This window comes from Artemia franciscana, chromosome 7 (genome assembly GCF_032884065.1).
Source record: "Artemia franciscana chromosome 7, ASM3288406v1, whole genome shotgun sequence".
Taxonomy (NCBI): domain Eukaryota; kingdom Metazoa; phylum Arthropoda; class Branchiopoda; order Anostraca; family Artemiidae; genus Artemia; species Artemia franciscana.
In genome coordinates, this window is record NC_088869.1 from 47641961 (window position 1) to 47714049 (window position 72089).

The 72089-nt window shown below is 35.0% G+C and overlaps 3 protein-coding genes across 9 annotated transcripts in view; all 3 read right to left on the bottom strand.

Annotated features, from left to right (window-relative positions):
- Positions 1-8289: 8289 nt before the first annotated feature.
- Positions 8290-31635, bottom strand: LOC136029386 (uncharacterized protein CG1161-like). 4 transcript variants are annotated; one of them, XM_065707717.1, is made up of 5 exons: positions 31520-31635; positions 23323-23432; positions 15353-15467; positions 12678-12806; positions 8290-8540 (listed from the first exon to the last, which is right to left on the bottom strand). In XM_065707717.1, exons 1-5 carry the CDS (start codon positions 31580-31582, stop codon positions 8388-8390), a joined length of 570 nt encoding a protein of 189 aa, XP_065563789.1. In that variant the 5' UTR covers positions 31583-31635; the 3' UTR covers positions 8290-8387. The 4 variants fall into 4 exon arrangements, with proteins under 4 accessions (XP_065563789.1, XP_065563787.1, XP_065563788.1 ...); XM_065707715.1 differs by having other exon boundaries at positions 8290-8558; XM_065707716.1 differs by having other exon boundaries at positions 12663-12806.
- A 2497-nt stretch (positions 31636-34132) lies between these two features.
- On the bottom strand, positions 34133-66736 carry LOC136029387 (zinc finger protein 813-like). Of its 3 annotated transcripts, none has more exons than XR_010618021.1 (4): positions 66643-66736; positions 64304-64481; positions 41815-42098; positions 34133-35714 (listed from the first exon to the last, which is right to left on the bottom strand). XR_010618021.1 is itself a non-coding variant. In XM_065707719.1 (4 exons), the coding sequence occupies exons 2-4, from the start codon at positions 64347-64349 to the stop codon at positions 35083-35085; spliced, it is 837 nt and encodes a 278-aa protein (XP_065563791.1). In that variant the 5' UTR covers positions 64350-64481; positions 66643-66736; the 3' UTR covers positions 34142-35082. The 3 variants fall into 3 exon arrangements, 2 of the variants coding, with proteins under 2 accessions (XP_065563791.1, XP_065563790.1); XM_065707719.1 differs by having other exon boundaries at positions 34142-35714; positions 41937-42095; XM_065707718.1 differs by having other exon boundaries at positions 34150-35714; positions 41937-42098.
- Positions 66737-70064: 3328 nt separating this feature from the next.
- Positions 70065-72089, bottom strand: part of LOC136029388 (zinc finger protein 287-like) — a 32691-nt gene continuing 30666 nt past the window's right edge. For both annotated transcript variants that reach the window (XM_065707721.1, XM_065707720.1), the window contains one exon: positions 70065-72089. This exon is cut by the window's right edge and continues 186 nt beyond it. In XM_065707721.1, the coding sequence (XP_065563793.1) occupies positions 71371-72089 (719 nt within the window). In that variant the 3' untranslated portion in view covers positions 70065-71370.

Sequence of the window (72089 nt, forward strand, 5' to 3'; positions counted from 1 at the left end):
AGAACAAAGAAAACAGAACAGAACATCATCTATAAGAAGGCTAGATGTCATTTTGTATCATACGCTTGCAAGAGTGTAAAAAAAATCCGATTCTGCTATAAGAAAGCTAAAATTATGGTCGTTCAGTTTAGTTTAATTTCAGTTTAAGCTAATCAGTTTTGCTTTTTTTTTTAGAATGCTGGGTTATACATAATACTTGAACAAGTCATAATGGAATGCTGAAGATTACCAGGTAATGGTGCTAAAGCTGATATATAACAACAACCATACTTAACGTTTTGGACACAAGAAAATAGCTAAGAAATAAACAGACTGTTTCATTTCACTGTCTAAGGTTTTATCCAAACGTAATTATAAAATATTCATTTTTCAGTGTTTTCTGGCCAATAGACTTTTCATTTCATTATTTCTCGTTTCATATTTAGCAAAACTGATGCTTAAACTGGAGATTAGCTGCCCCTGATAAAAACAACTTAAATCTTACTGTATATTATTCACTTAATTAAGCTGTGAAGTTATTCCACTGCAAGAAAGATTGTAGTGAAGAACACACGAACAAGTGAAAGATAATAAAAATCCGTAGTAGACAAGGAATTTCTAAATATTTTGAGTGGACCATAAATATTTGTGTTCATCATTAAATATTTTGCCTCTTAGCTCATCATTTCACCTTAAGATGTGATTCGACGTTAGGAGTTCTCATGGGTATATAGCCACTGGCTACGATGGTGGCATCTCGAAGTGCTTTTGTGGCTCTAAACTTTTTTTCCTAAGAAACTAAGGACCTGGTTCTTTTTTTGCCTTCAATATTTGATGTTGCTTTAGACCCCAAAATTAGCTGGAGCTTGGCTTTTTTTGAGGTGGGGGGATATGGGAGATCGTACGGTTGAATTGTAAAAATAGGTATGCTCCAAATATGTTTCCTGAATTCTCACATAAAAATGGGTAATAAATTTCCACCTTTTCAATTATTCGAACATTTTACATTATCAGATTGAGGGTATTTTTCACAATTTGAATGTAGATTGTCATTTTCTTTCCACATTTCTCCGAAATCCTAGAGACACTTTTTGCTGAAGCACAGTTCTTTTTTAGCGGAAAATTATGGAAATGGCAGTTTGCACGATTTCAAAGTTTTCAATTGTCATGTACACAACTGTATTATTTGAAAATACTTCGAACTTGCCTCTTCCCAATGTTTTATAAAATTAAACTTGGAAACTGTCTCGGATTGGCTTCGTTGATCCACTATTATTAGCTAAATGTCATTATGAGTTAGTCAAGTGCCGTGTTAGTCCCGGTGATTTGCGAGCATAGTCATCGAAGCTCTTCTAAAAAAAAAAAAAAAAAAATGGTGGGCTAAATTTGCTCTTTTCATGAAGTCATCATTTTTCGATTTTGAGCAGAGTTTAAAGGTCTTCCTGACAATTTTTGCTTATTCCTTTTTCTTAAATTCTTTTTAAGCTCGGACTTTCTGACTTAGTCAGTTAATAATTTAGGACTTTCTGACTGTTCAAATGTTCACTGGACCAATTTAAAAGAAAAAAAAAAGGATAATTACGTACCCTAGAAATGGCTTCTCTAGGAAATTTCAGTTCGGCAATGGAGAAGCTGTCTTTAATAATGCGACACTTGGCCAAGATTGTCTGAAGACGTCCAAATGAAGACAACGCTAAACTGCAAAACAACAAAATTTATGAGCCGAAGATTCAACACCTAAGGATTGACGAAATACAAAATTATGCTGTCCAGCTATATTTAAAAATTTACAATCTTTATTCTGAACACATGATCCCCATTATTCGTAGAATGACATATTTTACAATTCAGATTACGAACTTAAAATAAACTTTTTCAGTAGAAAAGGGTCCAGGCTTCTTCGTGAGTCCATATTCACCAACCAAGATGTAGGCGCGGATGATGGTAAAATACGACCATGGCTTCTCTTTCGTACAATTACGCTCATCTTGTTAGTCAAAGTACTTATTTACGAGTTTAAGTAAAAACATAAATTAAAAAAGGCTTCCAAACGAATGAGACATACCATTAGAAATGAAAAACAAACTATAGAATTTACAACGGAATTCTAGTAGCATGGACTGGAACTGCAGGCTTCTAACTCCCAATTTGCAAAATTTCTGAAATTTTTTGGAATAACAGTTCATAATGAACAAAACTTGTAAGTAAAGAGTGACCCAACGCCTATAGTACCCTAAACCAACGCTGAAAACATGCATTTTAATTATAGAATATATGCATGAATGACAATGTTCTTTCCATGTGAACACAAAATATGGTGAACGTTATATTCTTTCGGCTTAACCATGTTCATTATAAGTTATTAACATATTGAATCCCCTAAGAAAAGATCTGTCTGAAGATCTTCTTCCCTGAAAACATACTAATCCTGACCCATTATTTATTTTTGCCGTTTCAGATCCCAACAAGATTCCAATATCCTTAAGACTATATTGTTTTGGGGATGTTCATCATTATCGACTCAAAGAATTGTTATACAAAGTTAAACTTGAGTATGTGGGTATTTTCCAAGCTTTACATCTGAAAAAACCTTAGATAGAAAAGCTCGAGGTAAACAACGTAAATAAAAGTTAATAGAAAGCAAAGATCTGAAGAAAACAGAATTTTGATCAAGACATATAACTCAATGGAGTTTACATTGTATCCCGACTCAACATATGTGAAATTTAAATTTTGAAATTCGTTAGTAAAAGAAAATATACATATTTCAAGACAGAGTGCGGAGAGAGACATTTCCCAAAAGTGGTGTGACCTAAATGAGACAGAGATTTGACACCGACAGAACATACATAGTGACAAAATCGAGTCGGTACAAAAGCGTTGGCTCAGGATCATTTACAAAGAAGGCAAAATTCCATACTCCTTCCTCCTTAAAGCTGCGCGCATTACCACCTTAAAAGAAAGGAGGGAAAAATTTGCCTGCTTTTCGCTAAATCAGTCATTTCCAATCCCCGTACAGAGGACTTAATCCCTGATTTTCACAATCCCATTAGACTCCGACTCCCCCGGTCAGCCTCCTTAGCTAACCCAACTTACTCTCCGATCCATGCTGTTACAGAAAAGTTTCGCAAAAGTTTTATACCCTTTATTCTGGAACACCTTATTAATAATTCGTGATTATTTACTTGCCAAATTCCCCTTTTCCTCTATTGCCGTTTTTATTCTTTTTTTATTTATTGCAATGTTTTTGTAATTTTATTGTTAAGTTTACTGATTTGCCCTTTATCTTTGATGATTTTGCTTTTTAATTCCTTTTAATTTTAAGTGATTGACTTAATGTACTGTTTTGAATTTTTTTTCCTTAGCTTTTACTGACATATAAAGCGAATTCGGCTCTATAGAGCTTGTGATAGCCTTTTTAAAATAAATATTATCTTATCTCATCCTAACATCAACGCTTGCTGATTACTTACATAACTACTGCTGCTACTAACCACTTGCTGGAGCACCACACCACCCGAGGCCAACATAACTGTGCCCTTGTGATTACAAAAGTTGTATTTTAGGCGGTAGGAGCATTTTTAAATACCGAGTAGCTATTTCAGCTATCAAAGACATGTTTTACTAAGAAGACTTGTATTTTAAAATGTAGGGGAGGTCAAAGTTCCTCAAATGTAAGTTTTGCACATGTCATAGTTCTTATGTCTCTTCCTATTCAAGTCTATTTTACGACAATGATTTATTCAAATTTTTGTGTATAATTTTTACCTTTTCGCTTTTTATTGTATGGTTTGCCCCGTCAATCTTTACGCATAATGACTTACGACAGGGTTGATCATTTTTTTGGTTCTTTTTAATTGATGAAAGACACAAATTCGAAATGTTCCACTTGTGATAGTTCCTTTGAAATAAAAAAAATTTACGTGAACATTAGAGACCCCAAATCCTTGTAATCAATACCAGCTTAAAATCAATTCGCCTTCTTAGCCCACGAAGGTTTTCCCAAGTTAACCTGGACCAACTTTGTCGAATCTTACCTTTTCTATCGAATTTTACCAATAATTCTTTACAAATACTATCCTTTGTTATTTGTATCATACCAATACATACTTGGTATGATTATGTAGGCAGAATAGATTGGATAAATAAAGTGATATCTTATGAGTTAGGAATATCCAAAAGCTATTTGATAAAATTTTGGCACCCACAATCCCAAATTTGCCCCCAAACTTTCAGCAGCTACATAATTGCATGTGGAGGTCTTTTCCATTCAAAAATTCCATTACTGGTTTTCCTGATTTTTTAATGATATTTTTGGTTTTGTAAGTTTCCACTGAACTAATTGAAATAACCAGATTTTATTTTAACTCAAATATTTTAAAAATAATAGCATGGAAATTGAGCACTGACGTCAAGGCAAATAAAAATTTATCATATTAGAAAAGTAGTATACATGAATTAAATCAGAAAATTTAAAATCAGAAAAATGAATTAAATCAGAAATCATGAATTGACAGAAAATTTTTGTTACATTTATCGAACTTTAATTACCATTATTTTCTCTTTTTCGGTTTTATTGTATTGTTTTCCAAGTCGCTTTACTCGCATAGTCATTTAAAACAGCGCTGATCGTATTTTTGGTCCTTTTTAATTGGCAAAAATACAAATTCGATATGTTTCACTTGTGATAGTTCTTTTGAAACAAACTGAAATTTACATGATTATTAAAGACCCCAAATTCTTGTCATCAGTACCATCTTAATGTCAGTTAGTCTCTTAGCCTGCAAGAATTTTCCCAAGGTAGCCTAGGACAACTGTATATCGACTAGATTTCGAGTTGGAACCAGGGCTTCTACTATACCCAAACTTTTTAAATTCTCTCAAATGCTACTCGACTATTTTTTGCAAATATTATTAAACAGAAAACTGCTGTTCCAAGCTTTCATCTTTTTGAAATCCATAAAACTATACCTCAACTGTCGGCTCTGATTGGCGAGTCCTAAATTTTATGCTTAAAGTTGAATAATGTTCAACTCGAAAAATAACGAACATTATACATAGATGGCGTTGCTTTTGATTTGACTTACGAGTTCAACTACTCTGCAATCGAGGCATTATGTAGTAAGGCTATACGTCCAGTAAATAGAGATACCACACAAATTATAATACATAGGAGCAGAATAACTATTTTTTTTTAAATATGCAAAATAAATCTTTTGATTTAGGCCAAGAATAAATACTGTTTTCTCCTCTCTGCTACCCAAGTCATGCCGTTACTGCAAAGAATGTATTCTCATTTTAGAAGGAAATTGGCACATATAGATCCATCAATTAGTAGACCGGGGTGGAGGGCTTTCAGAGAAATAGAAGGAACATTCTTAAAAAATGGCTGACAGACTGGGAGATGACCAAGAGGTTTTCAGGGGAGCTCATGGTATCTCATATCTAGGTAAATATACATTGAGGTGCGTTATTCTTGAAGTAAGTGCAGTGTTGGATTCCAGTGGATATTCAAGCCTAATTCTGCTTTTAATTGTTATTTTTTTTTTTGTTAGACAGTATACAGAGAAAGGAGGTATTACATTTTATTATTATATTATTATTGCTAGACCATACATGGTATATAGTAGAGTATATTTTAGAACCAGGTATATTATATACAAATTCAGTGATATCTTATAAATTTGATTAAAACATAAAAAAGCGAAGAAAGGAAGAAAACGAGGACAAGAAACAGCCAGTGCAAAAATTGAAAAAAACTATGCAAATATTTCGGTCAAGACCTCCTTTCCGTCAAGGGTGATCTACGTAATATGAAATTGTGATATGCCATTTAGATTTATGTTTTAATTCAGTTACCCCTTCACCGTTACTAAGAAAGGGTCATCCTATTTTAGTTTTGTTTTGAGGTTTGGTTTTTATGGCACTTAGTATTAACCAAGTGACACATAGCGATCGCAAATTCTGTCGGTCCTTGTTTTGCTACTTCAGGCAAGCTAGGACGATGAAACTTGGCAGGCGTATCAGGGACCAGACCAGATTAAACTAGAAAAAGTCGTTTTCCCGATTTGACCATCTGGGGGGGCGGGGTGGGTTGCCAGTTAATTCGAAAAAAATGAAGTATTTGTAACTTACGAACGGGTGATGGCATCTTATTAAAATTTGGAAGGATATCGTGTCTCAGAGCTCTTATTTTAACTCCCGACAGGATCTGGTGACATTGGGGGGAATTGAGGGGAGAGCCTAAAATCTTGGAAAACGATTAGAGTGGAGGGATCGGGATGAAACTTGGTGGGAAAAATAAGCACAAGTCCTAGGTACGTGATTGACATAACCGGGACGGATCCGCTCTCTTTGGGGGAGTGGGGGGGGGGTTAATTATGAAAAATATGGTATTTTTAACTTACGAAGGAGTGATCAGATTTTAATGAAATTTGATGTTTGGAAGGATATCATGTCTCAGAGCTCTTATATTAAATTTCAACCTTATCCGATGAACGGGATGTTGGGGGGGGGAACCTTAACTCTTGGAAATTCTTAGAGTGGAGGGATCGGGATGAAACTTGGTGGGAAAAATAATCATAAGCCCTAGATACGGGATTGACTTAACCAGAACGAATCTGCTCTCTTTGGGGGAGTTGATTCTAAAAAATTAGAAAAAATGAGGTATTTTTAACTTGCGAAAGAGTGGTCGTATCTTAATGAAATTTCATATTTAGAAGGACCTCGAAACTCAGATCTCTTATTTTTTCTCCCGAACGGGTCCAGTGTCATTAGGGGGGGGGGGTTACCAAAAATCTTGGAAAACACCTAAAGCGAAGAGATTAGGATGAAACTTGGCGGAAAGAATAAGCACAAGTCGAAGATAGGTGACTGACATAACCGGACCGGCTCTCTTTGGTGGAGTTGGGGGGGGGGGGGTAATTCGGAAAAATAAGGTATTTGTAACTTACGAACGGGTGATTGGATCTTAATGAAATTTGATATCTAGAAGGATCTTGTTCTTTAAAACTCTCATTTTGAATCCCGACCAGATCCGGTGACACTGAAGGGAGTTGGAGGGGGAAGTCGGAATTCTTGAAAACGTGAAATCGAGGTATCTTACGAATAGGTGATCGGATCTCAATGAAACTTGATATATAGAAGAATCTTATGTCTCAGCAATTCGAATCAGATCCAGGGACATAGAGGGTTGGAGGGGGGAAACAGAAATCTTGGAAAACGCTTAGAGTGGAGATATCGGGATGAAACTTGATGGGAAAAATAAGCACAAGTTATAGATACGAGATTGACATAATTGGTACGGATCCGTTCTCTTTGGGGGAGCGGGGGTTGTTAATTTGGAAAAGTTAGAAAACTTAAGAACGGGTGACCGGATCTTAATGAAATTTCTTATTTAGAGGGAACTCATGTCTCAGAGCTCTTATTTCAAATCCCGACCAGATCTGTTGACATTGGGGGGAGCTGGAGGGGGAAACCAGAAATCTTGAAAAATGCTTATAAATGTCGTAGATACGTGACTGACGTAACCGGACTGGATCCACTCTCTTTGGGGGAGTTAGATGGTGGGGTTCAGTGCTTTGGCGAGTTTGGTGCTTCTGGACGTGCTAGGACGATGAAAATTGGTAGGCGTGTCAGGGAGCTGTACAAATTGATAAAGTCGTTTTCCCCGATTCGAACATCTGAAGGGCTGAAGGGAGAGGAAAAATTAGAAAAATTGAGGTATTTTTAACTTGCGAGTGGGTGATCGGATCTCAATGAATCTTGATATTTAGAAGGACCTCATGTTTCAGAGCTCTTATTTTAAATCCCGACCTGCATTAAGCCTCTGATTTTTCTTTTTAAAGCAATGTACTGATTCTTAAAGTTTTGCCAAAGCTCATACCATATGAGCTCTTGGCTCTTCAGACCTCGTCACAAGTGCCATATGAGCTGTTAGCTCTTGTTTATATTTTTATCAGTTTTATTCTGCACTGGGGACGGTCAAGCGGAGGTCTTGACCGAAATATTTGCATATTTTTTTCAATTTTTTCACTAACTGTTTATTGTCCTCGTTTTCTTCGTTTCTTCGCGTTTTAATGTTTTATCACGATTAGCCAGTGTGGTATCAGAAATTATTTGCTTATCAATTTAGAATATCCATAGCCTGTTTTTCTGTAAAATTACCGAAGGTAACTTTTCTTTCCAAATTCTCATACTTGACGCTTAACTTTTCTCAAAGGATACTGTAAAAGGTATACAGCTTTATGAGTTCATAAATGATGAGTTAAATAGCTTTAAAGCTTTTTTTGTACAACTCACAATGCTGAGTAGACACAGCAAATTTTTAATCATAAACTTCGTTCGAATAACTTCCACATGAATATACAAAATGAAAAGGTACACAAAAAGAAGAAAATTCACTAAAATCAATTTAAAATTGTCTGACGGTCATATATATGTCTTCGTTGCTCCTGGACTTGCCTTCTCCATTTATCCTGCTGGTGTCCAACGCGATTGAGCACTCCACCACTAGTTGTCGTCCGTGGACGAAGGGGAGGAATGGGTCCAGACATCTCGTCCTGCGTACAAAGTTCAAACTACATAAATGATCTCAGTATAAGAAAGCAAATAATGGACGACAACCTTACTGCATTATAAAAAATACGATGAAAAAATAATGAAGAAAACTATGTAAAAGGCAAAACTGCGACAACAATACAAAAACAAATTTCTGTTAAAATCAGGCTAAGACACAAATATATTCTAAGCAAAAGCTTCAATAAACATTCAGTAATAAAAGAGGTAAGGAAACCCAATCCCCATACAGGATAAACTCTGTAATATGGGAAGAGGCTGTAGCCATAATAAGATTAAGCTGCAAACACGTTCTCAACATCCAAAACATGAGTCTCCGCTTTTCCTTAGATCCAGCTTTTTATATAGACTGGCAATGCTTACTCCCCCCCCCCAACCAAAAAAATATTTTTGACTCTAAAAAAGAAAACAGATTGCTTCAAAAAATAGGCTTTTCTTTAACTCATCACAAATGAAGGCAGATAGGCTACTTCATAATACACTGTTTTCTTTATGCAAGCCCCCTATTTACGTTTTATTTTAGGTTTTGCAAGCTCAGTGACTAAGCGGGTGAAAATACCAGAGCTGTGGAGCCGGAGTTTTAGTAAATTTTTGCTGGAGTCAAAATTGGAATCGGTATACTGAACATGTCTGGAGTCAGAGCTGAAGTCGGTTATAACTTATAAAATCTAGTCAATCGAAGCTTTAATGAAGTGTTAAAATTGAAAACGCTCAATTATTTTCAATCTAAAGTGCATGGTATAAGTTACAAAGTACCATTGCAGCAGTGAGGTTCAAACTTTGGTCCTTCAATGTGTTTTCCCTTGCAGAGGCAACTTTAAGCAGAACAATATACATGTTGTATCTTGCTTGGGTCAAAATTACATTGGAGTTTTCAATGTGCAGATTTTAAGAACTAAAGCAGGGAATTGGCCCCTCTTGGGTCTAGTCCTCGAGACCACGCCGAAATAAAACTCGGCAGCAGCCAACGCAATTATTTGGTCAGCAGCAGCACACGTGGTGGAAAAAATTTCTGCGGTGCGTCACCAAAAACTGATCGGCGGCGTGCCGTCAATTGATCGGCATTTGTTCTATTTTTAAAATTTGTTTGCTTGTTTTTTTCTTGGTTACTATGACCAAACCTCGAAAAAAAAAACGACGAGACATCAATCTTAACTTCTCTCTAACATCCTTTTAATCTAAATGATTAACGAGAGACAGTAAGACCTAAAACTGACTCAAAATTGAATGAATCCAACAAAACAGAGAATTTAAAATTTAACTGAATTTAAATTCTAAGACTAAAATTAAAACAAATTTAATTACACCATATCTGGTGCGAGAAACATCAAGGGAGTCTTATGTATATATCTTCCCCCATGTCTGGATTTTCTGGTCCTGCAGCCTACACTTCACTTCTTTGACTACCTATACCTATTTTCCAATTCCGGATGTCTCTTACTTTCAGCATAATACTAAGAAAAACAATGTTTACGTCCAATTTACCATTGTTTTTTCTTCAATGGCATCGCAAAGAAAACTAAATATGGAGATAAAGAGCAAAGCATCTTTATAGGTCCTACTGGCGGTGCTGATCTCCGTTTCATGCCCCTTCATCAAGGAAGTGCAAAGAGGGCCAGTCATCCTTTGTTTCCGCACACCCTTCCTAAGAATTCTCTGGGTACCCATTTAGAGCTAGTTCGACAATGGCTAAGCACATAAAACGAAATAAATAACACCAATTTACCATTCTTTTTTCTTCAATGGCATCGCAACGAAAACTAGATGTGGAGATACAAAATATAGCATTGAACTTAATAGGTCCTACTGGCGGTGCTAATCTCCCTTTCATGGCCCTTCATCAAGGAAGTGAAAAGAGGGCCAGCCATCCATTGTTTCCGCACACCCTTCCTCTTTACCTTCCCTAGAATTCCCCGGGTACCCATTTAGAGCTGGTTCGACTATGGCTAAGCACACAAAATCAAGTAAAGAACCAAAAACACCAGAATTCGATCCCCTGTCCTGAAACACAAAGTCTAGCGAGCTAATTTTGACCGAACTTCGCAAGAAAATTAGGAGATAGCTAATTGGCTTGGGACTTCTAAAAAACTATATGAATATCGTCCTAATTTTAGAGGTAAGATTGCCGCACTATCCTCTACATTTGCCTCTAAATATAAAGTATCAGAGTCTAAACATAATGGAGCGACGATTATCCACTATTGCATTATTGAACGCAAGTTTTAAGAAAGTTGGGAAAATCAGTGGATTTCCTTTCTTTAGTGCAGGGTTCCGGAAAGTCTAAATTTGCCGAATTCTCGTGGGCGGTTATTCCAATCAATATGGAGAGAGGATTTAACTTCTAGTATCTTTTCAGCTCGAGAAACATATTTAAACTATGCACGTGATTAGACTGTAAAATAAAGTTTTTACTCCCCAAGTAAATTTTATTAGGTTTACTTTGATAGGATCTTCTTTGTTACTATTTTCTAAATTTTGTTCGTGTCCTGGCCCAGTGGGTTCCGGCACTATAAAATACGGGGGATTCACCAGCAATAATATCCTCCAAGCAAATCCTAGGCGTGGCTTTGGGTACTACTTGGTTCAGAATTCAGCAGAAAGGTCGGCATCTTTAAACATAACGTGGAACATAACGTTATTTATGGGTGCTCAAACTAAAACCCTCCAACACCACTTTCTATCATTAGCTTTCGACATAAAAAGAGATTTTGTTATCATTGATTTGCTGTAAATTTATCCGACAAATACCTTAGGTCAATAATAGGAGAAGAATGATTTCAAAAGCTTCTGTCTAGAGCTTGTCCAAGCAGTTCTGGAACGGTTATAAATAACAATCCAACATAACTTTGCAGTTTGGCATCTATAAGTAAAATATTTTCTGCCATTTACTTGATAATTAACACAGAATTAAATTATGTTTACACATAGAAAAGTACTGAAAGCTGTCTGTGTTAAAAGTCTTGTGAGGCAAAGCAACATAGTCTTTGTTTTTATACACCATAAATTTATACGAAACGAGAAAATTGGGTTAGGTTGTATGTTCTGTGGTACAGTAATACACTAGCTTGAATATATAGTACATTTTGATTGTATCAGATTAACGACGCTTATTGACTACTAAGGTCCCTGCGTCGACCCTGTAGTGCATTGCTGCAGCATGATTCGACCTCTGGGTCCTGTATTACCAAGCTAAGGTCAAACCCACTGCGCCACCGCAGGACATAGTGCATTTTAAAGAATCAGCAAAGATTGGGCTTGAAAAAATAGAACAAAACTGGTTTTTAGACGAAGCAGCGTGTTTTGATTTAAAGGAGAGTATTTAAGGTATTAAGGAGTATTAAGGGGGTATTTAAGGTATTAAGGAGTATTAAGGAGGTATTTAAGGTATTAAGGAGTATTAAGGAGGTATTTAAGGAGTGTCCTTTTTTCTCCCACAACACACTTGTCAGCATTGAGTACACTGATCGATGTCACTGAATAATAAATAAATAAATAAAAAAAAGATAAATAGAAAAAAAAAAGAATCCAACCAATCGTACAAAAAAAGAAGAAATAATAAACACTTAAAACGAAACAAAAATTTTCAAAACGCTGTTTTCGTGAAGCTCAACAAGACCAAGTGATACCTTCAAGGCGTCACGCCATTCATATTGTATTCCATACAATACGATCCAACCAATCGTACAAAAAAAGAAAAAAGAAATAATAAAAAAACACTTAAAACGAAACAAAAATTTTCAAAACACTGTTTTCATGAAGCTCAACAAGACCAAGTGATACCTTCAAGGCGTCACGCCATTCATATTGTATTCCATACAATATGACTCACCATTAAAGCATTGAAGTCTGGCCGTATGGAAGAATCAAAAAGAGTGTCCGTACGGCTTATATTACTAGATTATAATTAGTTTGACCAGGGTAAGACGGAAAAGATGGATCAGAGATAAAAAGACATTTTATTTGTCCGCATCAGCAAAGCCGAACATATACTGCTGCTACATTTCACGCTACACAAGTAACATAAATCTAGTTTGTGCTTGTCCGGACACAAAAAAGCATAACGAAATAAAAAATAGCAACCAAAACCAAAAATGTGAGTTAATTACATGTAATAAAGGTACCTCCTCATTAGTTTGCTCCTCATAGGCTGTTGTTCTTTGCTTGCCGAGACATAAAGGATCCAAACAGACCAAAAACAGCATATAAATTACCAATAACGATATAATCCAGATAACAATAATGACAACAACCTGTAAAATAAACGTATATAGTCACGTACACGGAACGCGATAAATGATTTAGTTAAATGGTGACACTTCCTCTTCAATATCTGGCACCGTTAATCCAGTCACGGTCTTGTTTGAGGAGCGTGCATTCCTATATGGCAACCTGTTACATCAGTAAGGTAAAAGAGGTGAACAAAAAAAAAAAAAAAAAAAAAAAAAAAAAAAAAAAAATACTGTTCAGCAGTATTGGGCCAAACAATTTTACTTTTTATTGAAGTACGAGAACCAAGTCCTCCAGGGAGTTTGTACTTAAGTATAAGTACCAAATACTTCTCCAAAAGTATTTTTGTTAAAGTACTTCAGAACTTAAGTATTGCGGTTCTAATTACAATCCCCAAGTCACCTCTATAGTATCAATTTGGTTTCCCAGTGCGTACTTAGAAAGACAAAATATGAAAGGTAAACAGGAAGGAATACCACTTACAGTTATCTCACAGAGTTGACTGTCATAAAAGTTCCACGCTGATATTTGTTAGAAAAACTCACAAGGCAATATAGACTGTGATCATGTTATGTGCTAGTTTCCCGAGGTCAAATGCTTGTCCACAGATATCTGATTCTGAACCCTACCAAAAAGGTATTTGGCAAAGACAATAGAAACAGGCAAGTTGTTTCATTGTTCTATATTGTTTTTTTTTTTTTAGATTACTGAGAGGAAAATGTAAAGCAGAATCCACTATTCAATTCCACTTGCAAAAATTTTGCATTTCCATCAAAATGTTTTTTTGAATTCACTCGTCCACTATGGGCTTTAGAATATCCTTCAGTCCTCTTCAGTACAATACAATAACTTCTAATTAAAATGGGTTTCAACTAGTCTTGATATTACAATGTTCTTTGATTCTTTATAAATTTTCTCTTCTTTTGGTTAAACAAGTATATAATGAAAAAAGAAATCACCAATGCAACACACACATAAATAAAACATACACCATAAAAAAAAGAGAAACGGAAGACTGGAAGATCAGTACTTGAATGAGGCCTTAACCCTACTCATCCATCCAATTACATAGGTCAAACAGCATCGCCATACACAATCAACCATAAAGGATAATCCATGGACAGGCAGTCGTGTCGTAAGTAAGTATAAGTCGTCATTTACCAAATAAGTAAGTAAGTAAGTAAGACGGTACTAGACCCTTAAGGTCCAAACCGGCGATGCTGGTCTCCGTTTCATGGCCCTTCAGCCAGGAAGTCCAATGGGGGGCTGGGGGCCAACCATCCTGTGCTTTCACACACCATTCCTGCTTACCTTCCCCAGATTTCTCCAGGTACCCATCATTTACCATCATCATAATAATTTCATTTACCATATCATTTACCAAATATTAAAAAACAATAAAAAAGATAAATAATTCAGAGACGACAACCCGACACAAGGGCTCATCAGGAGAATACACACTTGCCTATAGGGTTTCGGCACTTTAATGTACGGCACTATATGTAAAATCTTCATCAAACTTCTAAGATCACAAGTATTCAACCTATTGTCTTTGCAAGGCACCTAGATACCCGTTAACCGATGTCAGTTATAGTATGGACTGACAGATTGAACGCTTGTGATTGAACACTTTCAATAATGTTGGGTAGCTATTTAGCATGATTAGTTATTTTTGCCTATCACCCACATATGGAAGAACCTTTACATTAGCATTATTTTCATCACGTTCAGAATTCTCTGGATTGTTTGCGGTAGTTTCTTTGTCACTATTGTCAAAGTATTCATCACCAGAAAAGTAGCTAGCTCTATCGGTTCTGACAACCTCACTAACAGCTTTGGGATTTAACCTTTCTTGCTTCTTCTACCAAGAAGTCAACAGCAACAACCCTACTCTTGTTTTGACTTTTAAAAGGACAATTTCTAATCAAATGGCATCCTCTGAATTTTACAGACCACCCCTTTCATATACTCAAGGAAAGAAAATAAATAACACGTTGCACGCCTCTTTCATACAGAAAGCAGTATAGGCGTTTCTTCTAATTATACCAGAATTATTAGATTTGTGTGGCGTTTTGATACTCTATTGGAATTGTTTCGAATAACAAGTATAGTTCTAAATTATATTGAACACATCAAACAACAAGCATAATAGTATTATAACACGTGTTAGTACACTGTAAAAAAATAAAGTACATCTAAAATGCTATTGAAACCACAAATGTAGTGTTTTAGATGTGACCATTTTATATAGCATTTTTCTTATCTCAACATTTTTTTTGGTGCGTTTCAGCCGCTTAGTCTTGTTTCATATTATCTTGTTGAAAATTCTACCAGAAAAGAAGACAATATATTTGGGCACTTTCTGTGCTATCTTCCACTTTTTACTTTTAGCACTGTCTTACTCTTTTAATTTATCTTCTTTACTCTTTAATTTATCTTCTTACTCTTTTAATCAATCTTCCACTTTTTTACTTTTAGCACTGTCTTACTCTTTTAATTTATATGTCAAAATATTTTCACTTTACTATCGAATAAAAAGGCTGTCTAGACTAAGAAATTATTTACAAACCTTAATTGTTGTTGTGTTTCTACTTTCATATCGACACTGACATCTGGGGCAAAATTCTTGCTCCTTACCAACTATATCTTGACCAACTTGAGGTAGCACCACATTAGTGCAGTCACTAAAATAGATTTTAAACAATTACTCTTTTTAATACCAAGTTACAAAACAATGTTAACTTTATGACACCAATTCATAAAGCAAAGAGTATGGAAAACTGGTAAGAAGGGATACCAAATCCATCTCTGAGAAAATAAAACAAGCAAAAAGACACAAAACAATTACCAAAAAATGTTATCTTTATGATAACAATTACCAAAGGAAAGAGCATGGGAGACTAGTAAGAAAGGAAACTAAATCCGCCTCTGAGAGAAATAAAAAACAAAACAAAAAAATTAACAATGTCACCTTTATGATAAAAGTTACCACTGAAAAGAGTACACAAAACACACATACGATACAATTACCAAAGCAAAGAGTATGGGAACTTGGTAAAAAAGGAAACTAAATCCATCTTGGAGAAAAAAGTTGTTATGATTTTGTCAGTCTTTCTATAGAGGAGAAATCTCTGCTCTACTAGAGATTTTCGATATGTTTTGTTGTGCTACAGTTTTGCAGTAATGTGGAAGTTTATTAAGATGTGAGTTTTATTTATTTGTCTTTTTCTATCCTGTTGTGTTGCTTTTTCTTTTTATTTAGATGATTTAACTAAAAAAAAACTTTTTGTCTTTTTCTTTTCCTTTTTACCCGTTCATAAAGTCTCTCAAACATGGATTCGAATTTCCTTTTTTTTATTAATGTTTTTTTTTCACTGTTTCATTTTAATTAAACCCGCTTTTCTCTCAAAATTTTTGAGGAAAAAAAACATATAAGACACCAAACAATTACCGAACAATATTATCTTTATGATACCAATTACTAAAGCAAAGAGTATACGAAACAGGTAATTAAGGACACCAAATCCATCTCTAAGAAAAAAAACTGCCAAAAACACAAATACCAAATATTTACCAAACAATGTTATCTTTATGATAACAATTACCAAAGCAAAGAGTATAGGAAACAGGTAGGAGAGGAAACAATTTCCATCATTGGGAGACGGATTCTCTCCATCATAGGCAGCAAAATAGCGCTTCCTAAGCAGCGCGATGTGGACACAATGTATTATTATTCATTCTTTAATTATTTTTTTTCTCTGAAAGGGGCTCATTCGATTGAAAATTAAAAGTTTCAAAGCCATTTTTAATGGTCATAAGTTTTTTGGGGGCAACCCCCCAAAGAACTAGAATTGGAAGTTTAAGTTGACTTTTAAAGAGTTAAATTGATCATGGGTCAGACCCCCCCCCGCCCATGTCGTATTGTCCCCAGTCCGAAAAAAGTTCAAAGATCACATTAAAAGGCCTTTGGGGTTGACACGACCTCCCATGGTAAGGAGGCGAAAACTGTAAGTTATGCCCCGGGGGCAAATAAGGTTTTTAAAGAAAGGTCGGCCGTGTAAACTTTAGGAGGTGGTTCATTTGATTTGAATGTTTACTTCTAGTTCCCGTTTAAGAATCAAAAGTCCAGGAGGGCAACTGTACCCTTCCCTCTCTGACATCCTCTTTTCCCCAAACACGTCTGATCGAAACGGTGAGCTGGTCATTTTGTTCACAATAATCCAAAGGGCAAATAAAAATGTCTTAAGGGTCGACACAACTCCCTCCCCCCCCCAGATCCCAGGGGCAATGGTTTCAAGTTATGCCCTTGGCCTATAAGGTTTTATGGAATGATGGGTCATATAAACTTCCGATCGGATGAGCTCATTTGACTGGACGTCGGAAATTTCTATTGCCTTTTTTAATAGTCAAAAGTGAATAGAGGACAGCCAGCACATCCCCCCCAAACATAATATTTCCCAAGACAGATCCAATGATAATTTTGAGTCATTTAGTTCAGTATTGTTGAAACGTCCAGTAATTATGTCTTTGGAGATATCGACTTACCCACCCCTCAGGGCAAAGGCTGTAAGTTAGGCAATTCATTCATGTTTACATATAGTATATGCTATTGAGAAAGGTATGCGTGTCTGAACTCTACTGAAGAAGTGCATTCAGGCGGGCCTTCAAGAGAATGTCGAGGGGGTGTTAAACTAAATCAAAAGACGTTTTGTGCATGTACATTGTCAAAAGAGCGACCGTATTTCAAGAATTGTTTTGGGTGTTAAATTAGAACTTTCAGAAAATACTTAAAGGGAAAGATCATCTGACCAAAGGGCAATATCTGCATGTTACTACAAATACTACTATCGCTGCTTCATTTACTGCTTCTACTTCTATTATAACTATAATAGTATAATTATAACTATATTATTATATAATTATAATATATATTATATAATTTATTAATTATATTATAATAATTATTATTATATTAATTATTATTAATTATATATAATTATATATTATAGAATTATAACTATACTTGTTATTCGAAACAATTCCAATATGGTATCAAAACGCCACACACATCTAATAATTCTGGTATAATTAGAAGAAACGCCTCTACTACTTTCTGTATGAAAGAGGCGTGCAACGTGTTATTTATTTTCTTTTCATACTTCTATTATAACTAATTGTAAGGCTAAGAGCATTGAGATGAAAATTACAAGAAACATACACAGTATCAAAAGAACATATCAGCAATGTCATAGCAATTACTAATTGTATTAAGCTGAAACTTCCAGGAATAGACGAGAGGGATATTCTGCTGACCAAAAGGCAATACATTAATACGAATGCTGCAACTAGGACTACAGCTATTACTATTAATACTACTACTAGTAATATCAATACTACTACTGTGACCAATATTATATATATTCCTAAGAGTGTGAAGGTGAAATTTTCAAAGAATTATGAGGAGGGAAGGTGAACTGAATCACAACACGCCCGTCTGTGTGCAAGTTATCAAAAGACCATAAAGGCAATTTACTGCTACTACTTCTATTATAACTAATTGTAAGCATAGAGCACTGCGATGAAAATTGCAAGAAGTATAACATACACAGTATCAAAAGAACATATCAGCAATGTTATAGCAATTACTAATTGTATTAAGCTGAAACTTCCAGGAATTGACGAGAGGAATATTCTGCTGACCAAAAGGCAATACATTAACACGAATGCTGCAACTAGGACTACAGCTATTACTATTAATACTACTACTAGTAATATCAATACTACTACTGTGACCAATATTATACATATTCCTAAGAGTGTGAAGGTGAAATTTTCAAAGAATTATGAGGAGGAAAGGTGAACTGAATCACAACACGCCGTCTAAGTGCAAGTTATCAAAAGAGCATAACAGCAATATCTCAGGAACAGTTTGGTGTGTGAAGTTGAAACTAACAGGGCTTGTTGTGGGGGATGTTGGATTAACCAAAAGAAAATATTTAACTGTACAAAATATATTTTATGTTAGTCTATTTTTGTTTTTTGTTTTTTTTTTTTCTACGCTGAAGATGCCTTGTTAGATACGGGGGAAATATTCGTTTGACTTATGTTGTTTTTCTTCGTTTTCATTTACTGGCCATAGACACGTTTGTCGTCCTTATATTCGTTTCTTTGTGGTTTTTGTCATGGCTGGCCAGTTCGGCTTTAGATCCTTTATAAGAAATTATTTTCATCCTAATGCCACTGCTTCTACTCTTACTACTACTACTACTATTATTACTACTACTGCTGCTGCTGTTAAAACCAAGGGTATTAAGACGAACATGCTTGGATATATTGAAACTGCAAAGAACTAAATCGAAATACACTATGCACAGTCCAAAGTTATAATTGTCTCCTCGAACCAAACTTTTGTTTTGGCTTAATTCGTAAAGTAGGTTTCTCTATAGCGGCGTCCTATATTTCCAAAGAAAAATTCATAGTTATTTTTATTTTAGTTTTCAGTTCAGCATCGCTAAACTTATTATGTAAACTACAAAAATATTTATAGTGTCTAACCAATAATACTAATTTTTTAATTCAAACTAGAAAATACCTGAAAATTTGACAGTACATAGTAAAGAGAAAAAACTCTAAAAATAATGGCAAAAAATATGTAAACTAGAAGATACTTTGTTATTATGTAAACTACATAAGTATTTGAATGGTCTAAGTAACGAATTTTGAATCATGTTTAAAACTAGAAAATTTTCTAAAATTTTCAACTAAGTTTTAATTTATTCTAGCTCATAAGCTACTCACTACAGTAAAATAAACTCATTAAAAAATTTAATAATACAAATCATGGTAAACGAACTTTCAGATCAGCTGGGTGATTTAGGAAGTGGTGCTGGTAGAGGAGGAGGAAGTGGTGGAAGTATCCGCGAAGCTGGTGGATCTTTCGGGAAAAGAGCAGCTGCCCAAGAGGAACAATATTTCCGGAAGCTACAACACGAACAATTGGCAAAGTTAAAGCAGCAGCTTGATGCAGAAAAAATTAATATATTTAAAAATCTTTTATAATTAACGAAAATAACACGAGTTATTGCTAGTTAGTTTTAGACTAATCAGGGTTGCAGCGGTAGCTAGCAACGTTGTAAGAGATCATGTCCCAAAGTAAAAACTATAATACCCCATAACTCTTAAAAATAGGGCCAGATCAAAACACAAACCTGGGTTGCAGCAGCAGTAGCAACTTAGTAAGAGACTATCACGCCCAATACTAAGAAATGTAATTGCCCATAACTCCTGAATATAGTGTCCAAAAACAGTATCTAGCAACCTAGTAAGATATGATCACGCCCATAGTAAAAAATGAAATAGCCCATAACTCTTAAAAATAGGGCCAGATCAAAACACAAACCTAGGTTGCAGCAGCAGTAGCAACGTAGTAAGAGACTATCACGCCCAATACTAAGAAATGTAATTGCCCATAACTCCTGAATATAGTGTCCAAAAACAGTATCTAGCAGCCTAGTAAGATATGATCACACCCATAGTAAAAAATGAAATAGCCCATAACTCTTAAAAATACGGCCAGATCAAAACACAAACCTGGGTTGCAGCAGCAGTAGCAACGTAGTAAGAGACTATCACGCCCAATACTAAGAAATGTAATTGCCCATAACTCCTGAATATAGTGTCCAAAAACAGTATCTAGCAACCTAGTAAGATATGATCACACCCATAGTAAAAAATGAAATAGCCCATAACTCTTAAAAATACAGCCAGATCAAAACACAAACCTGGGTTGCAGCAGCAGTAGCAACGTAGTAAGAGACTATCACGCCCAATACTAAGAAATGTAATTGCCCATAACTCCTGAATATAGTGTCCAAAAACAGTATCTAGCAACCTAGTAAGATATGATCACACCCATAGCAAAAAATGAAATAGCCCATAACTCTTAAAAATACAGCCAGATCAAAACACAAACCTGGGTTGCAGCAGCAGTAGCAACGTAGTAAGAGACTATCACGCCCAATACTAAGAAATGTAATTGCCCATAACTCCTGAATATAGTGTCCAAAAACAGTATCTAGCAACCTAGTAAGATATGATCACACCCATAGTAAAAAATGAAATAGCCCATAACTCTTAAAAATACAGCCAGATCAAAACACAAACCTGGGTTGCAGCAGCAGTAGCAACTTAGTAAGAGACTATCACGCCCAATACTAAGAAATGTAATTGCCCATAACTCCTGAATATAGTGTCCAAAAACAGTATCTAGCAACCTAGTAAGATATGATCACACCCATAGTAAAAAATGAAATAGCCCATAACTCTTAAAAATACAGCCAGATCAAAACACAAACCTGGGTTGCAGCAGCAGTAGCAACGTAGTAAGAGACTATCACGCCCAATACTAAGAAATGTAATTGCCCATAACTCCTGAATATAGTGTCCAAAAACAGTATCTAGCAACCTAGTAAGATATGATCACGCCCATAGTAAAAAATGAAATAGCCCATAACTCTTAAAAATAGGGCCAGATCAAAATACAAACCTGGGCTGCAGCAGCAGTAGCAACGTAGTAAGAGACTATCACGCCCAATACTAAGAAATGTAATTGTCCATAACTCCTGAATATAGTGTCCAAAAACAGTATCTAGCAACCTAGTAAGATATGATCACGCCCATAGTAAAAAATGAAATAGCCCATAACTTCTAAAACTATAATCAGCCATGCAAAATGAATTCCATTGATGATCTTTTTCAGAGTTGGATAAACAAACTTGTGGAAACAATCAAAGTATGAAAAGACATTAAATTACGTAAAGAGAAAAAACTGATAATTGTAAAAATATTTTTTATACTTTTACAAGGGATTACAACCTTCATTTGGGAGATATGAGATAAAATTACAGCAAGTCCAATTTCTAACAATGATTTCTGCTAAGCTTAAAACTTTTGGTTTTCTTCTTTAAGGTTTTTGAGTTGTTGTTATCCCTTGATGAAATATAAAAAAAAAAATTTTGCAATTACCAGTGTTTTTGCTGTTTATGCAATTTAAGGTCTTTTCATACTGATCAGTTCAAAGATATTTGATTATTGAAGTTAGTCCAATTTCTAACAACGCTATGTACTAAGCTTCAAACTTTGGTTTTCTTTTCTGATTTTTTTGAATTTTTGTACAAATATTTTTGCAATTACCAGTTTTTAGCTCTTTATGCAATTTAATGGTTTTTTTTAGTGCTGTCTTTTCAAAACATTAATTATTGAAGCTTCCTCGATTTCTAACAATGATATGTGCTAAGCTTGGAATTTTTGGTTTTCTTTTTAAGATTTTAGAATTATTTTAATTCCCTGTCAAAATATTGAACCATCTTTTGTAATTATTGCACTTTTTTTTGGCCTTCCTACTGACATTATATAACTGGTTGCATTCAAACCTGTAAGTTTAATCACGTAGCATGTGGATTTTATCTAACAAAAAAACTAACTTTTAAAATTTTCTGACATTTTTCTAGTTTGCATTAAAGGATTAAAATCATTGCTCAGGTACCATAAATATTTTTGCAGTTTACGTAATATCTACAGCATTTCTGAACTGAATTAAAAAAAAATCAGCTATTTTTCATGTATTAAAAAGACATTGCTTATACTTTTAAGAAGAGAAATTCAGAAATGATGCTTTTCTAACAGCGAATTCTACTAAGCTTCAAACTTTTGGTTTTTTTTTAAAGATTTCTGAATTGCTGTAATCCGTTGTTAAATATATAAAAATAATTTTGCAACTATCAGTTTTTTCTCTTTATGAAATTTAATGTCTTTTTATACTGAAGTTATTTAAAGGCGTTTGATTATTACTGCAAATTTGATTTCTAACAATGGTTTCTACTAAGCTTCAAACTTTTTGTTCTCTTTTTTAAGGTTTTTTAATTTTTGTAATTCCTTGTCAAAATATACACAAATATTTTTGCAATTACCAGTTTGTTACTCTTTAAGCAATTTAACATAAACTTCTCCATCCATCAAAATCTCAAAAATCTTCAATGGAGAGTATACAACTTTTCCCTACTGTACATTACTTCTAATGTGTGCATAATCAACTCAGCATTAAATGACGGACAGAAAGAAACCCTTTTACAATGCCCTGGCCAAGTGGCCAATGCTTGGATACTAGATGGGAGGGAACATCTTTGAAAGACTTGTAGCTACAAGCTTTTTAGAGGTTACCAGACAGAAACACTATTTTTGCAAAATGTTCTAGCTAGCATGGGAGGAACTAAGTCTAAATGAGCATATTACCTCAAATATTTATGAAAAGGGTATCAGTGATTTCACAGCAGGATATGGAGGTGCTGAAGACAAAAACTGGCGCGTTTTTTTTTTTTTTACCATGGTTTGTTACATGGTATTACCATGTATTATGGTATTACCATGGTATTGTACAAGAACTATCTTCAGATCAGTGTAGGGGAGAGGTATGGTTTCACTCCTTATGCAAGCATCCTTGAGATATTTAAAACAAAAAAGTACAAAAGCTTGAGGCTTTACCACTTAGTTGGAGGAACATTCCCAATAAACAATTTCCTATTGGATGTTGTGCCATTAACAACTGATGTATCAGGACATACACATTTGCATCTTACATCTTCATACTGAGCCTGTAAAAAACAAACTTATAACTAATTCTAGCTATTCTTACTTGGTCTACTATTAGTTAAATATAAGCTTATAGTCAAAATAAAAAAAAAAATCTTACAATTTAATCAAGTTCCTTACACCACACTATGATTCCATTGACAAATGAAACGAAAATATATTGATAACGAATACAATTGTTAACACAACAATGAAAAATAAAAACTTTTAATACAAAATAGAACTAGAAGTCCTTATATTTTGGCATCACATCAAGAAGCCTTTATCAATAAAAAGAAAAACCAGCCAAACAAAAGATAAAAAAACAACAAATTTTATGAAAAAGAAAACAGCAATCAAACAAAATCCAATGGTAAAAAAACACAGCAAAGATCATTGCAAAACAAAGTAAGATGTCTGCTGTATCTGTACTGTGCATCTGAATTATCTTCTAATATGGAAATATTTCAACAAGTTCCAATGGCACATGAACCAGAGCACAAATAATAATCAAACAAAGCAAGATTTATTATTTGTGCTTTGGTTTCTTTGCTGTTGGATTTTGTTTAAATAAGATATTTATTTCTTTTTTGTATAATGTTTGTTCTTTTTCTGTATGTGTTTCGTTCAGTTTTGATTTTTTCTGTCGATAAAGGCTTCCAGATGTGAAGCGAAAATATTAAAAATTTTGTTAAAATTTTGCAACAATTTTTTTTCAACATACTAAAAACTTGACCCTGTTGTTAATATATTTTCCTTTTACTTAGTCTAATCTGTCTTTTCTTACAATTCACAACATAAATTTAGAAATTAAAATGAAATAAAAAAACTATCAAACTAAGAATGCTGTCAACCAAAAGCAAAATAAAGACTAAAATATCATTTAGCTCATATAAGAAACTTTACTGACGATTTGGAAAATTTACATAACTAAATGAAGACAAACAAGATAAAGAAAACATCCAGATAAACTAGATAATGAAACTCGTCTAAACGCATGGAAAGACTGATGAAACTAAACAGGAATTTTCAGCTAACAAACTGTGTTAACAGGATGCACAACTAAGAGGATATATCTGATTCACATCATCTGATTGATAGCCTGGAAGGTCATGGGGGTGGCCTGTGTTTACCCCCCTCCCCCCGCAGAGTATAAAAATAGAAAATGATGGAGTATAAAAAACAAAAAGATGAAAAAAAGTTTCCATGAAAAAGACCATGTCAATAAAAAATTAGCAAAAATTAATGTAAAAAACTTTTCCCACAAAGCAAGTTTCTCAAAGAAGAGTAAAGAGCTCCATTAAGCCAAAAATGATTAGAAATAAATTCAAATATTTTTCCAAGCTGAAAACTATCACATATCATCACCAATAAATAAATAAAACTAAAAGCAAAAAGAAATTACAATAAATAGCTGAGCCAAACTCAAAACAAGCAAAAGTTACCTTGATAGGACTGACAACCCCCATGCCTTTTCAGGACCAGAATATAATTTACACTTTACTGAAAATAGAATGCATTTTAAATGATTTCACTTTTTGATTTTAATCAACAAAGAAGTATTAAGACTTTACAATTTCTGTTCATTTTTAGATTAGCAATGCAACGAGCCCCTTCCAAAGTTTTTACAATCCCCCTTTCAATAAAAACCTTATATGCCCCCAGGGCATAACATACAACCCTTGCACTGAGGGCTCTGGGTAAGGGGTTCATCCTCAAAGACATAATTTCCAGACCTTTCAAGTATGTTGAACAAAATGGCTATCTCAAAATTTTGATTGGATGTGTTTGGGTAAACAGTGGGCATAGAAGGGGTGTTAATTGCCCCACAATCACTTTCAACAATTAAAAAGGGCACAAGCCCTTCAAATTTAGAATCAAACAAGCCCTTTTTGATGTTTCTACGACAAATTTTTCAATGTGAAGTGTGCTGGTTTAACAAAAAATAAGAAAGAAAAAAAAAAGATATATTATACCTCCATTGCTCTTTACTTAGGCAGCACTATTGACCTGCCTATGATCCAAGGCATATTACTAAGACCAAATCTTAATCATGGTCAACGCAATTACATTGACACAGTAGAAAGCTACATATTTCCTACATATCTTTTCCACAGACTCATATCACCAGATGGTTGTACAACTTACATAGTTAAAGAAACTTGGGCAAAGACTAACACTGGATGGGACACTGAAAATTCTAGCACCCTGTTAGAGCTGAAACCAATTAGAGGGCAACTTGACACCTCCTCAGTGCCTGAGCAACGCCATACAAAATTGGATCATAATTTGCTATTTTAACTGGGAGGGCCAGAAGATTAAAAAAATGTATGTGTGAAGGCAATAGCATAAGGGTGGCTAGTGGACAAAATTTGCAAATAACCTACTCAAGGCAATAAGATTTAGTCACCTAGATTTAGCCTTTCCATTTTTCTATTATACTGTACAATATAAAAACGGGAAGGCTAAATCTTGGTGAAATCAGTCATGTAACAAATTTTAAATTTGTGTGGTTGAAGAGCCTTTGTAGAATGTGAGCCCTTACCCCATCAGCACTCCACCTTAAAACTGTTTGCCAAAATGGTTTTTCAAGTGTCTTTGATCTTCTTGATCACAAATCTGGGACAACATGTGCTGAAGACATCCAGAATCAAAACTTGTCATGTGCACATTCCATAGGCCATCCAACTTTGTAAATAGACATGTGTTTTGTCTTTGACTCAGAATCATTGAGAAATTGACAATCTTTAAAAGAATCCTCCTCAATAGTTAATTTTTTTTTTATTAAAATGATTAAAATTGCTGCAAAACTGTCCTAGTTCCAAGCACACTAAGTTTAAATGAAAAAGAAATTATTTCCATCAAAATTGGTTTACAAAGAATTATGTGCTTGCTGATTGCAGACATGAATTTTTCCTTATAGATGTACAAATTCAGAAAATACCAAGTACATCTTTAACAAATGGTAGACATAATATCAAAGTCATCACTGTAGAGCCAAAAAGGATCTAATCCTTCTATTGCTTTACTAATAACTCACTGTAACACAAAGCCGCCTGAGAACATGGCTATGCACTCTCCCCTCCCATCACAACCTACAAAACTTCCATCTTTAAACCCTTCTTAGAAAGTTCCAAATTTCCTCAAATAATTTCTTATGATATTTTTCTACACTATCTGGGAGAACCTGCTTTTTGTTTGGCCCTGGATAGTTGGACAAAAGGGATAATCTTAGGCAATCTACCATCCTTCATCCACAGAAGATGCCCTAGCCATCTCAATCTTTCTCTCATTATAGCCCTAGAAAGCAGGATGGACTACATTTTTTATACAGCTTACTGTTTGGAGAATCTGGAAAAAAAAGTCAGGTTATGGCTTGAAATCCTAGTAAGACCGCAGAAACTATGTTTTCAAAAAGTAGAGCAACACAAAGAGATAAACCCAAAAGTTAAGTTAAAACACATTATGTCAAAATTTATATAGGTTTACCCTTCCTTCTGTGCAATCTGCTAATGTAAAGAAAGCATTGGGCTTTACAGTTACTACAAACAATGCTGATCCCTGTTTCATGACTCATCAGCCAGGAAGTGCCATGAGAGGTTGAGGGTCAGCCATTCCATACTTTTGCACACTCTTATTGTTTACTTTCAAAGATCTCTCCAGGTACTTATTTAGAGATGGATAAACACTAGCTGAGCCTGAGCTTACAGGGTCACACCACTCCCCCCTATTCCAAACCAAATAACCTGAAACACCAGGACTTGAACCCCTGTCCTCATGGGCAAAGGATTTCAAGTCTAGCATGCTAACCACTTGGCTTTGGCAGCTTGCAAATAAGTAAAGCATAGGAAAAGTAGCTCAAGAACAGCTTCCTGGGGTAGTTTTTGGAGGAGATATCAAACAGACATTGAAGATACTTGTATTCTATAAATTGTAAAAATAACATCTAATCACACTTAGTACTAAGCCTGCATATTTGAATAAACAGACAAAGCTACTTCATTTGCTCCTGAATGCAATCTGCCTAGCTGAATCTGCCAATCCTAACTAACCCATTCCCCACCATCCGCCAATCCCAGCTATCTATGTCATGTGAACCATTAGCAGCCTACTCTCCACATATATAACATATATTTTTAATCAAACTATTTGTTTAGTATTAGGCCATCATGAAAAAAGAGTGAAATGTCAAAAAGTGATCATGATGCCAAGAAAGAACATATAATAAGGAATCTAGTGGTATTATTTTCCCTTTATTAGCATGTTTTCTTTTGGGGTGGTAAACCACTATAGTAACAGTGATTCCTCATTTTATGTTCATCCCAAATATTATAGTTGGTTTTTTGACAAGGGAACACCTCTGCTCTTGATTGTCCCATAAACAGCCCTAATAATAAATTTGTTTGTTAACTGAATATTGTGATACATGGTTGGTTCCTTGTTGAAAGAAGGTTCTGCATTCTAAACATGATGATATCTAGTTTTGTCTGTGATTCATTATAAAATTGGACAAAACAGATTATTTGAATTGAAAATTGGAAGCCAATGAAGAAAACATAATAATCCCATTAATAGAAAGTTCCATCAGATTACAAATCCTCACCCCTCTTGGAGGTAAATCAATAGACTAATAATTTGAATTTCTAATCCTGAATGATTTTAATGACCACATTGTTACATGTGTTTTGATTGCCAAGAAGAACACTTGCTATTCCAGATGGTGATGTTCCTGGCATGGTTTCACAAAGGGCCCCTTCCTCATCACTTGCTTCTTGTACTTCTCATTCAAATTCAACAGCTCTTATGTTAGAGCAGTCTTTCTTAAGGATTGTCACAAAAAAGTTGAACTTCATTATAAATAACAAGGAAGCGGATATCCTCTTGGGCACAGAATAGTTTCTGTTTATTTCAAGTTACAATGTAGCAACCTAATTTCAGTTGAAAAAATACTTTTTATTTAGTTTCTGATTGTTTTTCAAATTGTTGCAAGGACATTTCTCACAATCTGTGAAATTCCTACACTATAAATTCCAATAACAAACACTTTATGTAAATTGTGAACAAATTGCATAACTTACAACCCATTCCCTAGGACTGTAGGTGGTCATGATACCCCTAGAGGCACAATTATTGGATTTTTCAAGAATTCTGAATCAAATGGAGATCTCAAAAGTTTGATTCAATTGGTTCAGTATAATAGCCCCTTGAAAAAAAAAAAACACAAACAAGTAAGAAAACCAACAAAAACAGACATTAACAATTTTTCTTCTGGCAAAAACATAAACTTCCATATTTTGTAAATAGAAACCAGAAACCACTACAACAAGATTATTTAACAAGCTGAATCTGATGATTTAATTTTCATAAATGTCACTTGAGTTTTTGGGAGTGCTTTGCCTCATCTTCTAAAACTGGTCAAACTTTCTCAGGCTTGTAGCTTTTGATGTCTAGGATTGAATAAAATGAATTTTATACAATTGGAATCAGCAGAAAAAGCCAATTCTTTTGAAGTATTAACCATTATCAGAATTCTTGCTATTTTTAAGTTTCAGTTACTAGTGGGGTGAGTTGTTTTTACTTACAGTTCATGTGGGAGAAAAATGAAAAAAAAAATTGCAGGAAACTGTCAAAAGAAACAAAATATTATGCAAAGATATAGACTAAAAACTCTTTCCTTCATGACCAAAAAAATGGAAACTGCAAAGAACAAGAAGAAGAAACTGTCAAGAGTCATGAGAAAGAACCCCATAGAGCTGACTGCTTAGCAGAAGTTTAGGGCTGTAAGGAGCAAAGTTTGAGCCCTAGCAAGAGAGGTGACAGAGAAGTATGAGGAAGTTATCACAGTAAATTAAACAACAAACCCAAAGAAGTTCTGGAACTATACCTCAGACACACAGTTACAGAGCTGGTTAGTAATAGAGTCTCATCAAATGACACGCACAAAAAATGGATGCCTTTAGCCATCAATTTACCTTAGTATTCACTTGTCCTGACAAACCCCCCTCCTGAATCCATCTCATTACAAAATAAGCTATTAAATGTCTACTATAATAGTCCACAAGGCTGAGCTTGACTCCAAACTTAAGCATAACTATGGAGGCAGCATATTCAGCTGAAAATTGAAATTTCTAGCATCTTTGATGTGAGTCAAGAGAGATTGGAGGCCAACCAGCCCACCCTTCCCCCTGAATACATCCAATCAAAATCAGGAGATAGGCAATTTGTTCAAAATAATCTGAAGGTCAAATAACTATGCTTCCAGCATTGACAAAACCCCCTACAGCCCTTAGGGCAAGAGTTCTAGGTCATGCAAGTATATATAAGGTTTTTTATTAGAAAAAGGGGCAAGTTTGATCATGGGTCTCCAAATGGCTAAAAGTTTTAAGGTGACACTTCAAGAAAATTTTGAGAGGGATGCCAAACACAATCAAAACCAACTATCTGTCTTCAGGTTATGAGAAGAGAATACCAGCAATATCTAAAGAATTGCAGAAGATATTTAGTTGAAACTTTCAAGGTAGGCCTATGTTGAGGAGACATTGGAGAGAAATTGCAGGACCAGTCCCCTCCCTCCTTTCCATTTTTAGGTGTCTCTATGCTCACAACTGATAAAAATTTTGAAATTGTCATTTGTTCAAACTAGTCAAAAGGTCTAGTAGCTATACCTCCAGGGATACCATACCCCCACAGTCCCAGGACAATGATAGTAAATTATGCAATTTGCCCTTGTTTACAGGCAGGGTTTATCATAAGCAAAACAGGAAATGCTTGATTGTGGTTTTATCTGATGAAAATCTTAAAAAGCCATTTCATTCAAAATAGTTGTAATGTCTATTAGCTATGTTCTAGGGATGCTATGTTCCTATAGCCCAAGACAAAGGAATGTAGATTATGCAATTTGTCTACTTTTTACATACAGGATTTATTTTTTGGAAAGCAAAGATTTTTATTGAAAATGTAACTTTACCCCCTTTCCCTTAATGTAAAAATATATATTGATCCTGTGTGCATCCAAAAAGGCCAAGGGTTTGGAGGTGAAATTCCAGGAAATGTTGAGAGGTATGTGTAATCTATTATTTTGAGAAACAGTCCAATAAATTTGAAAAAAAGAGACTCACACAGAATCCAGTGCATATATTTTTGCATTAGAGTGAAGGGGGTATAAGTTACATTTTAGCTTTTTTAATTAATTCTACAAATTTATTTTCACAGAAACATTTTGCAATTAAGAATAAGGAAAATACTATTTACCATTCCTGCATCAGCTACAAATGACACTTTTTTTTACTAGTCAGTTTTTTAGAAACAGTTTTTTTTTTTTATATTTCTCTACTATAGGCTGTTTGAGTCCATTAAGGCCTTGAAATGTAATTTCCTCCAAAAGTGCTTATTAAATTGCAGAAGTGCATAACACATGGTATAGCCTAGGTGATATATTTGCTTGTATCCTAGCTAAATTATGTTATAAACTGCAAATTTACCCTGTTGCTTAGCTATATCATTAGTAGTCAGCAATTTGTAAGGTCAAGACCCTTTAAAAGTGGAAGTTGATGAGGATGAACTTCAAAATACCTGGCTAAAATAGGCTAGCCTATATTTTAGGCCCTGCATTCCTTTGTTAAAGTTTTATTCACCTTACCTCATTGCTTTTCTAGATAGCAAGAAACCTCTAAACTAGAATAAAATTTGAGTTTATTGACTTTTGTCTATGTTGGAAAGGGGTTATGTTAAGAAAATGAGACTTTCAGGGATGGGTCTAAAGGCTAAAGTATGTCATGGGAAGGTATTTTGAAATACCTATCTCTACTCCCTCTCCCTCTAGAGGTCCCGAACTTTGATGACCTTTAAAAATATGTGTGTTATAAAAGTGTACCCTAGCAAAATAGATCTTCTGTTTAAATGAAGTACAACAAAATTGTTTTCAGCTTCACAACTTTGCTTATAATGCCCTAATTTTTATTTCATTAGCATATTTCCTTTAAAAGTAGGCGAGTAAAACATCAATTTTGTGTCCTAAAAAACCCTGTAAGTAGCATAGGCTATCTGTTTCATAACTTTTAACTAGGTTTCAAGGTAAGATTCACTAAAAACTAAATTAAATAGTACATACATCAGCTGCAAAGGGGCAAATTATCATAAAAGCTACTAAGATACAACATAGAAAATTTGACATCTTCTCATTTTTTTTCGATTTCTTCAAAAGATCTTGAATGTATTAGTTTCAGTGTTGCCGGAAGTTTCTGTTAAAAAGGTGGAAAAAAGGCGTCTAGTAAGGCTATTTACCCTTTGATCACTTTTGTCTTTTAAAAATAGAATTATACCTTTCAGTTTCCCATCAAACGAATCTCCTCCATGGTTGTTGAAATAATCTCTTCAGTAAAAATCTTGGTGAAGGTTCCTATTACCTGAACAATTGCTTTGGGTCATGAATCTATTATTAGTAGATGCATTTTGAGTTTTTGAACATCTTTTCTCTCTTGCAAATTTACCGCAAACTCACCGTTATTATATATTTGCACATTAGGGGGGGGGGGGGGGGGTAAACCATAGAATATATTAAATATAGCAATGGTTAGTTTACGTATTTAATATATGCTATGCTTTATCCCCACCCCCCCTGATGTGCAAATATATAGCCCAAATTTGTTTCTAAACTATTACAGATTCGCGATTTCAAATATCCGATCAACGAAAACGGAAATGATTCCAATTCTATATGTGTAAATACAGGATATTTGGGCCGGAATAGCTCCATAGCGTTAAGTTTGTGGTAGTTTTGCAAGAGAGTAAAAATGTTCAAAAAGTCAAAATGCATCTATACCCTACCGTTTGTACATTTCTTTGTTCGTTTCACATTGCTCGTTTAATTTCCAAGTAAATAATAAATATCTGAAAAGTTTAAAAATAGAGTTCTAGACGTTTGTTTTCTATCCTACTCTTGCTAGTACAAAACCACATCCTTTAATCCAAGGTTTTTGCTCATTGCTTCCTTTTTTGAAAAACGATTTTTCTTGCAACCACAAAATATAAAAATACCTTTAATCATTGGCCTTCATTTCTTTTTGAAACTGTCCGAGTTAAAGACTCGGTTAAATAGATTTTTTACATGGCATACAATAAAACTCCATTTATTAGAGATTTTAAGTATTAACCAAATTTAGATTAATTAAACATATTAATAAACACTAACAGATTTTTTACGTTCTCAAGAATAGTAAATAGCAAGCAATAAAATACCTCACGCTTCGCTTTTTTTTAAGATTTGGATTTTTGTTTAATAAAAAAAGTTCCTCATAAATGGATGACATTGCAGCAGTGATTAAAAGCTGTTTACAAAGAAAATCCGAATTCGTCAAGACAGAAAATCTACTACCGCACTATACAATTAATAAATTGCAATCAGTTGCCAAATAATTTAAGAATTATTGGCAAAAAAACTTAAAATATTAAATACTATTAATGATCATCTTAATAATTAAAGTCCGTGCAGAGGTAGATTTTATATCACCGTTCATATCACTTAACAGGACCCAATCCATTGCTCTCAATACTGACAAGAAGGGTCTTTAGCGATGCACATGCTTTAGTATACTTTGTTAGAGAGGAAAAGGATCTTTGGTCCCAAGAGGGGTGTACATTAATAAGAACTATGTTAGCAAAACGAATTGCAAGGAAATAATCAAATTTATGATGAAAAGCGGGGGATAGCCGGACTAGTTTCTGTTTTGATAGGCAGGCCAGCCCGCTTGAAGGTTTTTCAAGAACTTCTAGCGAAAACCAAGTGTTCTTTACTCCTGTGAAGAGACTTCAGACTCACCAAAGGCAACAGGTGTTCTTGTGGAAATAAAATCTCGAAATTAGATAGTTCCTGGTTCAAAGAATCATCCTTATCCTTCGTTCCGTTAGTGTCAAAAGAGCATGTACAAAATTTGATTTTAAAAGTCATTTTCTTAGGTGTTTTGATCGTTTAGCTACAGCATTACGAAAAATTTGGTATATCAAGCAAAATAAAACATGATTGCCCCAACAATTAGCATATTTGGGGGTAGCCTGGTACAGGGAATCGCTAGATGATTCATTCTCTCCTGCACAGCGGGAGCAACGCTTAGGGTTATTACAAGTGACCGTCTGATGATTGGCAATTATAGCAGCACCTAGCTGAACTCGGAAAATCTCATAATCAGCTTTCACGCCAAGCTTCAGCAATAGCATTTTCGAATAACAGTTTAGCAGTAAAAGATTTTCCAATTCGCCTTGCATCCTGAATATCGCTACAATCAATAGGATGCTGACGTTAAAAGCATTTGATAAACCTTTCATAATACCGAAAGATTTTGTTTCATTTACTTTGACGTCACAGTTGCTTAGGAAAGAAGATGTTCCATTGGAATGGAATACATGATTAAAGCAATGAAACGTAATGCAGCTAAATATGGAAATAAACTCTTATCATTGCTGATTTTAATGGTAAAATGCTTTATCTGTTTGCACCTATGAGTTCTGATTCTAAAGCATTCGAATTTGAAAAGAAATTTAAAATATTAGATAAAAGTATGATTTTAAAGGCTATTGAAAGGCAAAATGAAGATAATAAAAATTAATTAGATATTGATAACGAACTGTCCACTAAATATTAAATCATATTAAATTGTTACACTTATCAGTAGCATACGAAAAATGGAATATAATTAAACTCTTATCTACAAAATTCATCAAATTCTTATTTCACAAGACCTATTTTGATCATAATGGTCAGAATGAGAAATTGTAGAAACGTTGGTAATCGCCATTTAAAATGGTGTGAACTCAATCAAAAACGGGATAAATTAATGCAATGATCTAGGTAGGGCCTAGAACCCGTGTTCATATTGTGAAAAAGCATAAAAGTGAGACCAAATTTGATTTCCAAGGACCTGTTTTCATTTTGGATGCAGGGATGGAAAACGTTCAAAATGTGCAATATTTGATGTTAAAGATGATGTAAAATGAAATGAAAATGATGTAATTTGAATGGGGTGATCTAGGTAAGGCACAATCAACAATTACAATACTATTATCGCCAGTATGGACTCCTTTGAGCTTCTTCAAAAACCTTGATATAGACAAGCATTTATTACACATATTATATTTATGCCAAGTTTGTGACAATCAAGAAAATTTGTATCGCTACTTTCCCAGGATGATAACAAAATTTTTAAAGAAACTAAACAAAAAAAATACATACAAAAAAACCCCAACTAATCAGACGTATAGCTAATGAGCAGTGAGAATAAAGACCATAAACCAATAATCTAAACTACGATCTTCCTCATAACAATCAAATAAAAATCATCCTAAACTCCATCGCATTCTCTTTGATGTCTATAAAAATTTCTCGAGTTAAAAAAGTTTTTCTACACATATCAAGTTTGAAATGTTTCTCACTTGTATGCAGTCTTTCATGTGTATTCAAATAGCACACTTTCAAAAAATCTTCTCACAAACAGAGCATTAATTGGCTACTAACCTGTACGCACTCTTTGGTGCCTGCCCATGCTATCAGGTTAGGAACTACCCGCTTTTCAAATGCCTCACGTTTAAACTGTTTCATTAAACTTTATGCACTCTTTTGTGAATGTTCAAACGGTACGATATGAAACACAATCTTGTCAAATGCATCACATTTAGTAGTTTCTAACCTGTATGCAGTCTTCGATGCCTCTTTAAATTGGACAATTGAGAAAAGGTTTTGTCACAAACATCACACTTAAACGGTTTCTCACCCGTATGCATTCTTTTGTGCGTGTTCAGATTTGATGTGTGAGAAAAGGTCTTGTCACATACATAACATTTAAACGGTTTTTCACCTGTGTGTAGTCTCTGATGTGTGTTCAAATTTGCCGAGTGAGAAAAGGTCTTATCACATATATCACATTTAAACGGTTTTTCACCTGTATGCACTCTTTGGTGCAGGTTAGAATGTTCAGCTTGAGAAAAGGTTTTGTCACATACGTCACATTTAAACGGTTTCTCACCTCTATGCAGTCTTTGGTGCCTCTTCAAATTTCGTGCTTCAGAATAGATCTTGTCACATACCTCGCATTTATATATTTTTTTCTCTTTATGCTGTCTGTGACGTCTTTCCAATTTTGTGTGCATTCTACTTTGAAGGTGACTTTTCAAACTTTTTTTCTGATTATATAAGCCATTTGCTTCAGATTCCAATGAACACAAATTTGAGAGGACGCTTGTACATGGATCCTTTGAATTAACTAGTGACGTATTTGCTTGTAAGTGTAGTTCAGACACGTGTGGAAAAAAGTAACCTACAATTTTTACAATTCTATAAGATTAAAAAAAACATTTCTTTTGATAGGTTTTAACAACTAATTTTATTTTTGATCTTTCTTCTCTCGCTCCTGTAGATAATTATGTTAGCTTTTAAAATTAGTTATTTTGATGTAAGTAAAGAGCGTAAATGAAACCTTAAATAATCAAAAGGAACATCATGTGATATATCCAACGACAATTGGAGGAAAGGCAATCCTTTTCTCAACTAAATGAGGAAGAAATGAATGCGCATCATTTGTCGAAGTTGAAAAGTTTTTGGGTAAAAGCAAAGCTGCATACTATGTAACCCAGGTAAACGAGATTTTTATATGTGGTAGAAAACTTGGTTGTATTGGGAATCAGAAGTTTAAGTGTCCTTTTTAAGAGTAACTAATGATGACAAGGTAACCGGCCCATTGCACGTTTTCCCTAAATGTATTCAGTCAAAATTCTGAGATAAATATACCTCCCACAGCCCCTCCGGACAAGGGCTGTAAATTATAAATGTTGCTCATTGTTAATATCCAAGGTACACAAATAGTTACACAAATAGACAACTAAGTTACACAAATAGACAACTGCTAACATATAAGGTTTTTATTATTAACTAGCTGTTGGGGTGGCGCTTCGCGCCACCCCAACACCTAGTTGGTGGGGGCGCTTCGCGCCCCCCCCAAGCCCCCCCGCGCGCGTAAGTCGTTACGCGCCATAATAGTTACGCGCCATTGTAGTTGTGTCCCTATGTCCCACCTGTGAATATAGATAGATATATATATATGGTTTTAACTACGTAAAACTTGCGAATATACAACATTCTTTGCTGTCCCATTGTCTTTGCATATAAATAGATTGTCAGGTTTACCGACTCTTGAACATGCAACATATAATGGTCCATGGGAAAACAATCTGTATTCAGATCTATACCTCATGATTCTAATGATTGCCCTTGAGCTTTGTTGATGGTGATTGCTAATCGACCATTCCCTGTCCCGGTGTCCCGGTCGTCATTTACATCCCCCTGTTTCCCCCGGTGTCCCCGTTGTAGTTGTGTCCCTGTGTCCCGGTCGTCATTTATATTCCCTGTGTCCCGGGTCCCGGTCGTCATTTGTATCCCGGTGTCCCGGTCTGTATATACATTCGTTTTTTAGTTTTGTTTTTCTCCTTTATTTTTTTCCTTTTTTTTTCTTTTTTAGCTTATTTAGATTTTTAGATTTTTTAGTTTTTTTATTAGTTTTTAGTTTTTTTTTCTTTTTAGTTTTTTTGTCCCGGTCGTCATTTATATCCCCCTGTTTCCCCCGGTGTCCCCGTTGTAGTTGTGTCCCTGTGTCCCGGTCGTCATTTATATTCCCTGTGTCCCGGTCGTCATTTGTATCCCGGTGTACCGGAGTTGTGTCCCTGTGTCCCGGTCGTCATTTATATTCCCTGTGTCCCGGGTCCCGGTCGTCATTTGTATCCCGGTGTCCCGGTCTGTATATACATTCGTTTTTTAGTTTTGTTTTTCTCCTTTATTTTTTTCCTTTTTTTTTCTTTTTTAGCTTATTTAGATTTTTAGATTTTTTAGTTTTTTTATTAGTTTTTAGTTTTTTTTTCTTTTTAGTTTTTTTGTCCCGGTCGTCATTTATATCCCCCTGTTTCCCCCGGGTCGTCATTTATACTCCCTGTGTCCCGGTGCTTTGTTGATTGCTAATCGAACATTCCTTTTGTCCTGGTCGCTTTCTCTTTGAGTGTCGTCATTTATTTTTTTCTTTTTTAGTTCTTTTAGTTTTTACCTTTTTTAGTTTTTTTTAGTTTTTAGTTTTTTTAGTTTTTTACCTTTTTTTAGTTTTTTTAGTTTTTTTTAGTTTTTTAGCTTTTTTATTTTTTTTATTAGTTTTTAGTTTTTTTGTAGTTTTTGCCTTTTTTTTAGTTTTTTTAGTTTTTTAGCTTTTTTATTAGTTTTTAGTTTTTTTTGTAGTTTTTGCCTTTTTTTAGTTTTTTTAGTTTTTTAGCTTTTTTATTTTTTTTATTAGTTTTTAGTTTTTTTTGTAGTTTTTGCCTTTTTTTTCTCTTTGAGTGTCGTCATTTATTAGTTTTTTCCTTTTTTTTTTTAGTTTTTTATTGGTTTTTACCTTTATTTTAGCTTATTTTTCAGTTTTTTCCTTTTTTTTAGTTTTTTTTATTTTTTATTTTTTTTAGTTTTTTACCTTTTTTTAGTTTTTTTGGTTTTTTAGCTTTTTTACTTTTTTTATTAGTTTTTAGTTTTTTTTGTAGTTTTTGCCTTTTTTTAGTTTTTTCAGTTTTTTTTTTAGTTTTTTATTGGTTTTTACCTTTATAGTTTTTTTAGTTTTTTAGCTTTTTTATTTTTTTTATTAGTTTTTAGTTTTTTTTTGTAGTTTTTGCCTTTTTTTAGTTTTTTCAGTTTTGACGTCACCTGATCCAGTTTTTTCAGGTGACGTCACCTGACACATCCATCCATCCATCCACAGACAACTTATTTTTATATATATAGATAAAAGATGACATTTTTGATCTTGGATCTCCAACAAAGCTTAAATTACTAAGGAAAAATCATCGAGGAAATGTTGAAACGGATGCCGAAGATATTCAAAACAAAATAGGATATAAGCAATATCTAAAGAACAGATGAGGGTATAAGGTTAAAAATTATCAAAGTATGTTTTTGGTATGCTGAAGAAAGATTGGAGGGTACCCTGATCTCTTCCCCTCTCCTTGTCTTTTTTGGCACCCTTTTACCCTACAATTATCGAAATTTGTGAGAAATTACCAAGCATGAAGCCTAATTTCAGCTATTTATTCCATGATCCAAAAAAGATATAGTCCCGATGCTTGCTAAAGACAAGTCGCTTGTTTGTCTTGTAAGAACAGGGAAGGATTTGATATTATTACGCAAGCGATTATCTACTTAATCCGAATGAATGGAATTTCATCTGCATGAATATAGACAAAGCTCAAGGCGACCGTGCTATGAGTAATCTTATTTATTCTCAAGAACAGCTACCTTTACCATTTAAGCAGCCTTCACCAAGACATAAGGACTTTGGGGGCTCGCTACCAAGAAAGGTGATATCCTCATATGATGACAGATTAAAAAATAATGCATTTAATTTAGTTTCTGTGAGAATTTCTGTGATTTTTATTTTGTTAATTTTCTTATAAATAAAAACAGATGTTTAAATTTAACTGTTTTGCTAATTATATCTTCAAAACTTGAGGTCTTATCCCAAATTGTCTTTCATCAAATAGACAAGATATTTATACAGCCCAATCCATTCCATTCAAATGTATAGACAAAGGTTATTTTGAAACAATGGACAATGTACAATCAAATAGACAAAGGCTATTTTAATGACAAAAATAGATTATTTTTTAGTTACTTTAGTTACAAAGGTCCTTTACTTGTTAGCAGCTACCGCTATAACAATGATAAAATTTGGCGATAAGTTTTCTCTTGTAACTTTCACTAAATAGATAAGATACTCAATCAGCCCAGTTCATTACGCTTAGATCTGCCCCTTTTTAACAAAACTAATTTTTTAGTTTTTGATGGAAGTAAAAAAGCGAAGTGAAAACATAGAACTAACGAAAATTACAGCTTTTTAGCTTATGCAATGTATACCGGTAATATTTCCCTGCGTTAAATGAATTCTGTAAAGCCAGTCTTTTACTGAAAACTGGAATTGTTAAAAAATTTTTGGGGCCTTCAAGCTACTTAAGGACTATTCTTTTTCTAATCGTGTCTGTTTTTCATTTTTCGGTAAAATGCTAAACACTACAGAAATATTCTTCCGTCAATTTAGGGAAATATGAAGATTCAGTGAATCTGGACCTATTTTAAACATATATATTTGTTGTATAGACTGCTGCTTGTTGAATATTTTGTTATATAAACTGTTTTTTCAAAACATTTTGTATTGATTTTCGACTTGGCTCATCACTTTCATCAGGAAACTGCTCTTTCAATTATTTTAAACGACAGCAAAGATGCCTGTGCTTTTAACAGCAAGATGTTGAGGAAGGAAGGAAATAAAGTGTGATCAAAAGTCGCAAAGAAACCCTTGTAATACATGTTGATCAGAGTAACATAGGCCAAGCAATAACTGAACTTGTTTAAACCCTTCTAAACTACAGAAGGTTTGCGGGTAGTTTTACTACAAACATTCTATTTGAGCAAATTAACAAAATTAAAACTAAGACAACTAATTTAAATTTAAAATTAGTTTAAAACACAGTAAAAACACTAACATTTTAACATCATTAAATTGCATACTAAGGCATTAACAAATAAATCATTTAAGGTTCGCATTTAAGTTAATTAGCATTAAATTTGAAGTAAATAAATATTAATATATGTACCTAATTAAGAACTTACCCTAAGTATATACCATCAGTTGTTCGATACAAAAAATTAATTGTTACCTAGACCATTAAAAAGAAGTTCAAGGAGTGGGCACCTTCAGTGTCATAGAACAAAAACAGAAAAATTTAAATTTAAAGACAAAGACCTGTGAGTTACAATTCACCGTTATGTTTCCGGTATCTTTTGTTAGTTAGTTTGCCTGTTACTTTCCTATTACCCCCACGTCCTTCTCCCCCAAACGAACTCTGTCAAAAATCTGAGATAGGTAAACCTCCCTCAACCTCTCAGAGGAAAAGGCTCAAGTTATAAAAATCGCCTACTGTTAATATCCACGGTTTTAATAAAATAAGCAGCGTCAAAAATTCTGGATGGGGTTCATTTGATAGGGAATCGAAAGTTATAGCGCCCCTTTGAGAGTCAAAAGGCGACTAATCGAAGGGCAAACCCCCCACCCTCCAGGCTTTTTCGCCCCAATGCATCTTATAAAAATTTGGCGTGTGAAACAAAGAAAAAAAGGATAGAATATATGAAAAATAAAATCAAATACATGATACAAAGGGAGGAATTTGTCAGCCAGTAGCAAACTATGAAAACAAAAACAAGCAAATATTTCGAGAAGGACCTCCACCAAGTCGTCCTCATTGCTCAGAAAAACTAAAACAAAAAACAAAGACAAAATCTAACCTTTTGATCTGAACTCTACAAGACGACTCTTTTAATACGTAAATCAGAGCTATGAAGCCTCAGCAAAAACTGAAGTTGTTAAACCCTTCCACACTAAACAAGGACTGCCAGTAGTTTTACTACAAATATTTTATTTAAGTAATTTAATAAAATTAAACTAAATAAAATTTAAAATTATTTTCAAATTAAAACAAAATAAAATCAACCTTATTCTTACATCTTCATATTGCATATTAAGGCATTAACAAATAAATCATTTCAGGTTTACAGTCAATTCCTATTAAATTTAGATTTAAACTGATATTAATTTCTACACCCTAATTAAGAACATTCCCTAACTATATACCATTAGTTGTTCAGTATAAAAACTCGTTGTTACCTACACCATTAAAAAGAATTTCATGGGGTGGCACCTTCACTGTCATAAAAAAAGTGAAATTTTAAGAGAAAGCGCCTATAAGTAACAGTTTATTATTATATTTTCATCATCTTTGAAATGAGAAGTTGGCATCTATAAGGCGTTTTTCATTAAGGTATTAGAAACGTTTGCACATTAGTTTTCCTTTTATTTGATCAAAAGAATTGGGAAAACAGTTTTCAAAGACATACAAGGGAGTTTAAAAAAGAATTTGTTCTTAAGACTATGGTTATCTTTAGAAATGAGGATCAAAGAATTCTAGTAGTAGTATGATCATGAAAAGCGAAAACAAGTTCTAGGGTGTAACATTCAGATATTACATTCATTTTTTTATATTTCGTTTTAGTAAACTAATACTCGGTAGTAAAAATTTTTGGTAGGCACTTCAGGTCATAACAGCTGATTTTCTCCGTATTTCAACTTAAATTTCAAATAAAAAAATTGACTTAATTAATTGATAAACTCTTGATCTATATAGATATATACACTATACATGTGAATTGTAAAAACTACATAAAGATACAATGTTAAGGCTTATTATCAAACTTTTTGAAAAACAATATTCAACAAGCTAATTTCAATTTAAAATTTGAAAACGTTGATAGAAAACCCCAAAAACGGTTTGACAAACACTTACTCAGTGGAATAAGATAAAACAAAAGTTTCATCTTATGATTAAATCCCTTTGTCCTATTTTTGTCCCAATAAAATCTTATCTGATACATTTCATTCTTCAAAAACAAAATCCTTGAAATGTACCTTGATTGTCAGAGCATATGGGTTCCAGGTCCAATTCCTGGGTGCCGTTTTCAAGTTTGCATGGTACTGAAATACTAGTTGGAACATCTTCACATTTGACAAAAAGATAGTTTGGAATGTCAAAGACCTTCTCATTGTCACCTAATAGAGCATCTTCGACTTCTTGAACAAAATTTAAATTAAAAGGACATAGTAAAAATTCAACAATAAAACTTACTAAACGAATCCTTAAACAATTGTAAGAAAAAAAATACCAATCAATTGGGGTTCTCGTTAAGCAGCTGAATCCAGTTAACTTTATCCCTCCCCAACGCGTGTTATAACTAGATAACTTTAGAAACAGGAGCTAAGAGCACATATGGCACTTGTGACGAGGTCGGAAGAGCCAAGAGCTCTAGCATGAATTCTAAGGCATGAGCTCTAGCAAAATTCTAAGAATAAATAGATTAATTTAAAAGGAAAGTCAGAGGCTTAATGCCGATAACGATTTAAAATAAGAGCTCTGAGACATAAGGTCCTTCTAAATATCAAAATTCATTAAGATCCGATCACCCACTCGTATGTTAAAAATACCTCCTTTTGTTCTAATTTTTCCTCTCCTTTCAACCCCCCTCCTCCCCAGATGGTCAAATCGGGGAAAATAAATTTATCAGGTCAATTTGTGCAGCTCCCTGACATATCTTCCAATTTTCATCATCCAACCACATCCAGAAGCACCAAACTTGCCAAAGCACTGGACCCCACTAACTCCCCCAAAGAGAACAGATCCAATCCGATTACGTCAATCACGTATCTACAACATTTGGTTATTCTACCCAACAAGTTTCATCTCGATCTCTCCACTCTAGGCGCTTTCCAAGATTTCTGGGTTCCCCCTCGAACTCCCCCCAATGTCGCCAGATTTGCTCGGGATTTGAAATAAGAGCTCTGAGACACGAGTTCCTTCTAAATGCCAAATTTCATTATGATCTGGTCAACCGTTCTTAAGTTAGAAAGACCTCCATTTTTATAATTTTTCCGAATTAACACCCCCCCCAACTCTCCCAAAAAGAGCAGATCTCTTCCAACTATGTAAATTACGTATCTAGAACTTGTGCTTATTCTTCCCATCAAGTTTCATCCCGATCTCTCCACTCTAAGTGTTTTCCAAGATTTTCGGTTTCCAAGATTTCTGTATCCCCCCTTCAACCCCCTATGTCCCCGAATCCGATTCAAAATGAAAATGGAGCATCTGGGACATAAGATCTTTCTATATATCAAGTTTCATTAAGATCCGATCTCCCATTCGTAAGATAAAGAAACCTAAATTTTCACGTTTTCCAGTTACCTCTCCAACTCCCCCAAATATCACCAGATCTGGTCGTGATTTAAAATATACGTGATCTGAAGCACAAGATACTTCTAAATATCGAATTTCATTAAGATCTGATTACCCGTTCGTAAGTTACAAATGCCTCATATTTTCTAATTTTTCTCAATTAAATTTAAAAATCCGATCCTTTCACTCCAAGCCTTTTCCAAGATTTCCGGTCCCCCTAACTCCCCCAATGACATTGGATCCAGTCGGGATTTAAAATAAGAGATCTGAGTTACGGAGTCCTTCAAAATATGAAATTTCATTAAGATCCGATCACTCTTTCATGGGTTAAAAATACCTCATTTTTTATAATTTTTCACGATTGATCCTCTCCCGACTCCCCCAATGTGAGCGGATCCGTTCTGGTTATGTCAATCACGTATTTAGGATATGTGCTCATTTTTCCCACCAATTTTTATCCCTCCACTCTTTGCCTTTTCCGAGATTTCCGGTCCCCCCCGACTCCCCCCAATAACACTGGACCCGGTCGGGATTTAAAATAAGAGATCTGAGTTACGAAGTCCTTCTAAATATGAAACTTCACTAAGATCCGATCACTCCTTCATAAGTTAAAAATACCTCATTTTTTCTAATTTTTCAGAATTGACTCCCCCCCCCCAAAGAGAGCAGGTCCTTTCCAGTCATTTAATCACGTATCTAGGACTTGTGCTCAGTTTTTCCACCAATTTTCAGCCCGATCCCTCCACTCTAAGTGTCTTCAAAGATTTTAGGTTTCTTCTCCAACTCCCCTCAATGTCACCAAATCCGGTCAGGATTTAAAATAAGAGCTCTAAGACACGATATCCTTCTAAATATCAGATTTCATTAAGATGCGATCACCCGTTCGTAAGCGAAAAATACCGCCTTTTTTCTAACTTTTCCGACTTAACTGTCCCTCCACTCCCGCCAGATGGTCGAATCGGGGATACGACTATTTGTAATTCAATCTGGTCTGTTCCCTGATACGCCTCCCAAATTTCATCGTCCTAGCTTATCTGGAAGTGCCTAAACTAGCAAAACCGGAACAGACAGAATTTGCGATTGCTATATGTCACTTGGTTAATACCAAGTGTCATCAAAACAAGTTTTTCAAAAAAAGTAAAGAACTTCATTAAACCAAAAATTAGTAGAAATAAAAGCCTCCAAGCTAAAACTAGCTCAAATCATAATCAATAGCTACATCTACGTTGCATGGGCAATGTGAGGTGTTGCGGCAACCTTTGTTCGGCTTCACCGAGTAAAGTGTTGCGAGAGCGATACTTTGGTTTTGTTTCCTCGCTTCGATTAAACGCTGAAGTTGTTAATCTCTAAGGATCTTAAGATAAATACTAGGTACACCAACTCGCAAAAGTTGCAAACCCCTCTTTGCAACTAACCAAAAATTGTAGCCCAACAGCCGATTATTACTTAAAAGTTCCCTACATGTCTTACCACTGGAACCAAATTGGTCTTACCTACACCGGAAACAAATAATAGGTACACCAACTAGCAAAAGTTGCGAAACCCTCATTGCCGAAGATGATTATGATCTAACAGACAACTGTTGCTTAAAACTCCCGTATATGTCTCACAATTGGTATTGGCCTGTTTTTGGTTTCAGTGTGCAACTTACTACTGACGCTGTCAACCCCTTTGAACCTTCAAACAAGTATATATTATGAAGGCATTTTTATACCAAAAAATGAATGGCATATACTTTGATCAGCTCATTAAGAGCTATCGACTGCCATCGAAAAAAATATCTATCTGTCTTAGTTCAAAAGTTGACTTTTTTGCTGTAAGCCAAGTTTCTAGCGTCATCACTTATATCTGATACCATTTCTGTATCGGTCTATTTTTGGTTTCAGTGTGTTGTCAACCCGTTTTTATTTTGGTACTACTGAAGTTGTCAACCCGTTTAAACTTTCAAACTGATATATCTCAAGAAGGAATTTTTCTACCAAAATATGGATGACATTTGCTTTGATCAGGTCATCAAGAGTGACCGACTGTCGTCGAAAAAGAAGGTCTATCTGTCCTAGGAAATTACAACAGATAACTGAGTTTAACTAAAGAAAAAAAAAATAATTAAAAAAAAAAAAAAAAAAAAAAAAAAAAAAAAAAAAAAAAAAAAAAAAAAAAAAAAAAAAAAAAAACATGAGTAGGGCTGAGCCGCCGTGCGATGCTACTTGATAGTTTTTATGCTCTAGCAAAATTTTTGGCAGATTTTGTCTGGACAGTGCTAACACTATCCCCGAATTTTTGGGGATGTTCCAAAAACATCTGTCTTCTAGAAAAGAAAACGGTTCCCCAAAAACCCTCTTTCATTCAGGGTTGCCACCTCCAGTCATTTATCACTAGTCACTATCCACCCCTAGCAGCTATCACTTTCACTTAACTTGACATTTCTTTTTCACTCCTTTCCAAAGTTTCTTCTCAATTCACACATCAAAATCAGACATAGATAAATGAATTACTGACTTTTTTATGGCACTTGGTATTAACCAAGTGACATATAGCAATCGCCAATTCTGTCTGTCTGTCGGTCCCGGTTTTGCTACTTTAGGCACTTCCAGGTAAGCTAGGACGATGAAATTTGGCAAGCGTATCAGGGACCGGACCAAATCAACTTAGAAATAGTCGTTTTCCCGATTTGACCGTGTGGGGGGAGTGGAGGGCCGGTTAATTCGCAAAAAATAGAAAAATGAAGTATTTTTAACTTATGAGCGGGTGATTGGATCTTAATGAAAGTTGATGTTTGGAATGATATTGTGTCTCAGAGCTCTTATTTTAAATCCCGACCGGATCTGATGACATTGGGGGGAGTTGGAGGGGGAAAACCTAAAGTCCCGGCTTTGCTACTTTAGGCACTTCCAGGTAAGCTAGGACGATGAAATTTGGCAAGCATATCAGGGACCGGACCAGATTAACTCAAAAATAGTCGTTTTCCCGATTTGACCATCTGGGGGGAGGGAGATGGGGGCCGGTTAATTTGGAAAAAATGAAGTATTTTTAACTTATGAGCGGGTGATTGGATCTTAATGGAATTTGATGTTTGGAATGATATTGTGTCTCAGAGCTCTTATTTTAAATCCCGACCGGATTTGATGACATTGGGGGAAGTTGGAGGTGGGGGAAGCCTAAAATCTTGGAAAACACTTAGAGCGGAGGGATTGGGATGAAACTTGATGGAAAAAATAAGCGCAGGTCCCAAATACATGATTGACATAATTGGAACTGATTCGCTCTCTTTGGAGTAATTGGGGGGGGGGGAGTAATTCTTAAAAATTAGAAAAAAAATGAGGTATTTTCAACTTACGAACGGGTGATCGGATCTCAATGAAATTTGATGTTTAGAAGGATATCGTGTCATAGAGCTCTTATTTTAAATCCCGACCGGATCTAATGACGGGGCGGGGAGTTGGGAGGGGGAAACCTAAAACTTGGAAAACACTTAGAGTGGAGGAATCGGGATGACACATGGTGGGAAAAATAAACACAAGTCCTAGATAGATGAATGACATAAACGGAACGGATCCGCTCTCTTTGGGGTAGTTGGGGGGGGACGGGTATTTCTGAAAAATAAAAAAATGAGGTATTTTCAACTTACGAACGGGTGATCGGATCTCAATGAAATTTGATATTTAGAAGGATATCGTGGCTCAGAGCTCTTATTTTAAACCCGACCGGATCTGGTGACATTGGGGGGAGTTGGGAGGGGGAAACCTAAAACTTGGAAAACACTTAGAGTGGAGGGATCGGGATGAAACTTGGTGGGAAAAAAACACGAGTCCTAGATACATGATTGACATAACCAGAACAGATCCACTCTCTTTGGGGTAGTTGGGGGGGGGGTTAATTCTGAAAAATTAGAAAAAATGAGGTATTTTTAACTTGCGAACGGGTGATTGAATCTCCATGAAATTTGATATTTTGAAGGATATCGTGTCTCAAAGCTCTTATTTTAAATCCTGACCGGATCTGGTGACATTGGGGGAAGTTTGGGGTGGGGAAACCTAAAATGATGGAAAACGCTTAGATTGGAGGGATTGGGATGAAACTTGGCTGGAAAAATAAGCAGAAGTCTTGCATACGTGATTTACATAATTGGAACGGATCCGATAAATTGCGGCGGGGGGGGGGTAATTCTGAAAAATAACAAAAAATTACGTATTTTTAACTTACGAAGGAGTAATCGGATCTTCATGAAACTTCATATTTAGAAGGACCTCGTAACTCAGATATCTTATTTTAAATCTCAACCGGATCAAGCATAATTGGGGGGGATAGTTGGGGGGACCGGAAATCTTAGAAAATACTTAAAACGGTGAGATCAGGATGAAACTGGATGGGAAGAATAGAAACCTGTCTAGGATACGTGACTGACATAACTGGACCGGATCTGCTCTCTTTGGTGGAATTGGGGGGGGGGGGGTAATTTTGAAAATTGAGGTATTTGTAACTTACGAAAGGGTGACCAGATCTTAATGAAATTTGATATTTAGAAGGATCTTTTGCTTTAAAGTTCTAATTTCAAATTCCGACCAGATCCTGTGACATTCGGGAGAGTTGGAGGGGGAAACCGGAATTCTTGGAAGACATGAAAATTGGGGTATTTATATCTTACGAATAGATGATCGGATCGTGATGAAATTTGATTTTTAGAAGGAATTCATGTCTCAGAGCTCTTATTTCAAATCCCGACCAGATCTTTTGACATTGGGGGGAGTTGGAGGGGGAAATCTTGGAAAAACACTTGGAGTGGAGGAATCGGGATGAACCTTGGTGGATAGAATAAACAAATGTCCTTGATACGTGATTGACAGAATCGTACTGGATTCGCTCTCTTTGGGGGAGTTGGGGGGAGGGGTTCAGTGATTTGGCGAGTTCGGTGCTTCTGGACGTGCTAGGGCGATGAAAATTTGTAGGCGTGTCAGGGAGCTGCACAATTTGACTTGATAAAGTTGTTTTCCCGGATTCGACCATCTGGGGGGCAAAAGGGAGAGGAAAAATTGGAAAAAATTAGGTATTTATAACTTACGAGGGGGTGATCGGATCTTAATGAATTTTGATATTTAGAAGGACTTTGTGACTCAGAGCTCTTATTTTAAATCTTGACCGGCATTAAGCCTCTTATTTTCCTTTTTAAATCAATCTATTGATTCATAGAATTTTGTTAGAGCTCATACCATATGATCTCTTGGCTCTTAGCTCTTCTCGCCTCGTCACAAGTGCCATATGAACTCTTAGCTCTTGTTTTCATATGCTAGAAAAGCATTACGTTTATAAGATTATACCATTTCATCAAAGATTCTCTTGTGACTTGTGGTAAAGAAATTTATTTGAACACGTTTACTTTCAGTGTAATTTTGGGCATCGATGAAAAGAGGGTTATGTTAGACAGCTGGACCGTAAGTTTTCTTTTTTTTTCTTTTGCTATTCTGTTTGATTTTCAAAAGGTTTGAAAATATAAGAGAATTAGATTGAAAAATGATTCTATAATGAAAAAGAGATGTTTTATATGAAAATTATAATATCAATGCATGGTACCTATGCAGAGAAGAGGGAGGGGATTTTATAACTAATTTGGAAACATTTTCATTATCGAGCTATAAATTATAAGAATCCCATCCCGTGCATTACGAATTTGTCTTCTCAGCCAGGCTCTGGACAGTTTGTAACTTATTTTATTATTAAAATGAACCTGAACCACATGCGATTTATTCAGAAATTTAATGGTCCCTCTAAGATGATACCTTATTTTCTGCAATTTAGATTTAATCAGATACTCTTTTATTTTTTTTGGGAATAATATATTACTCTTAAATACATAATAATTGGATGCGTGATAGATTAAAGGTATTGATGTTTTCCCAAGAACCTTCACCGTTTAATTTTTTTTTTAATTTTGCTTCATCTGGTAAGTACAAATTTAGTACTTTTCTTTATTCCATGAAAATTTTTTTGAATATAACATTTTATCTTTAAATATATTCCGCTCCTCCTCTCCTCGCCATTGCTATCCCGGTGCACTCTCCCTGAAATGTTTTGGTGGGCGTCCATGCATGATTGAATGGTAATTACATGATTTTATAGTCTAGGAAAAGGTAAAGGATATGGCATTAGACTTTACAGTCCCTACCGGCGGTGCTGATCTCCGTTTCTTGGCCCTTCAGCCAGGAAGTGCAATGGGGGGTTGGGGGCCAACCATCCTGTGCTTTCGCACACCCTTCCTGTTTACCTTCCTAAGATTTCTCCAGGTACCCATTTAGAGCTGGGTAGACTCTAGCAAAGCTCATAGAGTCACGCCACTCCTGTCCTGTTGCTGTCACTTATTCTGGCAGCATACCTAGTTCAACTCTGCTGCCGAGTTCACCAGCTCATCTCCCCCCCCAAAGAAATAATTCATTAAAAAGTTTACATTGATACCTTTAGGCATAGTTGTGTTGGCTTTGCTAGTAGTAGTATCAAACAGTTCTTGCTCACAAAAACCAAAATACGAGGATAATATCTTTTTGGAACTGTCGTGGTTGGAGGAGTGGGCAAGGTGCGATTAAAATTTTTTTATTTGAATCGGGCACGGATATTCTTGGGGTTTGTGAAACATTTTTAGATGAAAACTCGGCAAATAAAATTAATATTAGCGATTTCCAATTCTTTCATGTAAGCAGAAATAAAAAAAGCAAGGTGGTTAAGCAATACTAGTTAAAAATTATATTCCGGCGCGACTGAGAGAAGAATTTCTATATCTGAATACTGAGATGGTTTTTGAAAGCTGTATTGTTGAATGTTTTTTTTTTTTTACCAAATAATGAAAAATTTTTAATTGCTGTAATTTATCGTACTCCCTCATCTAGCATAGCAGACTTTTTTGACAAATTTAAAAATCTGTTAAGCGTGATATCAAATCTTCGAATGCCATTATTTATCCTTGGGGACTTCAATATTGACTTAATGGGATGCCTCCCATCAAGCCTGCAAAGGATTGACCGACACGTCCTTCAGTTTTTAGAATGTAATCTTTCACATGGTATGAGCCCAGTATGTTTTATTCCGACACGAATTACAAATTCATCTTTTTCACTGATTGATAACATTTTTGCACCTTATACATGTGAGGCTACATTCGTGGTTATGGGAGATACGTCTGATCATTGTATTTTAATGTCTGACTTTAGAGTGCAAAAGATAGTCAATAAAGAAAACACTATGAAAAGGAGAAATTTTTCAAAAGTAAATATGAATGAACTAAAATCTAGTCTAAGCGATATAGATTGGAGTGAAGTTACTAACGAGAATGATTCAAATACATCTTTGGACGTATTTTATCGAATTCTGAACGAAAAACTGAATCTTCATTGCCCATTTAGAGATACATACCGGAAAAGAAACTCACCCAAAAAACCTTGGATAAGTTTACCGCTTTTAAAATCTATCAAGGAAAAAAATCGACTCTATAAGATAAAAATGAAATACCCCTCAGCTCATAATGTACAGCGATTCAAAAATTATAAAAATTTGCTGGTTAAAATTCTTAGAACAAGTGAACAAATTTATTATGAAAATTCAGTTAAAAAATCGGATTAACCTCGGACTACGTGGAAATTAATCAAGGAAAAAATTGGAAATAATACTAAGACATCACATCCTGAAGTGATTATAAATGAAAGTGGTGTTGAATTGAAGGGGAAGGATGTTGTTACAGATTATTTTTGTAATTACTCTTCCCATTTTAGTGCTACTGCTGATCTGAAATCCCCTGAATCTTTAATTGGTTCATATAAAGATTATTTACCGTCATCCGAAAATTCTAGTATGTTCCTGGCCCCTGTTACTTTCGGTGAATTCCAAAAGGTGATTACGAATTTAAAACGTGGGAATTCCCTAGGTCTAGATAGGCTCTCCCCAAATATTCTGAAAGAACTTGCTTGTGTAATCCATGTTCCATTGCTTCATATTTTAAACGCATCTATATCATCAGGGATCTTTTCAGAAGTATGGAAATCTGCACGAGTTATTCCAATTCATAAAAAAGGTGATAAGACAGATGTAGGCAACTACCGCCCTATAGCTATTCTTTCTCCAATATCTAAGGTTCTAGAAAAAAATATTCAAGAAAGAATTGTATCCTATTTTAATAAAAGGAATTTATTTACTAAAAATCAGTTTGGATTCAGGTCGGGTCATTCCACTGAACAAGCTATTGCTGCGCTAATCTTAGAGATTAATGATTCACTAAATGATGATAATTATGTGTCTGCTCTCTTCTATGATATAAAAAAGGCATTTGATACGCTAAACCATGAAATCTTGATGGAAAAAATTAATAACACAGGTATTAGAGGTAAAGGCCTAGATCTAATGAAATCTTACCTGCGTGATCGAAAAATTCAGGTAGAAATAAATGGACATCTATCAAGCCATATCGTTATTGATGATGTTGGAGTCCCCCAGGGATCAGTATTGGGGCCATTACTATTTTTGATTTATATAAATGACCTCCCAAGGTGTTTACCCTAAGATAATAGCTTAGCAGTCATTTTTGCAGATGATACGGCTGTGACAGTAAAAGCTAAAACCCCATCTTTGTTGGTTGAGAAAATGGTGACAGCAATGAAATCTTAGAATAAATGGTTTGCGTGTAACTGCCTAGCTCCAAACTTTTCTATTCTAGAACTGAATTCATGATTTTCGGGTGGTCACAATGGGCGATAAATAAAATTACCATAGATGAGTTAACTGTAAATCAAAGTAGGATAAAAAGAGTACACTCATTTCGTTACCTTGGCGTTACCTTCCCCTTTTATCATTCTCTGGAAGTCCTAACTTAAAACCCAAATCAACTCTTGAGATACGCTCTTTTGACAATGAACATGCACATATCATCTTTTGACTTAGTTCAAATTTACCCTCAATACTGTAAATCAGTGGTTCCCTACCAATTTTGGGCCATGCCCCATCTAGCCATTCCTAAAATCCTCACTCCCCCTAGTGATTTTTAAATTTGGTATTGAAAATTTTAATTGTATTCACCTGAAGGAAGTTGACCACAGTGGTGCCAATCAGGAGGGAGGGGCACACCCCCTAGGTTTGGAAAAGACCCTTTTACTTCTATTCAACAGCTATTTTGTATTTTAGCTAAGTGCTATATTGAACTAGCGAGACTGAATGACAGGTCGCTTATATTGTTCACCCCGTGTTTTTGTTTTTTCAGAGCCACTAAATAGCACTGTCAATGTTTAATGACTTTGTGTAGAAATGTTTCCTCTATTCTCAACTTAGAGAATCCTAAATATTCCGGTAGTAGACAATCCTGTCTTGAAATGTACCCGTAATCAAACATTGAGTAAAAAGTGAGAACAAACTTTGGAGTTTATTGCTGTCAGAATCTGAAAAAAAGAAGAAACTTCCGTACAAGAAACTGGCAATAATGTCGATGCTCAAAGTGCTGGGTTACTGGACATGATTTCCCTTACCTGCTGCAATTTTTCAGAAACAAGCTGAACAATAAATGACCCACGTCAATATGAAAGAGTGGTTTGTATTCCCCAGCCCATTGCAGCTTCCCGTAGCAGTCGAGAATCTCTCTCAAGTATCTTTACAACCCGTACCGACCAACCAGTTCAACGTATTCTTGAAAGATATCCGGCTTCCACTTCTAACGGAAGGGAATTCAGTGCACATTACTTTAAGACTTACAAATGCATTGAATATTCATAAAACTTAGACCGTGCTTTGTTTTGCAATCTGCCATTTATTGAGTGAGGCATTAAGGGCTGGGGAAACTGCTTGAAAAGGGCTTTGACTGGGAAAGAGTTTTGTTAGTGAGAAGACAGTTCTGGTCTATTGAAGCAACATGAGGGTAGTAAAAGAAAAAGGAATTGTGTGTCAGCATGGAAGTAATTTAAGATAGTTAGCAATGATACTTCGAGATGTGTAGCGAATAGCTTAAGTCAGTCCAGATCTCAAGAGGTTCAAGAAAATATAGAACATGTGAAGTAGAAGGCTTGTAGCAGTTTAAAAGCCTGTAGGGCTTAAACTTCTAGGAACAGGCAGCTTGAGTACATGCACTTTTCACATATCAATCAAAACTGTATTATGTATTTAACTGTAACTGAAGTTGTATTACGTTTTTTTTTTTTTTTATTGCTTTATTGTTATAAAAATGTGAAAAATGAGTGAAAAAGTTCAGTTGGAAGCCGAAAGGAGCTCGTTTAGGATCCGGGTGTTTTCTTTAAGAAGAAGCAGAAGTAGATTTTTCACGTTATTTGCTTTTGTGACTGTCAGGGTTTTCCTTCAAGGCGTTCTAATGAATAAGAAACATCCACAAACTGGCATATTCCATTGAACTGATGGAGCAAATTTTTAAAGGCGACAAAAAGCTGAAGGTCAATGTACAGTGCCAATTTGGTCACTATTGCAGTTATCAGTATCAAAACAATGCAAATACACTGATAAAAAAAATGCCTTGTGGCAAGATATTATTTCAAAGTAAAATCAACTAATTACTACGCTATTCTTGTTGCAAGACCAAAGATATTTCTAGAAAAGAAGGATTAGCTATCCTACCCAGGCACATATCAAATGGAAAAGGAATGGAGCATCTAATTGGCCTCTCTCACATGCAAATATTAGACACCAAAAGCTCATCCACCTTGCCCAATGTCATGCCCAATGTCATGACGATTCGTTATGAGTGGGGAATCTAACGGAGTTCAAAGAAAGCTTAGGGGGAAGGTGCGTCATGCAGTTTTTTTTTTTACACTGCCATGCCCATAAATTACTCTCGGTTTTGACTGATTGTCTGAAAAACATCAGCGAACCTTTGGATTTTTCTATATTGTGAAAAGACTTTATGTATTTATATCAAGCAGCAATACTTGACATGAAATTTTTGCGGAATTCCAGTGTATTAACAAGCAAAAAGTCTTGGAGCTTGAGAGGACCATCCAAACTTGCTGGTTTTATGCATGCCACTCTATTTCTAAGGTGAAGGCCAGGTTTGATTGTATTGTTGCTGTGCTAACTGCAGTCTCGGATAATTCTGATGGTGAGGCAGCGTGTCAAGCAAAACGACTCATGGGAAAAATTAACTCGGTATCTTTTTTCTCAACTTTGCATAAAATGGAAAAAGTGTTAGTCACTGTATTTTGTTAGTCAGAACAAATTAAGACAGAAAGCTGGCTGATTTAAAAGGGATTACACTGATTTTTGGGACATACAAGACACTCTAAAAACTGTGAAATGATAACAAATAAAAACTTGAGCATAAACATAACCGAATTCTTAGCTTTACACAATATCAATGAATCAAATTCCCCAAAATCCAAAACCAGTGCTTAGAACAAGAGAAGTCAAGGCATTTCCACTTATCTCAATGGCTTGATCAAATTCAACAACTGGTAAACGCAACATCAGTCAGTCAGTTTTATCAAACTCCAGCAAATTTCTGTACTTCAAGGTCATAGACCATTTCACAAGCCAGGCGGACTTACGATTCATACAAAATATGCCTCTGATCGGCACTTTGTCGGGCTTCTACCTTTCAAGCTCTGATTTTCTCGAGTTTTCTAAAGTTGAGAGGGAAATGTGAACCAAGTGATTCTTAATCTTGATGCCCTAGAAACCCAACTTTCTCTTACAAAGTTATATCTTTCAAAATGTGACACTTTTAAAATGGGTCTTCTTCAAGCTATTGAAATTTGATCTGACCTCTTAAGCGCCTATTCTGCACTGTTAAAACTAATGGAACTAGTTGCTACTTTACCTCTGACAACTGCCAGTAGAGAACAATTTTTCTTGGCATTAGAGCGTGTAAAGGATTATCTGCAATTGAAAATGGTTAATGACAGACAAAGTAATTCCATGATCATGGCTGTTGACAGAGAGGAGACACTGGATATGGATTAGTCAAAGACTTATCCAAACAGCAAAGTCACGGTTACCCCCTATTTTACGTATGTTTGCTCAATTGTATTTTGTTGTTTGTATTTTCATAATAAAATTGAAAAATATTCTTGCTCCCCACCTAAAATTTCATGAATTGGCACCACTAAAAGGCAACCAACTTGTTTTTTTTGGGGTGGGTTTTCCTCTAGTCGATTAAAAAACGGCAAGGCACCAGGCGAAGACCATATCACGGCGGAGGTGATAAAGGCATCAATCAGTTCATGCATATCTATATGGCTGTCCTTGTTCCGAAAAATTTGGATGACACAAAAAGTACCAACAGATTGGAGGCGCAGCACACTCATAAAACTCTTCAAAAAAGGCGATAAGACAATACCTGGGAATCGGAGAGGTATTAGTCTCTCGTCCATACTTGGCAAACTTCTTTCACTAATAATCCTTCACAGAATACAGAGTCCACTTGACAAGTACTTGAGAGAAAAGCAACATGGTTTTAGACCAGGACGTTCATGTACCGATTTGATCTTCACACTAAGGATGTTAACTGATGTTAGCCGAGAATGGCAAAACAAATTGTACATGGCATTTATATACTTTGAAAAGGCCTTTGCCTCGCTGCATCGGGAGACTCTATGGAAACTACTAACCTTTTATGGGATCCCTGAGAAGTTAATAGCCCTCATAATGGCTCCATACGAAGAATCTGAATGCTGTGTTAAAATAACAGAAGGAAGGACAAGATACTTTCGTGTCCTTTCCGGTGTTAAACAAGGCTGTGTCTTGTCACCTTTCCTGTTTGCGCTAGCCATTGACCATCTGTTCCGTAACACTGGCACCAGAAGCATACAATTAAACGTAGAACACCAAATTAATGATCTACTTTGCCCACGATATCACGCTTATTGAGTCCTGTAAACAAAGACTACAAGAATTTCTAGAAGATGTAAGTGACAGAGGCCAACTTTTGGGACTAAGAATCAACGCTGATAAAACAAAAAGTATGGCAGTAACCGATTCACCTTTACACCTGAGATGCGATAACCAGGACATTGAGCAGGTTCTAGAATTTAAATATATTGGGAGCACATTGTTAAATACGGGATCAACTGAAAAAGATACATCATGCCGCATTGGGCAGGCCTCCGGCACATTCAACAGACTGAAACCGATATGGAGGTCGCAGAATTTCTCCCTCCGACTCAAGCTTCGTCTATTCAATAGCAACGTCATCCCCGTCCTGTTATATGCTTCTGAAGCCTGGCATCTGAATAACACGCAAGAAAGGCGAATTCTAGTTTTCGAGAATACATGTCTCCAGAGAATACTAAACATCCAAGGGTCACAAAAAATCTCTAATGAGGAGGTGAGACGGATGACCAGACAACCCATAGTGACAGATGTCATTAGGACACGTCGGTGGAAATACTTGGGGCATGTACTTCGTATGGACGATTCCCGAATCCCGAAAGCGACGTTTCAGAGGCAACCAGAAGGAAGAAGAAAAAGTGGCAGGCCGTGCAATACACTGCAGCGCACCTATCAGACGGACCTGCGAAACATAAATGCTTCCCTTCAACCGGCGTGGGAAGATGTCCTTGCTGCGGCGCACATGAGGGATGACTGGCAGCTTCTCGTTGATGCCCTGGGCGCCTCTGGAGGCACAGGAGGATCTAAGGTCTAAGGTAAGGTTTCCTCTAGGCATATTTTAAACTAATAAAATATATTGACTGAATACATCACCTTTTATAAAATGGACACCATAATTGCAATACTATCATGTGTCTTTTTTGCTCTTTAAATGCATCTGAGTGTAATGTCAGTCACAAGAAAAAGGTGTCTCAAAATTGAGCCTCTAAAGTATAGTCAACTGAAGAGTGCACATCCTGCCCATGACCCACCAAAATGTTGCATTGCCCCACAAGTGGGGCATGCACCCCATGTTAGAAAACATGGCTGTAAATGGAGAAGTGTGGTAGTAGTAGTAGTAGGATTAGTATTGGAGGTAAGTATAGTAGTAGTGGTATCATGCAAATATTGTCTTTTTGATCATCTCCCTTGTCCTTTCCTCAAAATCCAAAAAAAGAAAAGCATAAACTGAGCCACTCAATTGTAACCTAACCTAACCTTAGGTATTTCCGTTTGTATTTGACTGCAAATAAGCCAGATGAACTTTTGCTTGGCTTCCATACTTATTTAATTTTTTTCATAGAAATCATTCTTAATAGTAATAACACTTTTTTGCCAGTGACTTTTATTTTTGAAAAAAGTTCCTGATTTGAGTGTTATCCATGCCTTTTTAACTGCATGTAACTGCAAGGAAATTGCAATCCGTGAACTAGCGTGTGTATAAAGTAAGTTCATATAAAGGCAAGCAAATAGTCTTATTTATATTCCTTAATTATGAGAAAGAAAGACAGATATAAACATAATCCAATTGAAGCTGAATTATTGGACCCAATGATAGACTCTTACAAGTAATTCTAATGTTAACACTATCACTGATTGCCAGATATCAAATGCAGAATATATTGATACAATTCTGGAAAGAGTCCAGTCTATTAATGCATATATTGATACACTTAGGCAGAATTTCACAGAGATAAAAACTGACTTGAGTACAGTAATAATTTGTGTTACACTGATAGAAAACAAACATAATATGCTGGAGACTCTTTTGGTTAGTTTAACAACCCCAACAACAAATCCTGTTGTGCTTAACTTGAAACACTGAACCATTCCTAAGATATGGCTGTTATTCTCTTTTGACAACATGTATACAGATGGTGTGTTGTGATTCAGTTCAGATTCCCAGCTCAAAATTCCTTGAAAATTTAACCTTAATACCCTAAGGCATAATTACATAGTAGTAGTATTGGTATCACTAGCAGTAGTATTAACAGTAATAGCAGTAGGGTAAAGGCAACAATGATTTGACAGTGCAATTTTTGACATCAAAAACAGGTAACATTTTTGTTATGTCGAATTTGTAGGTGAAAATCTTCCAATTTAAGAAAATCGGAATTTTTTACCCTTTTCTGATGAAACTTGAAACTTCTAATCAAACAGCTAGATTTGTAGATATTTTTTCTAAATACTGAAACCCTTTTCAAACCAAAAGTCTTTAAATTAAGCTTTCTAGAGTGGAAAGTGTTTTTTTTTACAAAAACGGTCAAATCATCAGTACCTTTAACCAAGTACTAGTAGCAGCAGAAGATTTGGTGTATTACCTTTGGTTAGTTGAACATTTCTCTTATTAAGTCCAGGAAGTTCCAACTTAATGCAATTAGTCATTGCTATGAAATTTTGCAGGTCGCATGATTTTCAAACACTCTCTACCCAAAGCCTCCATTATGTCAAATTAAAGAGAACAGAGGCAATGCAAAAAACTACTAACGAGGCCAAGCTTGCTTTCTATGAAATGGATAATGACCCAGAAATCTACCAGCCATACTTGGAAAATTATCGTGCTAAGCGCAAGGGCACTGTTTCTAACAGCACTGAACAACCAGTACATCTTTCAAAAAATCATCCGTCAAATCCAAGCCCGGATATAGGCAACCAATCTTCTGACCTGAACATGAGACTAACTCAGACCCAACAAGAATTGGAAGCTGTAAAAGCGAATCTCAGGGATTAAATCTCACGTAAAGTTTCTGATCGCATAAAAAATCAACTTCCGCACTCGGCTGAATCAATTATATCTGACGTATATGATTCTTTGATGGTCGAATACTCGCCAAAATTTGACTTTATCGAAAAGCAACTAAAATCGCTAAAAAAACAGCTTCATGATACTCGAAGAGAGAGTGAAAAAGATTGAAAGTAGACTTGACGATATTGAGCAGGAAGATAGGCTGGATTCACTTATTTTCAGTGGTGTCAAACAAGCTCCGGGTGCTGATGTAAAATCGTGTATTAATAATATTATCTCGGACAAGATGGGCGTACAAGTTTATGTTTCGGAACTAACTAAAGTGTATAGATTTACCCTTCCAACGAATCCTACGCGGCCTGATATGATTGCACCGGTACTCGCCCAGTTTTCGTCTAAGGATGTGGCTAGAAAGGTATTTGCTGCTAAGAGCAAACTGGCTAAATCTGGTATATTTGTGTCAGAAAGTTTAACTAAGAAGCGACGAGAAATTCTGCAACTGGCTCGTGATAGGTTAGGTAACCACAACGTATGGTCCGATCACGGCCGTATTTTCGCTCGATCTGGAAATGACGCTCGGACACGCCGACTGTGGAGTTGCGACGACATCTAATCTGATTTTCTTTTTTTCGTTTTAGTAGTTATAAATGTGTACTTCAGTATTTACATTCTTTCGTAGTAATAGTTCTTTAATAGGAAGTAGGATAATTTATTTATGAATGTTTTCACGATTACTACAGTTAGAAAAAAATCTACAAGAAAAATCTACAAAGAAAAATTAATTATAATTAATAAACTTGACAGTGAGGTGCAAGTGATAGGTATTTGTGAATCATTTATTAGTGAACAGTGTCCTGCCTCGTTATTTAATTTTCCAGGTTACACACTTATTTCCAAGAACCGGTCATTGATGGGAAGGGGAGGTTTAGCATTCATAATCAAGGATGATATAAAATTTAAAGTAAGGGAAGATTTATCTTTATGGATTGAAGGTAAGATTGAAACTTTTGCTATTGAAATAGTGACAAGTAATAATAATCCACTTCTTATTTCATCGGTGTATAGACCCCCTGGTGATAGTCCGGATTTTTTCCTAGAGGAATTCGAAATTTTAATATCTGTAATAAATCGAAATTTTGACAAAATTGTAATCATAGGTGATTTTAATTTTTATTTATTAGATCTTCAAGCCAAAAATTTGGATTTCCTTAATGTTATGCTTTCATTTGGTCTTTTCCCATTAAATTCTATCCCATCCCGATTAACAAACCATTCTGCAACTTTGATTGATAATGTTTTCGTCAGTGAAGTTATGGTGGAAGATAGCATGTGTGATGTATTAATCCATTCTGGTTCGGACCACTTACCGCTTCTTTGTTTGTTGCAGAAGTTATCACATTGTAAAATTAAAAGAAAAAATAAGATTCTTTGGCATGACATGAAAGAAGTTAATCTGGCTAAATTCAAAAATGAAGTTAGTTCGTTGGATTGGGAGGTGGTTTACAATGAAAAGGATGATGCTTCAAAAGCTTTTAATATTTTTTCAGATATTCTTTACCCTGTGTTTGAGAAAAATTGCCCATTGAATAAAATTAATTGCAAGAAAGCTAAACCGAGAAAGCCGTGGATAAATGGTGAAATTTTGAGTTTAATAAGACAAAGAAATAAATTGTATTGTCAATATCTTGATAATCCATCTGAAATGATTTTAAATGAGTTTAAATAGTTGAGAAATTATGTAAATAATTCAAAAAGAAATGCAAAGAATGAGTATTATTTAAACCGTTTGAAGATTAAGGAAGGTAATATAAAAGATACTTGGGGAATTGTCCGTGAAGTGATAAGATGTGAAAAAAAAGATATGTGTATAACCAATTTAAAAACTAGTAATAGAATTATTCATGATAAATTGGAAATAGCAAATTACATGGGTGATTATTTTTTGAAAATTGGTAGTGTTATACAGAATGAAGTGTCTAGAGGTGGTTGTGCCGTCAACATTAACGCAAATCCTTCAAGCATGCAGAATGGGTTTGAATTTGTACCATGTAATGTAGAAGAAGTCGAAAAAATTGTTTGTAGCCTTAAATCAAATTCATCTGGTGTAGATGGATTGAACCTAAAGGCTTTTAATTATGTGTCGGTGTATGTTTTACCGGTACTGGTTCATTTAATTAATCTCTCAATGGTTAAAGGGCATTTCCCGTCGGAACTGAAACGATCTAAAGTCATAACTTTACATTAAGGTGGGGACCCCTCAGATCCCTGTAATTGGCGACCAATTTCCATTTTACCTTTATTTAGTAAAATTTATGAAAAAGTTATTTATAAATGATTGTATGATTTTTTGGATTCGAAGAAAATCTTGTATAATGGACAGTTTGGTTTCAGAAGTAAACATTCCACTAGTCATGCAGTACACCATCTTTTAAGTTTTGTTGATAATGCGTTTGAAAATAATATGGTTCCTTTAACTGTTTTTGTAGATTTCCGTAAGGCTTTTGACACTGTTGATTTTAATACTCTTCTTAGTAAACTAAGTGGGCTTGGGTTAGGTAGTACTTGTGTAAAGTGGTTTTCATCGTATTTGCATGGCCGGACTATCAAAGTTGCTTTATCAGATATATCAAGCAGAGAGTTTGGTGTTAAGTGTGGAGTGCCTCAAGGTTCCGTGCTGGGACCTCTACTTTATCTTATTTATGTTAATTTGTTGGCTTCACATGTTGGAGTTGAAGTGCTGACCTCTTTCGCGGACAACACTGCGATAACAGTAATTGGTAGTAGTTTGGTACAGGTTGCACATAAGGCTAATTTGGCACTTGAACGTTTGCGCAGTTTTACAGTAGGTAGTTCCCTAGCAGTTAATGTATTTAAAACAAATTACATTATATTTAGTAGAACAGGTAGGTTATTTAATGATGATAATAATAACATTTTTTTTGGACATTTACCCATTAAACAAATTTTTGAAATTAGGTATTTGGGGTTTTATTTAGATTATAATATTAGTTGGAAAAAGCATTGTAGTGTTATTGGTGCTAAAATGGCTAGGGGTCTAGGAATTTTGAGATATGTAACAAAAACTTTTCCATTCAAGATTTTAAAAATCATTTATTTTTCCCTTGTTCATCCTTATATAGATTATGGTTGTGTTCATTGGGCTAGCAATTTCTTCTGTAATTACAAAAGGATCCAGATTTTGCAAAATAAAAGCATTCGATTGATTGCGGACATAAAAGAGCAGGTTGAATCCAAAACTACTGCTAGCTTTTCCTGGTGTAATGTTTTAAATGTTGGTCAGATTCGTGACTACCAGGCATCAATTTTTGTGTTTCAGAGCATGAAACACATATGCCCTGAGTATTTTCATGATTATTTTTCCATGAATCAGGAGTACCATAATTATGATACAAGAAATTCACAACTTTTAAGCCATGAACAAAGAAAAGCAGTTTGATCATCATATGTGGTTTGTAATCTGGGGCCTTCTGTTTGGAATAGTTTGCCGGCTGGCATCAGGGAGTCTGTCACTTTATATGGGTTTAAAAATAAATTGAAAATATTTTATTTAAGTAATAGGTTTTGAAGGGCAGAAGGTTTTTGATGTCTTTTTTGCAGTTTATTTATGTGGGGTGGGGGCTGAATACCGGTAAATGATATTTAATATGATTATTTTGTTGCATTTTGTTCATGTGTATGTGTTGTTACTTTTTATATATATGATAGGCTAGGTGGTTAATCATGAGTTGTTATGTTTAGATATTGATTTATAAGATATAGATCATAATATGAAATTGCAGCACAAGTCCTTAGGACTTTCTTTTTGCTGCAATAATTTATTAGTGTTATCATTTTTTTATTTATGTTTGTATTGTGGATAAAATAAAACTTACCTACCTACCTACCTACCTAATACCCTGTATCTTCCATATACTTTTTGAAATTTTCCTCTCAATGCTCTTAGGCTTACAAGTACTAGTTGAAGTAGCAGCAGAAGTAAATGTAAAAGTTATAGTAATATTAATGGTAGCATACACATATTGCCTTTTGGTCAGATGATCTTCTCCTTTAAGCTATCTCTGAAAGTTCCAACTTAATGCCCCAATCAATTCTTGGTAAATTGTCAATGCATACTGAATTTTTTTAATTTAGTTCAATAGCCCCTCAGTATTGTAAATGGAGTAGTGTGGTAGCAGCAGTAGTGGTGTTAGTAATAGTAGTAGTTGTAGCATGCAAATATTGCCTTTTGGATTATCTCCTCCATCATTTCTTGAGATTTCCAAATTAATATACTCCCAAATTCATGAGTTACAACATTTTTGACAATCTGTGTATGTATAATGTGTTTGGATTTAGTTCAACAATCCCCTCAACATTCTACAAAAGGCTCACCTAAATGGCCTTCATCTTTTTGGAAAGTTAAGTTCAAGTTCAAACAAGCATACCTTTTTCAATTATATATACTATATGTAAACAATGAGTGAATTGCATAACTTACAGCCCTTTTTATGAGAACTGTTGGGAGGTTGACTTCTTTTAAGATATTATTACTGGACCTTTCAACAATGCTGAGCAAAAAGACTGTCTTCAAATTTTCATTGGATGTGTTTTGGGGAATGAAATGGCTTGGGGGCAGGCCTCTACTGACTTATGATTGTTAAAAAAGGCACTGAAACTTTTGACATCTAATGGAGTAAGCCCCATCTGAAATTTATAGAAACAACTGTTCCATAAAAACCATATATACCCAAAGATAACCCTTGCCCCTGGGCTTTGTCTACCCTGAAGACTTTGGACTATTATGAACAAAATGGCTATCTCACAATTTTGATTAAGACGCATTTGGGAAAAAGAGAGTGCCATGAAGGGGAGGGGAGAGGCTAGTTCCCTCTATTGCTTTTATGCTTGAACTGGAAGTAAATCTGTAAGTTTCCAGTTAAATGACCCTCCTCAAAGTTCACATGACCACCTCAGGACATAACTTACAACACCTGTCCCCAGACTCTGGATGTTGTGTCAACCCTTGAAGGCCTTTTTATGTGATATTTGGATTATTTCTTGAACAAATAGCTATCTTAAAATAACTATTGGATGCATTTGGGAAAAATAGGATATTAGGGGGGAGGTTAGATGCCCTACAAATACTTCGACACTGAAAAAAAGGCTTTAGAATTTCTGATTTTCAATCAAATGAGCCCCCTCTGGAGTTATGCACCTGCCCTTTCCATAAAAACCTTATATGCCCTGGAAAAAAACTTACAACCCTTACTCTGAGGGATCTGGGAAGGCTGCTTGTCCTTCAATCACTTTTCATTACTGAAGAGGCACTAGAACTTTAAATTACTAATGAAATGGGACCCCTTAAAAATACTAAGAAAACTCCTTCTATATAGAATACCCTGGTAAAAAAAACATACATAATGCTACACATGTGGGCACATTGTACCCACATTTAACTGTATAACTTACCATTTTTAATGAAAGATTCCTCAGAAACTGGAAAATGTTCAGCCATTTTTAGTCTTTCTGGGAAGTCCACAAAAGATCTTGGAATGGAATTTAATGCAAATTAGGAGAAGTATGATACTATCATCAAAACTAGGATATGGCACTAAGATTTTAGTCAGGAGAATAGAAGCAATAGTCCCTAAAAATAGAAAATCTATACTGATTAATGACTTCTAACCACTGAAAAGCACCATTTTACCTTAATAGTTGAGAGTACAGGCCCAACTCCTTCAGTAGTCAAAGGCATTAGAAATCTGATTAGTTTTTTTTTTTTTTTTTTTTAGGGGGTCTAGGCCTATGGGAAATATATAATTTGTTCTAGGCAACATGCTACTAGGTTACTTTAAGATTTTAAAATATGTTTAACATTTTCAGGTTTTAATGTTCTTTTCAGATTCATAGTGATTCTTTCCACAGAACCCTAGGCTAATAGTACACTGAAATTGCTAGCTACAATGCATCCATAGTCCCATCTAATTTTCTCATTTAGCCTTAGGCTAGGCCTACATAAAAGCCGAACCAAAGAATAAATGAGATTCTTGCTTATAATTTACAGCAACTAGGCTATCATGAATTGTTTTTCCTTTTCTTTCTTGCATTTCTATCTGTTTTAGAATCAGTTTTAGTCAATAATTACATTGCTTTTATTTAGTAGGCTAGCTAAGCCCAGGGCTATATTAGATCATTAGAGGGAAGGGAATTAATAGTCCAAATTGAAAATAAATATGTCCCTCTTTTATTTTAGCATGTCACCTACTAAAGATAAGCTATTCTAGACCTTTACCTATTTTGCTGAATTAGGGAAGGAAGGAGCAAAAATGAAAAATAAGAGAAGATTGTATTTGAACAGCTAATTCAATGAAGATCAATCACTTTTTATAATAGTGTTTCCTTCAAGGTAGACAAGTCCTTATGCAAGATTGTTCAAAGCTATTTCTTAAGCCTAATTTGTACCAAACTATAAAATAATAATAACTGAATTACCTGTTCAGAAAAAACTGTTAGCCTTGTTAAAAGTTTTATCTTAGCAAGTTCTAGCCATTAGTTTGATGTTTTAGCATAATTAATTAGGTTTAGGCTAAAATTAGTGTTCCCAAAAGGGTGAGACAAAAATGTACCAAGCCTAACAACCAGGGCTGCCATATTTTTTTTTTGTTACAAGTGGTATCATATTAATTGTCAAATCTTTATCTAGAGTTTTAAATATATAATCTTTTCCAAATCAGTTCAAAAAGGAGTAAACTTAACCTTATCCTATTATCTTGGGAGTATGACCTTTTTATGATGGCATGAAAGATATAGAAACATTTGATCAAATTAATGTTATACACTATGAATTTGTGCCTGGGCAGCCAACAAGGTAAGTTTACATTTATAAAAGTTTTAGGGACAATCAATTCCAACAGTAAATTGGAAATAGACTTTTTATACAACATCATTATTGTAATTGGCTTTATTGGCTAAGCTTTTTATTTACTCAATATGTAAGCCATTCAACCAGCTTCAATCTAGTATTTTTGTCATATTTGTTGGTGCCTTTTTAAGCCAAATGGATTATTCTGAAGGAAGGATATCTCTGGAAGTTGGTAATCTTGTCTGAGGTAAGATACCCCTCCTGTAGGCCTACTCCTAAAATGGGAGCTACTGCTTATACATACAGCTTTGGTAAACTGCATGGGTAAAATTCTAGTTAATTGACTTCTTGCTATCTTGGATAGGGTTTAGGTTAGGAAAATGAAACTTTTAGGGATGGGTCTACAGGCTAAAGTATGTCCTGGGAAGGTATTCTAAAGTACCCACCTCCATACCTTCTCCCTCTAGAGGACACTGAAATTTGCCTACATGACAGGTCTATACCTATTGTAATTTTGACAGCTGCTTTTCTTCTGCCTTTAGTTGTAAAAATGCAATTGTTACTTGAGTAGAATTTTTAGCCATATCAATATTTTTTTTTCAAAATTTAGGAAATGTATTTGCATGTCTTTAAAACCTTATAAAATGGAATTGAGCAAAGTTATGAAGCTGAAAACAATTTTGTTGTACTTCAATTAAGCAGAAGATCTATTTTGCAAGGTTTCACTTTTATAACACACATATTTTTAAAGGTCATCAAAGGTCAGGGGTAGTATTTAGGAGTGGTAGTAGTATTTAAAATACCTTCCCGGGACATACTTTAGTCTGTAGATTCATCCCTGAAAGTTTCATTTTCCTAACCTAAACCCTTTCTGAGATAGCAAGAAATCAATTAACTAGAATTTTACCAACTGCATGCTGTTTACCTTTTACTATTAAGTACGTACCAGTTGGCTAAATCAAATACTCAATCAAGAAGCCAATTAAGTTAAAATATTCAGCGTGCATTTTGATTTGAAATCCCCGCCTATGGCTATTTTCTTCGTGTGATATTAAATTTAAGTATCGTCATGGCATCTGTCCTGTGTTCTGCGTTGTTTGTGTACTACTGCCATTGCTAGGTAGCGCTATTCCCTTCCATTAATTTATTGCTTTTCTGGAGGCACAAAATTAAAAGTTTACTTTTCTTTTATTACCATTTAAAAAACAAGACTTAGATGACAAAAATATATCATTTTTTAGAAAATGTGTCATTTTTATCGATTGTGTCATTTTTTATTGAAAAATGTATAATTTTCGTCAATTTTGTCATCATTTTGACTGAATGTGTCATTGTGTCACGCAACATCAAATTGTGTCATTTTGATACAAAATATGTGAATTTGGCAGCCCAGCTACAACACAAAAAATACGCTAGTTTTTTATCCAAGAATGCCAACATGGTCAGTGCCTAAAAAGCTAAAACTACCCAACTTTGCTAGTTCCCCAACAATTTCGGTGATACAGTTAAAAAGAAAATTTCCATGTGACAAGCGCATGGTTCGCTAATTGTAGTTGGAAAATTTTGTAGATTTTTTTTCTCCTTGTTGTGTCTCGCCATTTCAAATTCAGCACCAATCTTTCAAAACTAATAGGGTAAAAAAGTATAAAAAATACGGCATTGGACTTTACAGTCCCTACCGGCGGTGTTGATCTCTGTTTCTTGGCTCTTCAGCTAGGAAGTGTAACAGGGGACTGATGGCCAACCATCCTGTGCTTTCGCATACCATTCCTGTTTACCTTCCCCAGATTTCTCCACGGCATCAATTAAGAGCTGGGAACACTCTTGCTGAGCTAACAGAGTCACACGACTAACCCCTATCCCAAAGCAAATAATTGGGTACACTGAGATTCGAACCCTCACCCTCTCGGACAAAGGATCCTTAATCCAGCGCACCAATCCACTTGGCCAAGACGGACGGTAAAAAGGTGGTCCTGTTTTCGATAATTAAACCTCTCTATCTCTGTGGTTACGCTAAGTTCGAAAAGAGAAAGGTGTTCTGTATTTAATCTATTCATTCATTTCTCTATGCAATTCTAAACCCAAACGTGTACGACGGAAGAAAGACCTTGAAAAAAGGCAACACCATGAAAAATAATCTAAGATATTAAAATAGTCTTAATAATAAGATATTAAACAATCTTAAATAATAAGTTAAAATAATCTTAAATAATTAAAATAGTCTTAAATAATTAAGATTAAAATAATCTTAATTGTAAGATACTGAAATAATCTTAGTTAGCTTTGGTGAAAGCATCCTATTTCAAAGTTTTGATTTAATTCAGTTCGTCAAGAAAAAACCTCTTTCAACGTTTGCATTACTAATGAGGAAAAGTACGCAAAGACCACACCTACTTTGCTACATCTTCAAACACTGGTTTCTCAAAAGCTTCATGAAACTGAAACGACCTGGGCTCGGAATTCAGAGGAGTCTTTTGGAAGTTCTTCACCATGATGTTCATTCCAGTCCACTTCAAGAAAGTGTCTCCGTTGATTCTCAATATCACCTAGTTAAATAATTGGAAAAACACTAATATGTAGCTCTGAGAATTTTGATCTATTCTGCGACAAATATATTGTTGGAGAGAGAATTATCAGATTTATAAGAGAGTCAATGGTAGCATTGGGCGATAATTCGAGTAGACGATATTTTTAGTTTCTATGTTCGACACATTGATTTCAATATTTCTTATTATAGTTTTGCTCAGATTAACTTTAGGGGTTGGTGAAATTAAATAGCAAACCAATTCAATAACAAAAAGAGTATTTTGCACAATTTTTTTTCCAAATTTTGAATAAAACACAGAAAAACTTTTATTACATGAACAAATAATATGAAAACCCTGATTTGGAGCTCCTCGGGCTCAGAATAGAGAAAAAAAAGCTACTGGTTAATTTTAGCAATTCAAATCAACAACTTCAAATGTTTTACAAGTTTTTCCGACACACATTTACTGCACTCACTTGATATAGTACTATAAAAAATTATAGTAAAGAGCGGGGGCTACGAAGGCGGCAGCTTACATCATTTACGGAATAACTTCTGTATTTGATTAAGTTTTATTGTCAATATTTACTTTCAATTCAAATGGATTACCTTGAATGTTTAGTTGTCTTTGGGAATCAAAAGAATGTTCGTGACAAATATAAAGGCCAAAATAAAAAAAAAAATCTCACAGTAGCTTTAGCAATAGTAATAATAGCAACATGCATGTAGTGTTTTTTTGGTCAATTGGTAATCCTCCTCATCATTGCATGAAAGTTCCAACTCAATACCTTAAAATGCCCCTAAAATACACACTTGAAACGCTTGTTTTCTTTCACCTAGTTTACCTTCATTTTACTTATATTGAATAAAAAAAAATAAGTTTTTTCAACTGAGAGTAAGGAGAAACGCTAAAACTTTAGACAAACAGAAGTTATTACGAATACGAGAGGGTTCGCCCCTCCACAATACCTCGCCATTTACGCTAAACTATTTTTAGTACTTTCAAAAAGGCTAATTATTCGAATTAAATAGCCGTTGTGACTCAGGGGCCATTCTTAAATAATTGGAACGAAATTCGAACTGTAGTGTAGTCAGCGAGGTATGGAAGAGGGCTGTCCTGTGGTGGCGCAGTGGATTCGACCTTAGCTTGGTATTACGGGACCCAGAGATCGAATCACGCTGCAGGAATGCACTGCAGGGCCGACGCAGGGACCATAGTAGTCAAGAAGCGTCGTTAATTCTTAAATAATACGGAAGAGGGGGTGAACCCCCTCACATACATAATAACTTCAGTTTGTTTTAAGTTTTAATGTTGCTCCTTACTTTGAAAAAACTTTTTTTATATTTAATTTCTTGTTGTTTTTTACATAACACTGGGAAAACTGGTGCCGCCATCAAGGAAAACTCCCTTCCTCCAAACAAAATTCCACCACTGATAGATTCTCCCACATAACCCCCTCCCACCCGCAACAGAAAAAATTCCCCCTGTAAACTTCCTAATAATCAATGCTATATGTGAACACTGGGCAAAGTTCATAACTTGCAGCCCTTCCCCCAGGGACTGTTGGGGATTAAATAATCCTAAGAGCATAATTACTAGATTTTTCGACTATGCTGAACAAAATGGCTATCTCGAAATTTTGATTTGGAGAGCGTGGGGGGGGGGGCTAGTTGCCCTTTAATTTTTGGTCACTTAAAAAGGACACTAGACTTTTTGATTTCTATTCGAATAGGCCCTCTCGTGACATTCTAGGATCCCTGGGTTGATAATGATCACACCTGAAAAAACAGCAAAAAAAAAACAAAACAAAAAAAAAAACAAATAAGCACTTATCCAGGAGCTTGAAACCTCTATAATAGGATTCTCTAATACGCTGAATTTGATGATTTGATTTTCATGGGGATCCTATAGCTTCTAGGTGGTGTTTCCCCTTTTTTCGAAAACATTGCAACTTTTCTCAGGCTCGTAAGTTTTGATGCATCTATCGGTATCAAAATTACATTTTTTAGAGTTTTGATTACTATTGAGCAAAGTCGCTCCTTACTTACAGTTCTTTAGTACGAACTGTTTGATTATTTAGTTGTTTTTTTCTCATTAGCTCAAGATGTCTCTCTCCCTTCAAACTACATCATCACAGGCCAAGTAGAGGTCTGAAGGCCCCAAATAGGCCCCCTTTAACATTATCCCTCGGATATTTGTCCCTTGTGGCAATAAAAAGGCGCCATTTATGAATTTTATTCAAATGTATCAATTAGGGTAGTGAGTAATATGCAATTCGCTAATTTTGCATGTAAGGATTCGTAAATAAACATTTCAAGAAAGGTAGGCCTGGTATACATTCTTGAGCTTAGGATCTCACGACTATTCACATCAAGATTATTTTATTTTTTTCAAAATATACTTGAGGACACTTTTTCAAATTATGCGAATGACTAATACCACAGAAAAACATCTTCCTTTGAAAAAAAGTGACAGTGGTATGCCTTGTTAGAACTTGGAATGTAGGTTTAGGTAACTTATATAAGAAATAATTTAAAGATCCATAGGGCCAAAACAATTCTAGACAAATCAATGAATTATATAAATAATATTTAAGACCCAACGTCTGATTCAGGCTCTAGAAAAAAAAATACACAAACCGTCTTTTAAACGGTTTTTCACCTGTCTCGTCTCTTTGGAATTCATTTAAAATCATGATATAGATAGCAATTTCTTTTCTACAACACATTTGTATCAAATCTTTAACAATCATGCAATTTTCTAAGACCCCTTTTCACAGGATAATAACGAAATTGCTAAAGAAACTAAATACCCAAAAAAAACACTAAAAAAAAAACCTTATTCGATGTAATACAAAGCAGTTGTGAAAATAATAACCAAAGATAAATGCGGATATATCTTGTATAACTAAAGCTTTCTAATTCCTGCATGCATTCTACAAAATAGCTACAAATTATGCCTACAAACAGCCTACAAGTATATATGCCTACAAAATAGCTCAAATCAAAAAAGTTTTTGCCACCATTATATAGTCTTTGGTTTCTGTTCAAAGTTACTGTCTGAGAAAGGTCTTGTCACTTACATTACATTTAAACGGTAAGTCTTTGGTGTGTGTTCAAAATGGCTGCTTGAGAAAAGGTCTTGTATTATTCATTATCTTTAAACAGTTTCTCACCTGTATGTACTCTTTGGTGTGCGTTCAAAGTTGCTGCTTGAGAAAAGGTCTTGTCACATACATTACATTGGAACGGTTTATCCCCTGTATGCACTCTTTGGTGCTGTTTCAAAACATTTGCTCGAGAGAAGGTCTTGTCACACAAATCACATTTGAACGGTTTTTCCCCTGTATGCACTCTTTGATGGGTGTTCAAATTTACAGCGTGAGAAAAGGTTTTGTCACATACAACGCACTTAAACGGTTTTTCACCTGTATGTACTCTTTGGTGCTGCTTCAAAGCAGGCGCTAGAGAAAAAGTCTTATCACATACATCACATTTAAATGGCTTCTCACCTGTATGCACTTTTTGATGTCTGTTCAAATTGGCTGCTAGAGAAAAGGTCTTGTCACATACATTACATTTAAACGGTTTCTCACCAGTATGAAGTCTTTGATGGATCTTCAAATGTGCTGCTTGAGAAAAAGTCTTGTCGCATACATTACATTTAAATGGCTTCTCCCCAGTATGAAGTCTTTTATGGGTATTCAAATGTGCTGCTTGAGAGAAAGTCTTCTCACACACATCACATTTAAACCGTTTCTCACCTGTATGTACTCTTTGGTGCTGCTTAAAAAAATCCCCTCGAGAAAAGGTCTTGTCACATATCTCACATTTAAATGTCTTTTTTCCTTTATGCGTTCTTTGAT

Coding starts and splice junctions, on each gene's coding strand:
- LOC136029386 (XM_065707714.1), bottom strand. CDS start 31,582: ATGTCAAATTTTCTATGTTGTATCTTAGTAGCTTTTATGATAATTTGC. Junction 23,433..31,519: donor TTTGCCCCTTTGCAGCTGAT/GTATGTACTATT, acceptor TGTTTTTTACAG/GCTCAGTATGAAGATGTAAG. Junction 15,468..23,322: donor AATGTTCCTCCAACTAAGTG/GTAAAGCCTCAA, acceptor AATCTATTTTAG/TGACTGCACTAATGTGGTGC.
- LOC136029387 (XM_065707718.1), bottom strand. CDS start 64,349: ATGGCTGAACATTTTCCAGTTTCTGAGGAATCTTTCATTAAAAATG. Junction 42,099..64,303: donor GGAATCTTTCATTAAAAATG/GTAAGTTATACA, acceptor ATTTTGTTCAAG/AAGTCGAAGATGCTCTATTA. Junction 35,715..41,936: donor CATATGCTCTGACAATCAAG/GTACATTTCAAG, acceptor TAAAAATTGTAG/GTTACTTTTTTCCACACGTG.